The sequence below is a fragment of the Chenopodium album genome, chromosome 15, assembly GCF_948465745.1.
Source record: "Chenopodium album chromosome 15, dcCheAlbu1.1, whole genome shotgun sequence".
NCBI classification, from domain to species: domain Eukaryota; kingdom Viridiplantae; phylum Streptophyta; class Magnoliopsida; order Caryophyllales; family Amaranthaceae; genus Chenopodium; species Chenopodium album.
Genome location: NC_137848.1, coordinates 47,426,119 through 47,489,541, shown reverse-complemented (window position 1 = coordinate 47,489,541; position 63,423 = coordinate 47,426,119). Strand labels below are relative to the sequence as shown.

Here is a 63,423-nt window from a genome sequence, read left to right as displayed (position 1 = left end):
CTGATTTACTAAACTGAGTTGAATTGAATTGATTGGAGCTTAAATGAACTAAACTGAACTGAGCTGAACTGAATTTTCATGAGAGAAGGAAATTAGGAACTGAACTAAACTGAACTGAACTGATTGGAGTTGAACTAAACTGAACTGAAATTAAGCTGAAGAGAACAGGTTCGAAATAAACGACTAAATTGATCTGATTAAGGGAGGTGTGTGTATGAAAACGACTAAATTGATTATTTAGAGGCAAAGTTGATGGTTCAAACCACCCAAATGGCCTAGCGAGGTTTCATGGGATCCATGAAAAACATCTCGATGACCTCTCCTTTTAGACCTAGAAAAGTAAAAATAAAAAATAAAAAATTGAAGGTTATAACTTAATTATATGCCTTATAATCCATGTTTTTAGCCTAATATTGGCAAAAAAAAAAAAAAAAAAAAAAAAAAAGGAAAAAAAATCCAAAGTTGAAGTGAATGTTTTTTTTTTTTTTGACATTAAACTAGATGAGGAAGAATCCATCCAATCTACAAATAGTTTGCTGAGTTCTAGAATCTAAGTTTCTTAAATTTTTCAAAATATGATCGACACAAAACATGAATTGATTAATAGGTGTGGAGCCTATTGTTGCAACAAATTAGACATATAACATTAAAACTAGGTTAACTGATAATACATTCTTTTTACCTATATTTTCCTTAACCTTAATTTATTTGACCTAACTATATTTTTCTTAAAAAGTCTAGCATAGTCGACGACTACGGACGACTATTTACGACAACGTTATAAGATTAAATCTGAACCGTTGATATTTCTTTATCAAATCCTAGCCATCTAATCTAACACCTATGCTACACAGTCATCAAAAGCTTGTTTGGTTACTAGATACTCCCTCCGTTCCACAATGATGTTCTTGTTTTGACTTTTTGACTTTTTTAAGAAAAAGAGAATCTTCTAAATTTCTCTTAATCTATAAGAATAAATATAGTCATGTGGGATCTAGTTTGATTCGTCTTAGTGAGTAGATTATTAATATCTAACTTTTATAATTTTTGCTAGTGTGAGATTAAAGACATTTGCGGTCAAAGTTGGGTCAAAATTTGCATCGATTTACGAAACAGGAACATCATTATGAAACGGAGGGAGTAATTTTTTTTACACGCATGAAATTCTTTTTTACAAAAATCAAAAAAAACTCAAATCATCTTTCACATAAAATTGAACTTGATCTTCAACCTATGTCATCTTCATCCTTAAATATTTCATCTTCAACCAATAATTTATTTCTATGAATTTGTGAGTCTAACTACAATATACAATCATTAAAATTATTCAATTTAATTGTTTAAATAATTATTTGTATTAATCAATTATAATAATGTGATTCGCATATATATTCACTTTGTTAACTTTATACATATTTCTTTCGAATAAGCATATACAGAGTATTATGTTTTATAATTTTGTTTTTTATCATTAAATTATTTATATATTTATTTTATCCGCCATTATTGAATGTTGAAACACTCAATTGTAAACAATATGTCATTGTTGAAGGTTAAACCTCTCAAGGGTAATAAAATTAAATTAAGAAAGTGATGGCATGATTTTAGGTAAAATATTAAAATAGATTTATTTGTTTAAGTAAAAATTTAAAATTAGAGAGAAGCGTTATTTAAGGGAGAAATTTACCTTAACATATTTATTTGTTTAAAAAAAAAAAAAACTGTTTTTTATTTTTTTGAAAACAAAAGAAGTGAAATTAAGCGTTATTTAAAAATGGGTAAGTAAAATTCAATACTTATCTTTTCTTTTCCTAAATTTAATTGATTTACTTCACAAAAAATTGATGTCGTAATTTTAAGTTAAGTGAAACCAATTCTCATTACATTAAATTCCTAAGAGAATTCTATGTACTCATTGACTTCAAATTTTTAATTAGATCAATATTTAATTTAAGTGTTAAAGGGAGGAAATATATAAAATAATTAAATAACTTTTTTTTTTCCAAACTTTAATTGATTTACTTCAAAAAAAAAAAAAAAAAAACTTTTTCTAAATTTAATTGTTTCAATCAAAGTGATAATAATACTTTTTCTTTCCAAACATAAAAATTTTGCTACTTTGTCACAGAGTAGACATGACAATCCGGACCCGACCTGTGACCCGAAAACGTATATTCAAAATTGACCCGAACACAAAGCTAATCCGACCCGAATTAAGGTTGACAAAGACTTCACCCGATACCCGAATCGATCGACCCGATACTCGAATTAACCTGACCCGAAGTTGACCCGATAACCGAATCGACCCAACCTGAAATGGACCCGATATTCGAATTGACCCGACGTGAAATTGACCTGATACTCAAAGTGACCCAACCCGAAGTGACCCGACCTGATTTTGACTTGAATGGACCCGAAACCCAAAGCGACCCGAACTATACCTGAAATGACCCAACCCAAAATTAACAAATACTCAAAATTAAATGACCTAACCGATTTATGCCTAAATTACTTTACCTGAATAAACACTTATTGAAAATAACCTAAAGTAAACATTATAGTATTGTGTGTAATTTAGTACTCGTAGTTTATAAAAAGTTTCATTTGATTAAGAACACTTGTTAAGTACTTGTTATTGTTATTATTACTCTTACTCTTAGCTTCTTCTTTTAAGTGTTACATTGATTTTTTTTCCACTATTCACTTTATCTAATTTAAATTTTTGACCAATTAATCAATGATAGTGATCATTAATATGAAACAATACAGTCTTGTGTGTATTTATATAGTACTATTGGAATTGTCTAATGAATATATTATTAATATTTAATTGTTATAATTTATACTTATTATATTGATAATTATAATATATTATTGGTCAAATACATCGACATAGACGAAGATTGACCCAATCCGAACTCAACCAGACCGAAATAGAAAGGTAAGACCGTAAGAGTAGTCTTTACAAACCAATTAAGTGAAATTTGTGAATTAATGTAAATCTGATCCATATATAAATGATTTACAAAAACTATAAAGATGGATTATATTATTATTATTTTACAATTAGGTAGTCCCAATAAGTAAGGTGTGTTCTTATCACCTGATTTTCACTTATTTTAACTTAACTGAAATTATTAAACCTTCTTAAAAATATATTACTTTAGTTGTAATTTGATCTTGGGCTGGGTAACCTTTATTAGAATTTATTTAATGAACTGGACTTATTTGAACTTAACTTATCTAAACATATTAAACCGGAAGTAAGTGAAAATAAGGTAACAAAACAACCCTGTAATATGTAGTCTCAATCAAGAATATTTAAAGGTTTTATTTTGTGTTCCTACCCAGTTCACCATTTGGGCTAATCCGAATTCGGGACTCATCAGTTTTGAGTGGTTATGTTCTATCCCATCCCTGTTGTTGTTGTTGTGGGGAAAATCAAATTAGGCAGCCCCAATTGAGTATAATAAAGTCCAATATAAGATATTTGAATATTACTATAATTAATTAGGCAGACCCAATTTAGTATTATTAAGTATGAATAAAGAATATTTAAAGGTTATTATATTAATTTAAACACCCTAATTAAGTATTATAGAGTCCCAATAAAGAATATTTGAAGGTTTTATAATTAATTTAGGCACTCCCAATTAAGTATTATATAGTCTCAATAAAAAAATATTTGTAAGTTATTAGAATTACTTTAGGCACTCCCAATTAAGTATTATAGATTCCCAATGTAAAATATTTGAAGGTTATTATGACTAATTTAATTAGGCAGTCCTAATTAAGTATTAGGGTCTGTTCACTTCAGTTTAATTTCAGTTCAGCTCCAATCAGTTCAGTTCAGTTCAGTTCAGTTCAACTCCTAATTTCCTTCTCTCATAAAATATTCCTTTAAGCTATATTCAGTCCAGTTCAGTTCAGTTCAGCTCCAATCAGTTCAGTTCAATTCAGGTCCAATCAGTTCAGCCATTTCAATACAATTCAGTTCAGGTAAGCTCAATTCAGTAAATGTGAACAGACCCTTATAGAGTCTTAATAAAGAATATTTGAAGGTTTTTATAATTAATTTAATTAGGAACTCCCAATTAAGTATTATAGAGTCCAATAAAGAATATTTAAAGGTTATTATAATTAATTTAGGTAGTCCTGATTAATTGTTGATTCCCAAAATATAATATTTGAAGGTTATTTTAATTACTTTAGGCACTCTCAATTAAGTATTATAGATTCCCAATATAAAATATTTGAAGGTTATTATGATTAATTTAATTAGGTAGTCCTAATTAAGTATTAAGGCTTGTTCACTACAGTTTAATTTAAGTTCAGTTTAGGTCCAATCAGTTCAGTTCAGTTCAACTCCTAATTTTCTTCTCTCATAAAATATTCATTTAAGCTCTATTCAGTCCAGTTCAGTTTTGTTCAGCTCCAATCAGTTCAGTTCAGTTCATTTCAGTTCAATTTAGGTCCAATCAGTTTAGTTCATTTCACTTCAATTCAGTTCAGTTCAGCTTAATTTAGTAAATGTGAACAGATCCTTATAGAGTCTTAATAAAGAATATTTGAAGGTTTTATAATTAATTTAATTAGGCACTCCCAATTAAGTATTATAGAGCCCAATAAAGAATATTTAAAGGTTATTATAATTAATTTAGGCAATCCTGATTAAGTATTGTTGATTCCCAATATATAATATTTGAAGGTTATTAAGGTTTATTTAATTAGGCAGTCCTAATAAAGTATTATAGAAACCTAATAAAGAATATTTAAAAATTATTATAATTAATTTAATTAGGCACTCCCAATTAAGTATTATAGAGTCCCAATAAAAATATTTGAAGGTTATTATAATTAATTTAGGCAGTCCCAATTAAGTATTATATAGTTACAATAAATAATATTTGAAGGTTTTTAAAATTAATTTAAGCAGCCCTAATTAAGTATTATAGAGTCACAATAAAGAATATTTAATGATTACTACAATCAAATTAGGCAACAATCCTAATTAATTAAGTACTCCTTCATTTTTTATTTTTTATTTTTTATTTTATTTTTTATTTTTTTTTCCGGCTACTCATTTGCTGCTCATGTAAAGTTGTTTATAAACATTATTGGCATTATTATATTGTTATTTGGGCTATTTGGTGACTGGTGAGGTAAGAAGTGATAAAAGCGGAATTATTTTTTACCATAAAGAAATAAAGTAAAAGTGGGAAGATTAAAAAAAAGAACATATTAAAATTGAAATTGTAAATATAAAAAAGAACGAAGGGAGTATTACATAGTCCCGGTTAAGAATATTTTAAGGTTATTACAATCAAGTAAGATATTCCGCGATCCTCCTAAACTCCTAATTTAGATTGTGTGTGGATGTGAGTTTGTATGTGTGTGCACAATATAACATCATAATCTAATGGAATAACCCAAAAACTCAAAAAACGATATAAAGAATTAGGGCATGTTCACTTCAGTTTAATTCCAGTTTAGTTCAGTTCAGCACTAATTAGTTCAGTTCAGTTCAGTTCCAATCAGTTCAGTTCAGCTCCTAATTTCCTTCTCTCATAAAATATTCATTTCAGCTCTATTCAGTTCAGTTTAGCTCCAATTAGTTCAGTTCAGTTCAGTTTAGCTTAGCTTCAATTAGTTCAGTTCAGCTCATTTCAGTAAATGTGAACAGGCCCTTAACCAATCGCATGTACTCCCTTTGCTTCTCAGTCCATCACTCAATGCCTTGGAAAAAGTAGTGGAATATTAACACACATTGGACACAAAAAATATACGGCTATACAACTATTTTTTTAAAAAATAAAATAAAATAAATTAGTATATAAAGTTTTGTTGTGTTTATGTATCCATTTTAATTAAACCCTGATTATTTGAGTTTACCTATAAATTAATTGGGAGGTCCCATTTGAATATTACAAAATACATATTTCAACAGATTTAATTCAAATACATATATACACACCTTTTTCATGTCTTTTTGACTCAAAGAATAATTAATTTAAACATATAAAAGTATTGTATACTCTTTATAAAATCCCTCAACCAGTCACTAAAAGTTTGTTTCATTTTTTTTCCTCAAAAAAAAAAAAAAAAAAAAAAATTCTGTTTCATTTTGATGTTTTATAAGCTAGACAATCATCATCAATACTATAAACTATACGATATTTCTTAATTTTTTATTAACTAATTATGTTAGGTTGAGAGATATATTCTTGATATTTTTACTATAAATAAAAAAGTAATTACTTATATTGGAATTTATAGAAAGATATGATTAGATATCTAAGTTCGTCAATATATTAATTTACGATTTTTTTCTCTAAATTTTGAAAGAAGTATTTTGCAGATATTATCTATTAATTTTTTTCAAAAGTTTTTTTGTATTAAAAAAATATAATAAAGACACACCAGAAGATGATATGTGTCATTGCTGGTGTGTCTTTTACTCGTAGTATATAGTTATTGATGTTGTTCAATTGTCTCGATTCAATTTATTAACTTTGACAACAAATAATTCGCATTAATTAACTTTGACAACAAATACTAAAAGCACGTCCTTTTTTAATTTTACTAAATAACTGCATTTTCATTTTCTTAAAAAAAAACAAGGCCAATTAATTTTTTTTATTATTGTTTTTAAATGAATTACTCCTTATATTTTTGTAAATAAGTGCATTTTCTCTTTTTATAGTGTTATAACTATTTCTCAAAAAAAAAAAATAGTGTTATAACTAAATATTTCGGTTGATTATATCCTCTAAAATATAGAAATATTTTTTTAAACATTAATACATTATGGATGTCTTTTGAGTGGCTACAATATAATTATAGACATTATATTAAATTAAATCTCAGCCATTTATTTTGATTATTATTTGGGTGATAATTATTTTTACAATTTATAATAAAAGGATAATTGACCAATAATAAAAAAAAAACAGTTCTTAGTTTTATTTTGTATATAATGATCTTTAATTGTATACTTCATATATCCTTTCCTAACTGTCAAATATTCGGTTACCTTAGTTTTAGCTAGTTTCCTTAGTATTAGCAAATTAGTGGCTGATTTGTAGCCCAATATTCCTCTTTGTAGTTTGTCTATATTTGGTGAACGTTAAATGGAAAGGTCACAGAATTGATTTCCTTCAATAAAATAATCTAATGCCTAGAATATTCTAACAAAGGATTATGCCAAATACATTGAAGAGATTGGAAATAAACGAAAATTTTGAGCTAGCTTTTTTCGAAAATAAAATAAAATAAAATAATTGAATATGGTATTGAGGATCTGGAATAACAATTTCCATGGTGTATTATACTTTAAGCATTGCTCCAAAAAAATAAATAAGGAGGGGAAAAATCAAAGGAACATTGAAACAATCAAGAAACTTGCAACATTAATACATTATGAATAATAATCGAGAAAAGATGGAGATGAATCAAAAACATGTTTAATTCCAGAAGATTAGAGATCAAGCAAAATAACTGAAAGAATGTTTTTGTTTTGTTTTATATCAATTTTTTTGAAAAACTAAAAAACCATCCCAAATTTCAAATCAACGGTTTATATTTGTTAAAATAATAAATGAATGGCTAATATTTGATCTAATATAATGGCCACAAACTTTGAATTAAAAAATTGAAGCATAAATGTAACAATTAAACAATAATCTTACTTATCGATTTCATATATAATTTGGTAATTTTTGGATGTTTTTTGAATGATTAATGAAGATAGAAGGTTGACAATTAAGTATGCCATTGATGATGAATGAAGCTATCAAAATGGATAAATAATGAAGATTGGAGGTTGAAGATAGAGTGCCCTATTAAAACAGATCAAAGATTTCCATTGAAAATAGATGAAGCTATCAAAATGAGGATGAAGATATATAAATGAATTTTGTCAATCGTTTATTTTGGACGATTTTCTTGAATTTTATAACTTTTGAATGATTATTTATAAATTATAATATTATAACTTGGAAAAAAAAATTACCCTCTAAAATTAATGAACCAAACAACCCTTTGCTGACTGGGTACTGACTGGTCGCTGACTTGTCATGACTTAAATGATGTGTAACTTTGGTTTTTAAATTTTTTTTAATAAAATTATTCGAATGCTAAGATTAAGCAATAAAAAAATACTAACAGTTCAGATTTAATCTCTTATTGTAGTTGACCACAGTCGTATGTAGTCGACGACTAACTAGAACCATCCATATTTTTCTTGAATAAAAAAGCAAAAATAAGGTAATGAATAACTATTCAACAAAAAATGAGTTATTAAAAAAAAAAGTCTAAAGTCGGTCATATAAGTCATAACACAATTGTTTATTTATTTTGAATAGTACAGAAGAATTTGTAATTTTTTTTTCCTTAAAAATGAACCCTAACCTCAACAATATGTAAATGATGTTCGGAAAAAAAATAAAAAAAAAAATACTATTTACGTAAAAATTGTGGCAGAGGTTACCCGAGGTATTTTGTTAGGGGTTATCCGAGTTATTCAGTCAGGCGTTACTCGAGTTACTCGGTTAGGGGTTACTTGAAGGATTCGGACAGGAGTTACTCAAGGGGTACACTCGGTCAAGAGTTACTTTAGGGGTTACTCGGTTAGGGGTTACTCGAGTTACTCGGTCAAGGGTAACTCGAGTTACTCGACTAGGGGTTAATCGAGGGTTTACTCGGTCATGGGTTACTCGAGTTACTTAGTCAGGAGTTACTCGAGTTACTCGGTTAGGAGTTATTAAAGGAGTTCGGTCAGGGGTTACTCGAGTAAATTGGTCAGGGGTTACTCAAGGAGTTCGGTTAGGGATTACTCGGTCAGGGGTTACTTAAGGGTTCAGTCAGGGATTAGTTAAGGGGTTACTCGGTCAGGGGTTTCTCGAGGGGTTCGTGAACGAATTATGTCTTCGATAAGTGCAATTACTAGATATATCAAGGATCACTATTATGGAGATAATTAGTTCATTCTTTTGGGTCGTCATTGTTTGGTGCTAGATATGACAAATAATCTTTGGGCTAGTTAAATAGTCCAAAGCCCAATAAAATGGATCTTATGAGGTCACACAACAAGGGTATTGGGTTAAACAAGTAAGAGGTCCATTAATGGGTCTCATGAGATCATGACATACCACATGGAGTATTAGGCTAGAGTAGTTTGATTAGGCTTAGGACTTTAGGCTTGACATAGACTCTTATTTAGTGATATGATCTATAAATAAGATCCATGCCTAGGGTTGAATTAAGTCACAATTAACAGTAAGTGAATTGTAAAACAAGGCCACCAGTTTTCCCTAAACCCTAAACTCCCTTTTCTTTCTCCTCACTCACAGCCCTCCCCTCTTTCCTCACGTTCGTACGACCAGCGCCCCTCGTGGTGTTCGTTGTGGTGGCTCGTGGTTAGTTCGTGTCTCTCTTCTCCGTTGAAGATTGATTGAAGTGTTCAATCACGACTAACTAGCATTTGTGGAGGTTTAATTTGTGCCCGTGGACCAAGTAGAGGAATCACGCTTGGGGTTCTTTATCTCCCATTATTCTTGCGCGATCGCACGTGGAATCACGCTTCAAAGGTGCAGTTATATATGTTCTTTATGTGTTATGCAATGATCTTGGTTATTAGATGCTTATTAATATGATTCATGAAATTTCGCTTAAAGTATCTAAAGTCCTACAGTTCGGTCATGAATTACTCGAGAGGGTCACTCGGTGAGGGGTTACTCGGTCAGGAGTAACTCAAGTAACCGGGTAACTCGAGTAACCCCGACAACTCGAGTAACCCCGACAATTCGAGTAACCCCCTGACCGAGAAACCCCTGCCGTACGATGCAGCAAACCGCATAAAAAAATGTGTATAAATTAATACTACTATAATCCCTAACTTTACTCATTAGTGTGTTCTCTCCTCACCCAAATTTGAAATATAGAAACTTGTAAACTACAAATGAAGCTCAAATAGTGTTTTCTCTTCGGCTAAATTTACTCTCGAAACATATTTATGATATTATTAAAATTCAGGGATTAACATATTGATGACACGTGTCATACTTTGTCATCATAACATTTATGATATAATGCAACATAGATGATGACATGACAAGACATTACTATTTGGATTAGATTTGAACCATTACATCCCTTGAAATTCTCAACTTTTCATTACCACTAGTCTGCAATTAATGTCACTTTATTACTTAATTAACATTCATATATGAATTGTAATGTAATTCCCTACTTAATTGTAAAACAAAAACTTTTGCAACTCTCTTTCTATCCCTAACTAAGTTTACCATTTTAATTTTATTATTTTAACTTAAGGTATTGGTTCCAAAATATTATTTAAACTCGAGGTTCTTAAAATAAAATAAAAATTAAACTCAAGGTAATTTTTTTCATTTTGTATTTAAACATAACCCGAGATATAGCCCGGGCCCCAAACTAGTTGCAAAATTAAATAGTCAATTTTAAAATCAACCCCTGTATCTCTCATAATAAAGTTATTTGTACTACATCCTAAACAACTCACTTCATACTCCTCGCTCACCTATTTTTAAAAATCATGGCTATGTTTGGTAACTAGCTTATTTGAGCAAAATTAGCTTATTTGACTATTAAATAAGTTAATTCAAGGTGTTTGGTGGAAAGCTTGTTTAAAGAGGTTATTCCACTAAATAAGCTCTTTTTCAAAAAGCTCTATGAGCTAAAAGCTCTAAGAGCTTTTTCAATTAGCTTATTCAATTCTTATGGTGAAATGACACTTATATCCCTATTTAATTAAAAATCCTATATGAACTACCTACCTCACAATTAGTTTATTGGTCATTTCATATAATTAATTAGCTTTAAACAATCAACTATTTACCAAATACTTTTGTACAGTAAGCTAATGAAATAAGTTAACACAATCAGCTAGTTAAAATCAGATAACACAATCAGTTTCAGCTTTCAACTTTCAATTTTTTCCCAAACACTGCCCATGTCAACTCATAAGAGCGTATCAAATACTAGTACGTAATAAAAAGCCTAATCACTTAATCAGTAATCAATGCTAAGGTTGCCCCGTAACAAAAAAACCAATGAGCGCCCGTCTCTCCCAGTGTCTGGAACAAGAAGTGACAGTGAGCGTAGGACAAAGGGAAAACACCTGGTCCGTGAAATCAGTGAATACAGTAACTCTGTAATCTTGTATGCTTCTTTCATTCTTTCAACTTTCACCTTCTTTCTTCCCTTTCCCTCCTTTCTTTTCCATAAAGTTACACTACATTTCATTACATTACCTGTTTTGGTCCTTTGCAATCAATGTGTCTCTTTCCTTTTATTTCATTTCATAACCAACAAAAAACGAATTAAATTAAACCGCCCTTTTATGTTACTATTGCCCCAATTTCTCCTTTGATTTTGCTTTCTTCAAAAGTTCCACTTTCAGCTTTCCTTTTTTCAAACACACATATGTGCACATTTTCACTTTCAGCTCTACTTTAATGGGGTTTTTTCAAAATTAGCTTTTTTTTTTTTTTTCTTTCATAATTTGGAAAATTCCTTTCATGGGGTTCTCCAAAAATGAGAATTTCATCTGGGTTTTTGATTTTTTTGCATTTGGATTAAGTTTGCTGTTCTGAGTATTAAGTTTCATAGCCACATTGTGTATTAAAAATGAAATTTTTTCACCTGGTTGTTTGAATATTTTGCAACTTTTCATTGATAATTTTCATTTGTTCTTACATGGGTTCCTCTAAAAAAATGAAAATTTCCATCTGGGTTTTTGATAATTTTGTATTAGATTTTGTTTGATTTTCTGGGTGTTTCATTTCATACCCACATTTTACTTTCTAATTCTGGAAAGTTAACTGAATTTTGAGAGTAAAAGCACAGAAAGAGAGAAAAATGTGCTCATTTCAAAGAGAAAACTCAAAATTTGTGAAAATTCCAAGAATTTTTTTCTCAATTTTGCTTATTGTTGGGTTTCTAACAATAGTAAGGTCTGAGCTCCCTGATCAAACTACAATGTTTGCAATAAATGAAGAAATTGGGGTACCAGGTTGGGGTGTTAATAGTTCAGATTATTGCAATTGGAGAGGTATTGTTTGTAGTTCAAACCAAACTGTTGAAGTTCTTGATCTTTCTAGCCGTTGGCTTAGAGGTAATGTCACTCTAATTTCTGACCTCAAAGCATTGAAATGGTTAGACTTGTCAAAGAACTATTTTTCTGGGCCAATTCCTACTGTTTTTGGTAGTTTAGCTGAGCTTGAGTTTCTTGATTTGTCAACTAATAAATTTGTGGGTTCAATTCCTATTGAGTTTGGAAGACTTCAGAATCTTAAAGCATTGAACCTTTCTTACAATATTCTTGTTGGTGGGATACCTGATGAACTTGCAGCATTAGTAGAATTGCAGGATTTTCAGGTATCTGGTAACAAGTTGAATGGTTCAATTCCGAAATGGGTTGGGAATTTAACTAATCTTAGAGTTTTTGCTGCTTATGAGAATGATTTGGGTGGCGAAATTCCTGACAGTTTGGGTTCGGTTTCTGAACTCGAGTTGTTAAACCTTCACTCGAATTCGCTTGATGGGTCTATACCAGAGGGGCTTTTTGTTAAGGGGAAGTTGGAGTTTTTAGTGCTTACTCAGAACAGGTTAACAGGAACAATTCCTGAATTGATTGGTAGCTGTGATAACCTTTCGAGCATTCGAGTTGGGAACAATAATCTTATAGGCAGTATTCCAAAATCTGTTGGGAATTTAACTAGCCTTACATATTTTGAGGCTAACAACAATAATCTTTCTGGGGAGATTGTTGTGGAATTTGCTCGTTGCTCGAACCTCACTCTTTTGAACTTGGCCTCGAATGGGTTTACTGGCATCATTCCTCCTGAACTAGGGCAGCTCAGTAATCTGCAGGAATTGATAGTTTCAGAAAATAGCCTGTTTGGGGATATACCGGAGTCCATTCTTCGTAACAGAAATCTTAACAAGCTTGATCTTAGCAACAACAAATTCAATGGCACCATACCTGCTGACTTATGCAACACCTCTAGATTGCAATTCTTGCTGTTGAGTCAAAATTCCATGAGAGGAGAAATACCGCATGAGATTGGGAATTGTGTTAAATTACTGGATTTGCAGCTGGCCACTAATTATCTAACTGGCACAATTCCTTCTGACATTGGTCGTCTGAAAAGTTTGCAGATATCGCTGAATTTGAGCTTCAATCATCTCCATGGACCTCTACCACCGGAGTTAGGGAAGCTCGACAAGTTGGTTTCATTAGATGTGTCCAACAATCGACTGTCTGGAGCAATACCTTCAGCACTCAAAGGCATGCTAAGTTTGATAGAAGTTAATTTCTCGAACAATTTGTTCACTGGCCCTATACCTGCTTTTGTACCATTTCAGAAAAGCCTAAATTCTAGCTTCTCAGGAAATAAGGCTCTATGTGGTCAGCCATTGAGTTTATCTTGTGACAATGGAGGTGATCAGGATAACTATACTCACAAGATATCTTACAGGATCGTATTAGCTGTTGTCGGTTCTGGTTTGGCAGTCTTCATTTCTGTCGCCGTGGTGGTTCTGCTGTTCATGATGAGAGAGAAACAAGAAAATTCAGCCAAAGACATAGGCATTGTGGATGATAGTGCTACTAGCAAACCACTGATAACTGCAGGCAATATCTTTGTTGAAAATTTCAGGCAAGCTATAGATTTTGATGCTGTTGTTAAGGCAACTTTCAAGGACACAAACAAGCTTAGCAGCGGGACTTTTAGCACAGTTTACAAGGCGACCATGCCCTCAGGGATCACTCTCTTGGTAAGGAGTCTTAAATCGGTGGACAAGACCATAATTCACCACCAGAACAAGATGATAAGGGAGCTTGAAAGGTTGGGAAGACTAAACCATGATCATCTGATGAGACCCCTCGGTTTTGTAATTTATGAGGATGTTGCCCTTTTGCTGCATGAATACATGAGCAATGGAACCTTGTTTCAACTTCTTCATGAGAATACAAAGAAACCTGAGTATGAACCCGACTGGCCTACTAGGCTCTCCATTGCCATTGGAATAGCCGAAGGGTTGGCATTTCTTCACAGTGTGGCTGTTATTCACCTTGATATCTCTTCTGGTAATATACTTTTAGATGCAAATATGAGTCCTCGAGTTGCTGAGATCGAAATTTCAAAGCTTCTTGATCCATCCAGGGGAACTGCAAGTATCAGTGCAGTTGCAGGCTCATTTGGTTATATTCCACCAGGTCTGCTCAGTTCTGACATTCCACATTTTTTTTTATATCTTTGCTCATTATCATTGTAGACATCATATCATGAACCCTCTTTTTGCTAACTTTGATTGAAAAATGTTGCTTTGATGACCAGAATATGCATACACAATGCAAGTCACTGCACCAGGAAATGTGTACAGCTATGGTGTTATCTTGCTTGAAATTCTTACAACACATCTACCAGTCGAGGAGGCATTTGGTGAGGGAGCAGATTTGGTAAAGTGGGTTCAAAGTGCTCCGATGAGGGGGGAAACTCCGGAGCAGATACTGGATGCAAGGCTTAGCACTGTTTCATTTGCTTGGAGAAAAGAAATGCTTGCAACTTTGAAGGTTGCATTACAGTGCACAGATACCACGCCCGCCAAAAGACCTAAGATGAAAAAAGTTATTGAAATGCTTCAAGAGGTTAAGGAGAAATAGGTTTGGTCTATGCAAATGCAATCAATCTAAGATTGATTATGAGATGTGATTTTAAAGCATTAGCTTGAATTATCACATAATATCACTAGTTTTTGGCAGGAATGAGTTTTATTTTGCCATTCTGTATAATCCACTTCTAATTGTATGATTAAATTCCCAAAAAGAAGTATGCAGTAGTTTCAAGGCCTTGATATAAATTTTACAATCTTCTTCGAAATCAACGAGGTGGGACGTATGCAGCTCCTTACATTGAACTGCATACATACTGTCCTTGAGAAACCTTAGATTTGAGACTGTTCTGTAGTCCAGTATAATGCAACCTCAGACTGCATCCTGGCGACGATATCGCAATGTTTTGGCTAAGAGTACATCCGGAACCCAAAATTTGTTACGTTTAAATGTACTAGTGGTATAATGTCCATTTCCGGGGTAAATACTAGTTTCTCTTATTGATTAACAAGAGATGTATCTCAAGAGGGCATATTTGTAATTTCAGACAATAAGTTAGGGTTAATATTGTAATTTGTCTAAGAAAATAAAGAATTGCAGCAGAAAACTAGAGGTTTAATGGAGGTATCAACCACTTTTAATGGAGAATGAAGCAGCTTCAATGGTGTAATCGAAGCTCGCGAATATCTTTAATGGATAAGAACGACAACCTTATCCTTTTGGGGTTAACCATGCCATTATTTTTCTATATTTTCTTAGGGTTTTCGTTTTAATTAGGCGGCGAAGCCGCCGGAAATATGGAGGTGAAACGGTGGTGAAACGATCTTCTTCAATGGAGGTGAAACGATCTGCTTCAATGGAGGTGATCGAGGCGCTGGCTCGCGATCTGCTTCAATGAAGGATATAGAAAAGCAGTGTGATTCACGAAGTAGACAACCCAAATGAGGGGGGAAGTGGAATACAGATAACTAAAAGTACAGCAAAATAATATTAAAATATTAAAATAATTGATTTATTTACTAAAGTGCCATTTTGAGAAACAAAGTTGTTAATCAATAAGAGCAACTGGGGCTAGCCCCCATTTCCGTGGACTGAATGTCATTGTTCTTCAACTTCTTAATAAATATGGCCGATATCAAAATGGTTACTAAAGATCAATTGGAAACAACCTCTCTGTTGTCGTAGGGGTAAGTCACATACATCCATCCCTCTTACTCTGTAGTCTGCAGTATTCACTGAATCACTGATATTCGATAAAAGTTAATCACAGACAAGCAAACCAAAGATTGTACTATTTTATTCTTACATACAACAATCTTATCAGTAACTCATTGCAAACCTACACATGAAGATAAGAAACAATCAAAGAGGTTGATTGATACAACAGCAAAGACACTATATCTAGGAATCTTTGGGTTTGACGACGAAATTCTGGCGACTGATGGGGTTCATGACCACCGGAGGGCCAGCCGTGCGAGGCCATTTCTGAAACTTCTTGTCAGTTTCTTCCCACCACTCTTTGTTAGAAACAGTCACTGGAGTTGTGCCCGATTCATAATAATATTGAATCATGAAGCATCATTAGCAATTTGCAATACTGAACCAAATTCACTGGAGTTGAAAAAGATTATACAACTTGCCTCCGAAAATCTTCTTGTCAGCAGCAAGATAAAAAAACGCATATGAAACACCAAACGATCCTAAAAGTGATGCGACTATATACTTGGCAGACATATTCAAGCTACAAAACAGAAATTAATCGGTTCATTACGCATAATGATGCACATCATTTCCATTATATTACAAAAATTTATACAATTTATTTTGTTCGAAATGTAAGCCATTATACTCTTTTCATCCATCAAAATCTACCCACATTCCATAATCCGACATAGAAAATAACTCTTGTTACCTCTGCTCTATAAACTTGCTTGCAAATATTAAAAGTAGCTTGACTATTGAAGTTGAAATAGAAAATTAGCCAAGATGACATACTCTCTATACCACGAAATCATATGATATAAGTTTTAATGAAAATCTTATAGTGGTCGATTAAAATATAATTATTATAATGTTTTAATGATTATATAATTTATAGTAGCTCACTCCAGTTCAATCTGGTTTTGAAACTTAAGTGGTTAATCATGATTATGCAAGTATTTAGATTAACTGGAGTGGTTAATCTTAAAGACACTCCCAAAAATCAAACTTCATACATGATTAATTGGTAATTTTTTACTACAATTTCTTTCAGAAATACTGAAATGGTGATCCAATTAAAAGGAACAAAAACAAATAGAATTTGAGCTAAATTATAGAAAAGATAGTTGGAATAATAATAAATTGCAGCAATAGTAAAACATAGATATACGTACCCAGAAATGAAAGACTGGAGAAAGAAGCCTAGAACCTTTGATAGTAATTGAAATCCTAGCTTTTAATAAAAACTGTGTAAGTTGAATGAAAAAATGAAAAATCCCAAAATTCAAAGATGTTGCATTCAGTTTTGTGCATGATGTACAGTAAAGTGGTCCCACAAATATAATCCACAACCACAAAAGTGTAAATTTAACAAGCAGCAGACGACGCATGTCAAGCACCTGGGTCGATCTCGTTCAACTCTTTTAATTTAGATTGTCATCTTCTGGACTCTCGAATACTCACTATGTTTTTTTTTTTTTTTTTTTTTTTTTTTTTTTTTTTTTTTTTTTTAAAAAGTTACAATTCCCTTCAAAAAAAAAAAAAAAAAGAAAAAGTTACAATTAGTGATTGTCTCGGCTGGCTATTTTTTTTCATAATATGGATTAATTAAAATTAGACAATATAATATACTTTTTTTTTGAAAAAGATTGATTTATAAATAAAAAGTCATACAACATCTATAAACAGATTAAAATATAATAAACATATGATAATTGAATCTAATAAAAACATCCTTTCAACCAGGGGTGGATCTAGAGGGTTCATTGAAGTCACAGATTTTTTGAAAAAAATTATAAGTTTTAATTTTTTTTTAAAAAAGAAAAAGGGTTAAAAGAAATTTATGTGAGGTAAATAATCAAATATGTAAGTAGAGTTGTCAAAAGCTGACCCGACCCGAAATACCGGCCCGAACCCGATTATTAACCGACCCATCTAAACCCGAAAAAATGGCGACCCAAACCCGACCTGAAACCAACCCTAGACCCGAGTATGTGAGACCCGAACCCGAACATGAACCGAGTGGGAGATGACCCGACCCGAATGTAACTCGTAAATTATTGACCTGAATCGAACTCGACTTGAACCGAAATTGACCCAAACCTGTTTTAACGTCAAAACCCGAATTTAACCCGACTTGTTACTAACCCGACCTGAGTTCAACCCGACCCGTTCCTAACCCGACCCAAATTTAACCCGACCTGTTACAAACTCGACCCGAAATCAACCCGAATTGTTATTGACCCGACCCAAATTCAACCCGACTTGTTATTGACCCAACCCGAATTTTACCTGACCTATTACTAACCCGACCCAAAAATTCAACCCGATTTGTTACTAACCCGACTCGAAATCAACTCGACTTGTTATTTGACCCGACCTAAATTCAACCCAAATTGTTCCTGACCCGATTTCAAATCACCTTAAATTCAATTTAGACTACCTTATTAATGTTGATCAAAGCATTTTGTCTAGGGAGACCAAGTCGGTCCAGACCAGCAAAAGAAAGGAGCATCATCCCCAAATTTAAGAGTTAAATCACTAGTAGAAAAATAGAAATTGGCACCGCCAAATGGCCACCGGTTTGGGTTGAACCGGTGGGAAAAAATCGGGGAAAATGGGCGGGATTTTGTGGGGTGGGTATTGCCACCGGTTCGGTTTGAACCGGTGGGAAAAAAAAACCCACCGGTTCAAAACCGGTGGCTTTCTTTTTAAAAAAAACCGCCCCCCCCTTTATAAACCCCTAACCCTAACATTCCTCTCTCCTCACTCCCCTTTCCTCTCTCTTTCCTGCTCGTCCTCTCTCTCCTCCCTCATTTTCTCCGTCCCCTCTTCTCTCTGATCTCCTCCTTCGTTCCTCTCTTCTCTCGTCTCCTCCTTCCTCCTCTTCCCCTCTCCTCTTCCTATTCCTCTTTCGTCTACTCCTCCCTCCTCTTCCCCTCTTTCGACCACCACTGCCGCCGCCACTAACCATCGTCGCTAAGGGTTTTCTAGTCAAATTCGACCATGAAAACTCTAGATCTAGAGTTTTCATGGTCGAATTTGACCTTTATAACCCAAATTCAAGCAAATTTCGGGGGTGTTGGTGAAATTCGAGGTAAGTTCTGTTTTTTTTACTTTTTTTTTTTTTTTTGAGATTTTAGGTGGAATTTCGGGGGTGTTGGTGAATTTTGAGGGTGGTGGTGAATTTCGGGGGTGGTGGTTGTTGGTGGTGTTGGACGGTTTGTGGTGGTTTTTGGTGGTGTTGGACGATTTGTGGTGGTTTTTGGTGGTGTTGGACGGTTTGTGGTGGGTATTTTTCATGGGTAGGGTGACAAATCTGGGTTAGTTGGGTGGTTTAAGATGGGTGGTAGTTGGGTTCGGTGCAGGTAGGGTACGGTGGGATGTGGGTGGGTCGTGGGTGCATGTGGGTTCTGGTAGGCGGGTTTGGTGGGTGGGATTGGTGGGTTAAGGTGGTGCTGATGGTGGGCTGGTGGTTGGTGGTGGTGTAGGTGTTTGATACTTAAAAAAAAATTTGGACATAAATTAAAAAAAAAATTTGGACATTAATTAAAAAAAAAAAAAATTGGACATTAATTTTAAATAAAAATTTGGACATTAATTTTAAAAAAGAAATTTGGACATTAATTTAAAAAAAGAAATTTGGACATTAACTTGACAGATAATATGGGACATTATTTTGAATTTTTGACAGAAAATCAACTTTTTAAAAATTTAAAAATATATATATATATATATATATATATATATATATATATATATATATATATATATATATATTTGGACAGTAATGGCACCGGTTAACCAATGCTAATAACAACAATATGCCACCGGTTAACCAGTGCCAAAAGCTCTTTTTCCCACCGGTTTTGAAGTGGTGGCATATGTGGAGGAATTAGCACCCCCCACAAACTCAGCGGTTCAAACCGGTGGGTTTGTGGGGGTTTGAACCGGTGCCAATTTCTCTTTTTTTACTAGTGAATATAGTATATATTTGTTGTATGGTCAAAATAAAGGAAATAATTATCTTCCTAAATTATAAACTATAGTTCCCTAGTATGTTTCCATATATATTATAGTCAAAGGAAATATGTAGCTTGATAAAAATGATAATTATCTATTATAGTTAGTTGAACCCGAATATGACCAGACCTGATTGTAACCTGCAAATTATTGACTTGAACATAACCCGACTTGAACCCGAGAATGACCCGACTTGGAAATGACCCAACCGGATTATAACCCGCAAATTATTGACTTGAACCAAACCCGACTTGATGAACCTGAGAATGACCCGACTTGAATATGACCCGACCTGATTATAACCCGCAAATGATTGACTTGAACTGAACCCGACTCAAACCCGAGAATGACCCGACCTGATTCTAACCCGCAAATCATAGACTTGAACCGAACCCAACTCAAACCCGAGAATTACCCTAACCCGTTTTAACCCGTGAAAACCCGAATTAAACCCGACCTATTGTTCACCCGACCCAAATGTAACCCGACCCAAATCCGATAAGTTGTATGACCCGACGTAATCCGACTCAAGCATGACCAAACTCGAACCCGACCGGCATAGGTTACCGCGTTAACCCGAATTGATCCGACCCGAGTTGAACCGACCCACTCTTACCCAACCCAAACCCGACCCGTTTACCCGAATTGACAGCTCTATGTGTAAGTATGGCGCATTGGTAAGGGAGTGATTGGTAGAGCAACAAGGATCCTCTTAAGTCTTAGGTTCAATTCCAATTGCCCTCATTTTTTGATTTTTTTTGTCCCGGCTTACATTCAAACTAGTGACTAACATTCAGAAATCAAAAAACAAACATTGACTTTTCTTATTTCCCCCTTATTCCTTTACTCCTCTTATTCTTAAATCTTAGAACTTGGGATTTTTGTTTTATGTGTAATATTGATTTTTTGCAATAGAATTATAGATTTATAGAAGTAGTAATGTTGTAACTAGTATAGACTTTAAAAATCAAAATAACAATTATTAGATTGTTTAGATAATTAATTGTTTATTTTGTGTATTATTGTAGATTGTAGAGCTTTTGTTACCAACTTATCATGAATAATATGAGCAATCAGGCTTTGAATGATAGTTTAGTTACTTATCTTGAAAGAGACTTATTTGCTAGAGTTAGTGATGATGATGTATTAGCACGCTTTCAAAGTATGAAAACTCGAAAAATGCTTTTTTTTTTTTTTTTTTTTGGTGTAATCCATCCATTTGTAATAAAAAATTTGAACTTATGTATTAAATATTTAATTAATATATGATCATCGTTTTTTTTTTTTTTAGGATTCCGAACCCACAGCTCGGAATTCTTGGATACGCCACTGTTTTCAACAGAGCTACGATCGTTGTTGCAAATCGTACATTCTTCATACCCTCTTTCATATCGTTGTGATTTATAGCCTTCTTCGACGAGGGGGTCTATCGATCTGTTGTAGTTGTGAAGAAAATTTCCGTCTGATTCATCTTATTGTAATCGAATGATTAACCTCTTCTTCGACCTCGTACAAATCTTTACCCATGAAACAACTTGCACCATACTAAACACAAAAAACAAAAACAAAAACAAATTAAAACTAGAACAAAGCTCACCATAGAGGCACTTACTACACTCAAACCCACTATAGGGGTACTTACTACCGACCTTCAAAGAGTGTATATTAATTGAATTCAATAACAACAACATAAAGAAACATAAAGACAATATAATGTACTTCATAATAAATAATTGCATGATATTTAAAATTGATAGTGTAAAACTCTTAAAAGTTTGGGAAAAAATGGTTTAATTAATAATACTCCCTCCATCCCTTTCTATACTAATACTTAGCAATAATGTTACTCCCTTCGTTCCTTTATAGTTTATATGATGACACTTAGTGATAATTTTACTAACATTTAAGTCTTTATTTTATTTATTATTGAGTATATTAGCAATTTTGGCTAGCTTTATAGTGTTAGAATTGCAAATGAGTAGTGATTTGTAGTAGAGGGATTAGTATATTTTTTATAATATACAAAATTTTTTTATGCGGTCTGCTAGTTGTATTGTGCGGCAGGGGTTACCTGAGTTTTTAGGTCAGGGGTTACTCGAGTTTTCGGGGTTACTCGAGTTTTTTTGGTCAGGGGTTACTCGAGTTTCTCGGTCAGGGGTTACTCGAGTTGCAACGGTTACTCAAGTTTCTCGGTCAGGGGTTACTTAAATTTCTCGGTCAGGGGTTACTCGAGTTGCCGTGGTTACTCGAGTTTCTCAGTCGAGGGTTACTCGATCAGGGGTTACTCGAGTTGCTGGGGTTACTCGAGTTTCTCGGTTAGGGGTTACTTGAGTTTCTCGGTCAGGGAATACTCGGTCAGGGGTTACTCGAGTTGTCGAGATTACTCAAGTTACTCGGTTAGGGTTACTTGAGTTACTCTTGATCAAGTAACCCCTAATCAAGTAACCCCTTGATTAATACATTACCGAACCCCTCTAGTAACCCATGACCAAGTAACCCCTCAAGTAGCTCCTGACTGATCTAGTAACCCGTCAAGTAACCCCTGATTAAACCCTCAAGTAACCCCTGACTGGACCCTCAAATAACCCCTGATCGAGTAACCCCTGACCGAATTACTCGAGTAACCCCTGAACGAACTCCTTAAACTACCCTTGACCAAGTAAGTCGAGTAACCCATGACCGAGTAACTCGAGTAACCCTTGATCGAGTAACTCATGACTAAGTAACCTCTTGAGTAACCCTTGACCGAGTGAATCCCTCGAGTAACTTATATCCGAGACCCTCAAGTAACCCCTGATCGAGTAACTCGAGTAAGCCCTGACAAAAAAACTCGGGTAATCCCTGACAAAAAAAACTCGAGTAACCCCTAACAAAAAACTCGGATAACCCCTGCCGCATGGTGTGGCCTACTGCACCAAAAAGTTGTTGTATAATATATATACTCGTATTTAATTTTTTTAAGATAGATTTTCATCTCTTTTAAAACAAAACAAAATTCTATTCTTAATTTAGCAAGAGTTTTTTAACTAAGCATCAAATTAAATTGCAAATTGTGATATTTTTAACTTCAATTTCTATGAACTTTAAAACATTTATGTATGGTGTAATCGGTTGGATTTCTACATTCTAATTTTCAATACATTTTATTGTCAATCAAAGAAGCATACAATAATAATTGGATATAAATAGAATATAATATCACCAATTATTGATTAGTTAAAAGAATAGCACCACCTAATTTCTATTAGATACTAAATTTCACATTCCATTAAAAGGAAAAAAAAGCCAATGGTCCATACATCCAAAATTTCACAAGAATCCCTATGTTTAAGCACCATCATTATTTTTTTTTAACAAATAACCAACACAAAACCACCTATATATACATAATTGGATATTTTGATTTTTACCACCTTCCAATAACGACTTTGTCGAATTTACCACCTCCATAAAAAAAAGATTTACTTTACCACCACCAAAATTTCCAAAAAATCGATTTTACCACCAACTAACGGATTCCATCCATGAATCCGTTAGTAGGGCCCACATTTTGAACGTTTCTTCTTCATCTTCCCCGATCTTCCATGTCAACCAACCAGCAACGAAATCAACTACCTCGGTTGGTCGGAATTTCGTGTGGGTTTCGCGTCTGGGTGGTGGTGGTTTCGGGTCGCGGTGGTTTCGCGTCTGGGTTTGGATGGTGGTGGGGTTGGTCGTAGCTGTTAGGTGGTGGCTAGGGGAAGGGAGGGGCTGGTCGTAAACGGGCAGGGGAAGGGAGGGGCTGGTCGGAAACGGGGAGGGAGAGGGATGGGGTGGTCCGAATCGGGGAGGGAGAGGGAAGGGCTGGTCGGAAACGGGGAGGGAGAGGGAGGGGGTGGTCGGAATCGGGGAGGGAGAGGGATGGGGTGGTCCGAATCGGGGAGGGAGAGGGAAGGGGTGGTCGGAATCGGGGAGGGAGAGGGAAGGGGTGGTCGGAATCGGGGAGGGAGAGGGAAGGGGTGGTCGGAATCGGGGAGGGAGAGGGAAGGGCTGGTCGGAAACGGGGAGGGAGAGGGAGGGGGTGGTCAGAATCGGGGAGGGAGAGGGATGGGGTGGTCTGAATCGGGGAGGGAGAGGGAAGGGCTGGTCGGAATCGGGGAGGGAGAGGGATGGGGTGGTCCGAATCGGGGAGGGAGAGGGAAGGGGTGGTCGGAATCGGGGAGGGAGAGGGAAGGGCTGGTCGGAAACGGGGAGGGAGAGGGAGGGGGTGGTCGGAATCGGAGATGGTGGCCGGAATTGGGTAGGGGAGGTGGGGCTGCCGGATTTAATTTTTTTTTTTTTTATTTTTTTTTGTTTTTAATTTTTTTTTTTGTTTTTTTTTATTTTTTTTAAAACTTACCCAATAATATAGCGACACGTGTGCAAAGTAGGCCCCACTAATGGATTTATGGACGGAATCCGTTAGTTGGAGGTGATTGGTGGTAAAACTGATGTTTTATTTTTTTATGAGGTGGTAAAGTAAATCTTTTTTTTATGGAGGTGGTAAATTCGACAAAGTCGTTATTGGAAGGTGGTAAAAATCAAAATATCCAACCTTCCATTTTTCCATATCTTTTCATTTTTCCACCCTTCCAGGTTTAATTTCAATATCACCCAAAACAATGGCTAATTCAAATTTTTCCTTAGTCATTGTTTTGGTAAGTGGGCTAACCATGGCTCATATATGTTTAGCCACATCTTTATTTGATTGGAAACTTCAATATCTTGCGCCAACCAATGTGGCTCGTCTTGCAGCATTGCAACCCCCTTTAGTTTGGAACGAAACTCTTGTAACCTTTGCTAGATCATATGCTAAAGAGAGGGCCGTAGATTGCAAATTGCAACACTCAAATAACCCAATATATGGTGAGAATATTGCAATGATTCCTGGTGAATTAAGCCCAACTGAAGCCGTGGATTTGTGGGCCGGTGAAAAGCCTAATTATGATCATGGCACTAATAATTGCAAAGAAATGTGTGGGCATTACACACAAATTGTTTGGAAAGATACACAAAGTGTTGGGTGTGCCAAAGAAAGATGTCAAAATAGAGGCACTTTTATTACTTGCAATTATTATCCTCCTGGAAATGTTATAGGACAAAGACCTTTTTAAGCATTTTTTGGTAGGAAAATTTGATGTGTTAGGGCTATTTTTTATAATTATTCCTCATATTGGTTAAACATTTTTGTGTACGTGAATATAAGTTGTACGTGTAATGTATTGACACAACATTCCATATTCAGCCTTGCATTTGAGGCATAAAATATGCAACGAACTTGACTAATTTTTTGTTACAACGTTTTGCCTTTGTCGATATATAGTCTAACATAGAACCTTGATGGTTTAAAAAAATTATTATTGCACTATTTCAATCTTTTGAAGATTGGAAAAAATTGAATAAGTCATTTCATCTCATACCTCCGTTTCAAATTATGTTCAACAAAGTAAAACTTTCCTATTTTAGTAAAATTTTGTGTAAAACTACTTGACTACCCTTATTTTAAAAAACTACAATATGCTTAACACACTACTAATATATGTGCAGTGGGAAAGGTGCGCACATTACATACTATTTATTTTGAACTTATCAACGTTATAATATGTTTCTGAAAACATTAGCCTTTCTATTAGGGTTTGGTTGATTAAATATGTTAATATTGTATATTTGGAAAGTTTATTTTGTTAGGAGTTTTAGGCAAGTTAGGTATTCTATTGTATTGATATTAATCACAAAGGCTAAACCGTTTTCTCCAATATTTCTTGAGTTTAACATGAACTATACATAAAGTCTGGAGAACACAACTTAATTTTAAAGATGAAGTTAATTATCAGGCAGGTATTTTTGATGGAAATCTTGCTTATCATTTGTAGCATTGAAGGTGGTTTAAAATCATAGGAGCACTTGCAAAATAAATCATGCATGTGCAACATTTGCATAAATATGAAGTTTTTCGATCCTTTAATATATCATTGAAAAATCTTAAAAATTAACATTTTGCATGTCAAAAAAATTATATAGTGAATAATTACTAAATAAATGTTAACAGAATTATATAACAAACTAGATCATGTCACACACACACACACACACAAAAAAAAAAAAAAAATCATAAAAATTAAAATTTTGCATCAAAAAAAAAATTGTATAGTGGATATTTACTAAATAAATGTTAACAGAATTATATAACAAACTAGATAAAAATATGGTTTCAAAAAAAAAAAAAAAAAAAAAAAAAACATAAAGATAAAGATAAGCTTAGATTGCCACGAGGGATTGAGTTACTAACCCAAGTTTAATTGCAAATTGTTCTGTTATAAAAATGGAATCTGTCATTATCAACTCACATTGTACAACATAAGCTCAACCAACTTAATTTCCAATTGTTACCAATCTACTATACATATCACACAACATACAAGCTCAATTAACTTAATTTCCAATTGTTACTCTATATGTATATGTCACACAAGCTCAACCAACTTAGTTACCAATTGTTAGATTTGTTACTATATATATCACACACTAAGTAGGGTATTAGGGTTACGAGTTACAACCTGTCATCTACTGAAAATAGTAAGTACAATAAATTTGTAGCATAAAAATTGCTTTCCGCGAAATCTACCTCCTAAAGAAAAAATGGGTACAACAAATAAACTTGATCATTTTCCAGGGAAAGTAACCCCATACGTTATAACTTGTTGGTTACTAGCAGCTTGTGGAGGCCTCATGTTTGGTTATGATATCGGCATTTCAGGTAAAACTAGTAAAATTTTATAGATTGTTACTTTGTTTGAGTTATTTCTAGTGAAATCTTGAATACGAATGAATAAATGTATGACCTTTAGTTTAATAGAGTATTTAAGTAATTGCTAATAATATGTAGACTTTGTCAAATTGGTAGGTAAATTTTGTATAAGATGGGTAAAATTAAGATTAGTAAATAGTAATCGATCGATTGGATCACTTGTATGTTACGTGTTACAGAGTATCATGTTATTTTTACATGTTATGTTTCTAATTTTTTGTGTAATCCTTTGTCGAGTTTTCAGATGGGTAGACTTATGCCACAAATAAGTATAACATGTGCATTCTTTTTACAATTAATGTGAATTTTAATTAGTTAATAGCTGGTAAATAAGAAATCTAATTTTTTTTTTTATCACTAGTAACATACTGATTAATCTTGGATATAACAGTAATTAAGTGTAAATTGATTATTTATTTCTATATAAATATTATAAATGCAGGTGGAGTGACAGGAATGGATGATTTCTTGAAAGAATTCTTCCCAAAAGTGTACCAAAGAAAGCAACATGCTCATGAAAACAACTACTGTAAATTTGATAATCAATATCTTCAGTTGTTCACATCATCTTTGTATTTATCAGCACTTGTTTCAAGTTTTCTGGCATCAAAAGTTTGCTCACTTAAAGGGAGAAAGCCTACCATTTTGATTTCTGCTGTGTTTTTCTTGGTGGGTTCTGCATTCACTGCACTATCTCAGCGTCTTTGGATGGTCATCATTGGCCGGGTTTTCATGGGCGTTGGCGTCGGATTTGGTAATGAGGTGAGTTTAATTACATTCGATCAATATACTGTCGATGGCAGCTAGTTTAGTTGGTAAAATATTGAGCTTTATTCTGTACAAGACAATATGGCGTCCATTAAATCCGGTTTATGAGAATTTGGTAATGAGGTGAGGTTAATTACATTTGATGAATATATTTGGTAATGAGGTGAGGTTAATTACATTTGATGAATATGTTGTCTGTCTTGTCGATGTCAGCTAGCTTAGTTGGTAAAATATTGAGCCATATTCCGTACATGACAATATGACAAGCATTGAATCTAGTTTACATCATTGTCCTTTGTGACTTGGACGTCGATAATCTAATATTGAGTACGATTTTGGTAATTGTACAGGCAGTGCCTTTGTTTTTATCCGAAATAGCGCCAATGCAACACAGAGGAGCAGTAAACATTCTCTTCCAACTTCTAGTCACAGTTGGTATACTTGTTGCTAACCTTGTTAACTTTGCAACCTTAAGATTACATCCTATAGGATGGAGAATATCCCTTGGATTAGCAGTAATTCCCGCTGTTCTACTGCTGATTGGCGGGATCATCATCACCGAAACTCCTACGAGCTTAATCGAGAGAGACCGGGTTGATGAAGGCCGGAAAGTGCTAAGGAAAATAAGGGGGGTCGACGAAGTTGAGGCCGAGCTTGAACAGATAAGGGAGGCATGTGATCAGGCTAAGTTAGTGAAGCACCCTTACAAGGAATTAAGGAAGAAGCAGAGTGTACCGCCTCTTGTTATTGGGATTCTGATGCAAGTTTTTCAACAAATGACTGGGATTAATGCAGTCATGTTTTATGCTCCTATTTTGTTTCAAACTGTTGGGTTTAAGAGTAATGGATCACTTCTTTCTGCTGTGATTATTGGCCTTGTTAATGTGTTTAGTACCTTGGTTTCGGTTTATGGAGTCGACAAGTTTGGAAGAAGGATATTGCTACTTCAAGCTTGTGTTCAAATGTTTGTTAGTCAGGTATTTTATTATTCTCAACACTTTTATTTATTTCCTTTGCCTAGTTATAATTCACTTGTTTCACAACTTTTTCCTAACAGCTATTATAACAACTACTTTTGCCGAACATAGTCAGAGTTAAGCCTAATTTGCGTGCATCACTTATTGTTATGCTTTCTTATTTATTTGATTATAACTTGTTTTTACATGTCCTAAACTGGTTTTCTGTTGAAGAGAACAGGGCCTTAGTACATTCGATACTAACAAAATCAATTGGTCCTGTTTGGATGCAGACTGCAATAGGAATAATACTGATACTGAAGTTAACAGACACCAACACATTGCCAAAGGGACCAGCAGTTCTAGTAGTGATACTAACATGCTTGTTTGTGATGTCCTTTGCATGGTCATGGGGGCCTCTAGGGTGGCTTATACCAAGCGAAACCTTCCCTATTGAGACCAGGACAGCAGGCTTCGCGTTTGCTGTGAGTTCCAACATGTTGTTCAACTTCCTGATTGCTCAAGCCTTTTTATCAATGCTTTGTCACATGAGAGCTTACATCTTCCTCTTCTTCTCCGGGTGGATTGTTGTCATGGGCTTCTTCGTCTTGTTCCTATTGCCTGAGACTAAAGGTGTCCCAATCAATGCTGTTGCTGATCGAGTTTGGAAGAAGCATCCTGTGTGGAAGAAATTCATGGATGAAGATCCTAAGCAGGAAAATGGAGCCTAAATAATTTGAGTCCTTAATGTAAAAAATTTTAACATTGCAGCTTAAAATACATCATTTTTTCTTGGAGTTGAAAGATTGCTAAATTTTGTACTTTGTATTAAAGATTTCAAAAATCCTTATTAGTCATATTTTCTAATCATCACTTCCTAGAGTAGATGGTACTTAGACTATATTCTATTCTTTTGTAAAACTTCTTTACGTCTCAACATAAAAAGGGGACTTTCTTTGTGCTATGCAGAGCCCTATTTTAACAAGTGATAGTAAAGTGCTTTAGGAATATATTTAAGATTAGAAATTCTAACCATCAAGAAAATGATGAATTGCCAATCATTGTGCACATTGGATTGTCTACTTGTACTATGTTGTCTAAGTTAAATAAATAATAATAAAAAAAAACTTATAAGTAGAGGTGGCAAATGAGTCGTTCGGATTGGGTCAACATAATTTGGACATATGTATGCCTATGATCAGCAATGAGTCATTAATTCATATCTAATTATACGTGTAATCTTCATAAATATATATATTTTTAGTTAGCCAAATCAATCAATATTCTTTTTCGAGTTGGAACCGATCTAAATTTGTTTTGGGTTGAGCAATTTTGAAAAGTAAGAAACATGTTTGCTCTACCAAATCTACTGTCAATGAACTCTCTTAAATCTATCATGGTGCAGGATATAGGAAAGAGAAAGACTAAGAAGTCCTGTGTATTGGTCATACATTGCATTCCATGGACTTAGCAAGGTAACATACCTTATTAATCCTCTAAATTTGATTAGAAAAAATCAAGGGAAAGTAGAAGAATAGTAAGAGTACCTCTTAAATTGCTACATGGAGTGTACCCTTTCTATGCTATTCAGGCGCTGTCTGGCTTGCACCACACGACTAGATACACAATATAACCACTCTTTTGCTCATTTGGTTGGGTCGCACAATCAGTTGTACAATAGAAATTGCGGGTGTTTACATGACGAAATCATCTTGCTTGTACACAAAGATCAAAATATATGCTCGGAGTGAAAAACAACCAGAAAAATAAAATAACAAATGGCTTTTTCATCAATGCTCAGCAAATGTACAGTAAGTTCTATTCATAATATACATACAAAAAAAAATTGATGTCAACACCAATAAAATGATTTTTAGAAAATGTTTCCTTTATACACAATGCGGAAACTTTCAGCAGATACAGATGAGACTGTAAAGCTGTACTTGAAATCTACTCTGACCAAAAAAACTCCAGGAGATACAACCTGTTTGCCATATCCCATTGGAACAAAATTGGATATAACCCAAAACAAAATTTATAAAAAAATTTAATTAAAGAATACAATGAATTTTTGGGATTCTAGGACTGACTATTCAAGCTGCTTCAGGAGTAGCTGATCGAATTTTTAGCTACTTCGTGCGCAGAACGCCTGCCATATGTGAGACAGACCAAGATGTCAATACCAATTCCAGAAACTATATATATACTGCTCCCTTAGAACATTTCGACCGCCTCTAGTTTATTGATAATCAACAACCAGCAGCTTTCAAGAAGTTGTCATAAGGGCTTGATGTGGGAAGCTTATAATGCTGTGGTTGTAAATTGTATTCAGCAGCACATAGCATGGGTACTGGACTCACAGCTGGTAATACGTTGATTGCAGGAGCCATTAAGTTATCATCTTCGAAAGGATTTCCCGTCTGCAACATTTTTCAACTCAGACTAAGAAAAAAAGAATTACCAAACAAACACTTTTTTTTTCTTTTTTTTTTTGGTAAAACCAAGAAAACACTTCTATTGACTCAGATTGCCAAATTCAACACCAAAAAGCCCTAATCCCACGAGCAGCCAAATAATTTAAGTGTTAAAAAATGGATTATCCCTCCTTCCCTTCTTGTTCACCAGTTCCTTTTTAGGGTGTCTCAAATTGTTTGTGTTCGTGGGTCATTTATGCTGTATCAAAAAATTCTTCATATGCAAATATCAAACAATGCAACAATTGACATCTCAAGACTAGATGAATCTTAATACCTGTGAAGGAGATGTAGTCCTGTTTGGTTCAAGATCAGCATGTTGGACACAGAAGTTGATTAAGCTTTCTTGTCGTTGGACTGTCATCAAATGGGACATCTTCTGCTGCTTACCCATCATAAGAGCTTCACAGTGGCTGGCCATTTCCTTGTAAGGCAAATCAGGGGCGGTTGAGACAGAAAATCTTCCAACTTGGTGAGCTGAGTCCAGGACCTGTAGGAAAAGTAGACAACCCCGTCATTTATAAAATATATAATGAACATTGCATAATCACACAAGAATAGAGCTTAATACAGAATAATAGGTGAAGAACCCAAAGAGAACAAACGATATCAGAAAAGACAGCTCTCATTGCAAAGAATGCAATTGAAATTGATCTTAAGCTTCTGAATTTTCACTAACAAGTTGTTATTCTTTGTATAAAGTTATTGATAAATAATATTTCTACCCCCCCCCCCCCTCCCACCTGAAATGACTTGGCTAGCACGATCATGAGTGAGGATAATCACCCTTGTTCACCCTGCTAGTGAAACTTGAATGACCCTTTCACACTTAATGACACAACAAGAAACTACAAACATGAACACAACAAGAAACTACAAACATGAACACAACATAAATCCCACACACACACACACACACACACAAAAAAAAAAAAAAAAAAGAATACGTGAAAACCAATCTAAACATGTGAAGCAAAGCTTTCAATAACCTCTAAGTGCAAGCCCAAGGAATGATCCAAATACTCACCACATCATTCACAACAGTATGTTATACAAGTGGATACTAATATGCATAGAAATGATACAAGAAATTTCAGCTGCAAAATGTTATAATTACTGAGCTCCATGCCTTAATCTATGTCAATCTATATCTTTTGAAAAGCCTAGTCACAGTGATCTTGAAAAAACTTTTTAGTAGAAAGAGGGAGCAACTTACTGATTCTAGAAGTTGGTTGACACTCAAGAGACTGCCATTCTCTAAGGTCAATAATAACTCTTGCTTAGGCTTCTTATCAAGCAAAGAATCATCATCAATTGTAAAGAGTGGAATAATCTGAACAAGCAAAAACAATAATAAATTAGTTCTAAGGTTAATAGCAAAAGCTGTATCTGTGTTTAGCAAATAATTACAATCCAACTGTGCACATTTATTACTTCATCGTGGCAAACACTTTGTCGAGGATCCAGTTCGTATATTTTGGACGGGTTATCAAACATCTGGGCTCCAAGAGGACACACATCATCTGGCAAAAATTCACTAAGCAATTGCTCCCTTACAGTGCATATTTCAGCCTGAACAAAGGAGAAACAAGTTATAAGTATGCTGCAAAAAATAGCAAAAAGTTTCAATGGCATACAAAGTTCAAGATTTTTCATATGTTATCTTTCATCTTGACAATTAACTTACATCTTTAATCTTTTCAAGACTTCTAATGATCTCAGCAGCAAAGGATTCCCTGGTTTGATCCTCTGTGATAATAATTTCAGATAGAAATCTTGAAGCAGAAATATCATCCTCTTTGCACCCAAATCCTATAGTGGCATTCTTATTAACAGCCTGCAATTTGCTATCTCCAACCAAAGACAAAAATGGATCAACCTGAAAAGGATAAAAAGCACATCAAACACTTCCATATAAAGGCAAAGAAATGAGAGCTAAGACAAATCATTCTACTACTATGACATACCATTTTTTTGTTTAGTGTTGCTTTCGCACAAGAGACAAGAGACTGGATATCATAAGCTTTTGCTGAAAAAATTATCATTACTGTGGCCAAGGTGAAGAGTGATCGACGACGCGACGGTGGCAGAGGCCCTATATCACAAATGCAAAATATCAGGTGTGTATAAAATCCCTTCCATATTCTCTTCCCAGCCTCCACTCCCCTTCGCGCCTCTCTCTCTCTCTCTCTCTCAAAAATCTACGTCAAATCCTAAGTTGTATCAGCTAAATAAAAAAAGGTATTGAATTCTCAGAAGCATATAATAAAAAATTTATACCTCCTTCTGCAAGAGAAATGCCTCTCAAGGAAAATGAAAGCTGAAAACTTCGAACAAGTGCCTCTTGGCTAGAGCTCTACAACTCAGACAAGATTAAACAGCAGCTTCAGAACAAAAGCAATATAATAAAAAGCTTAAAAAACTAGAAACACGAAATTATTTTGTTATCATTGAGAACAGGAGCGATGTGCTCGACACTCAAATCAGCATGTAATAAGAGTTAAGGAAAATTTAAACAAATTGCTAGAAGAAATAAATACTCCTATAAAAAGCTTCTCTTCTCTGAATACAAAAAAACTATTGAAGGTCTAATACTTGCAATTATGGGTAAAAGGAAAAAGTGTATTGATTGAAGAGAACTATGAATTAGCAAATCACCTTGGCACGAGAAAACAGCAAAACCAGGCTGTATGTATGTGCAATTGCCTCAAAGTTTTCTGGTGTATTTTCAGGAGAGATCGATTGCGCCCAAATTGAAGACAAAAGGAGGATGATTTGTCTACTACTCAGCCTGAGCGAACTTCCTCCCTATATTAGTAAAATAAAACAATTATCATATATAAATACAATCAACTAAGTTTCATATATAATTATTCTGCCTTTTTGAAAACTATATTTAAGAGAAACTATCTTGCAAGCAGCTAAACAAGTTCCTCGGGTATAATTCAATACTTTAGTACAAAAAAGCATGATAAAAGTGGAAAGATTTCACTGACAGAACCTACCACTTCCTTGTTTAAACTGTTCGGAGAACCCTCCTCTATGGGTACATGCACTAGGTTCTTAATACTAGATGCTCGACTGTAGGATGACTTCAGTCTATTGAACATCCCGACATTTATGTTTCCCCCTTCAAAAGAAATGTTCTCTTTGCTTCCTGATCTTTCCTTACGTAATTTCTCAAACAGGGCAGCTGAGGATGAAAACACCGAGACAGTTCTAGAAAGTGACCTCGGAACATGAGCACCTTTCCCGGACATAGGCGCAGCTGAATATTGACGAGGAGCCACTGAAGATGGCACAAGAACGACAGAAAATATACGATGAGACATAATCCTAGTTTCATGATCTCGGTGGACCATTGCTGGGAGCAATTGGTGAAATAGAGCCTCTGGAAATGCCTACAGAAATGAGAAAAGTATTGAAATTGGAATTTGGAGATTGAAGGTAGACAAAATAATCTACGTAGTAAAAAAAAAAAAAAAAAACAACGACGAACTAAATCAACAGCATGAAAACCAGTAAATTCTCTTGCCTTGTTCTGATATGATACATTTGGTAAGGAAGCTACAATTTGTGCAGTCCGGAACACAGCTGCAATTGTGGTCCTGGCTATAACAGTGATACTAGAAATATTTTCTAGCATGCCAGCCATTATATCAAGAATAGGACCTGCATCTCCAACCTGTTGACAAAATTTAAGACCTCAAATTCCTCAGAAAAGAAACAAATACTGATGTTCAGTAGAAAAACCGTTAGAATTCAAAAAATAAGGGAATGATACCTTGTGGGCTAGCTGCGTGAGACACTCATCCACTAACTCTTTGAACCTTCTATTAAATTTGATAACCTCAGTACCAAGGTTGGAATCATCAACTGAGCTGTGAATACTTCTGCGCAAATGTCTCATAACATCACTTACCGCACCAAGCAAAGAAACAGAAGGCTCAACCTCAGCTTGCTCAGCCAGGGTGGTGGTCACCTCCACAATGTCCAGCTGCATCTCAAGCTGTTTGAGTACATTTTTATGATCCAGATGCTTCACCAGTATTGACAATAAAAAGTGTGAACTATGACCTGGGAAAATGGTTCCATTAAGGAGGTTGTAATCAATCCATCACCTCAAGGGCTCAAGGTGACTAGAAAAAGGAAGAAAAATATTTCAACTATAATTAAGATCCAAGAATACCATTTACCTAAGGTTTCCATAACTGCCTGCATATCTGTCAAAACAGGACAAGCAACCCCATGTGTCAGAGACCACAAATTTCCATTGTCAAAATACCGGAACAAAGATTCCAAAACACGTCTTGTGGTGGTGGCTTCCTTGCCTAGCTTAGCCATGTTATGCAGGCAAACCCTGGACCAAAAACCAGGGTTCTTGGCAACCTCCCTGCAGAAGGATTAAGATAGCATGTAAATGACAGTTACCACCATAAGAAAGACTAGAAAATCAGGGGAATTTGTGCACAATAATTACTCTGCCACATTTAATTCGCCCTTAGAATTTATGATTCCCCCCCAAGTAGGAATCCTTGACATATCAAGTGAAGCAATGACATGACCCTCGTCATTCTGCACTTCTTGCACCCATCTACCGTTAGATCCCTGCTTGTCAGTATCGTCTGCTGTATTCTGCTGAGTGGCATAGTTTTCCAAGACTACTGATACAACCTGTTTAGAAAGAAAGGATATGTTTTACAAAAAGTATTGCTAATACAACCATCCATATTGCTGGTAATGCATGTCGGAAAAATCAAGCCGGGACGGGTATTCCAGACATAACCCGATGACCAGTGTAACAGCATAAGTATACAAAATATAAATAGAAATGTTCTCTGCATTCCTTAGGGAGGCGTAAGTCACAAGTATCAGAAATAAAATACCTAGGGTAATGCAAGAATTAGGTTAAACTAAAAATTGAGAACAATTAAAGAAAAATTACACCAACAGCCCAACTTGGGGAGAGGGGGGGGGTGTTCTACCTAAAGAAGCCACGCACTCCCACGTGACTTATAACATGTTAAAAAAAGGGTAAGTTAAAAGGAAGTGGTAATGGCCAAAGGGGAAGATGAAGGAGAGAGAAGCAAAATGCCCTCAAAAGTTGAATGTTTGACAGGTAATAGACCTAACAGGTTAAATTGGACTGCTTTAGGAAGACACTCTCAAAGTTAGGACTGTTTCTAATTAATCGATAGTAGGGATTGAATATGTCAGTTATTCCTATTTTAAACAGCTGAAAAAAATAATTTTGTAATTAATATTGCAGTCAAATGCTGGTGATAGTGGGTAATATGCAACCATACACTAGAGCAGGCAAGGAAGTTTTAACACAGTAAAAAAAGCACTAATCAAACAATTTCATAAATGACCTAAAGAGTTCAAACAACATCTAATCAAGGCAAAGGTATCCATTCATTCAGTTTGCACCATCTTGTGTATCCAGTAACATAGGGAATCCCAGGCTTCAAGCTTAAAGCAAAGTACAGGTTCCTTTTCTACCTTCAGTTTCACAAAGGCATTTACTACCAGAAGCTATGGACATGTCCAAAATATACACTAGAAATCATGAGAGATGAAAGCCATTAGGCAACGAGAAAAATCACTGAGCATTGAAATATACATAACATATATATCTCTTAAATAACTTATAGCTATCACAGCATTCAAATTACTTGTAATTAAAAGGGTAAAAGTCAAAATAAAATAGGCAACAAGACCAAAAGACCAGAAGGTTAAATGAGCACAAGAATAAATTAGTATCTGCTTACATTATCAAACTCAGCTAGCATATGGGAATGTTCTCCCATGAACCAGATCTGCAAAAATCACAAGCATGCAATTTAGAACCATCATAGAAGAAGCAATATTATTGTCCCTTTATCAGAAAAATAACCAAAGAGCTAGATCAACAGTTGTAACTGAAAATATCATCATAAGCAGGTGAAATAATCATTAAATAAAATAAAATAATAAATGCTATCACCATAGAAGAAAGAGTTTGCAGTCCAGATGCTCGAAGACGAAATCCCCTCTCATCTTCCCCAATTTCTTGGGCTAGCAGACACAGTTTGGGAATAAAGTCTTCTAAGTTAAAGATGTAAGTCCCATCCTTCTGAAACACAAGAACCAACAAAAATGGAGCAAGCATCAAAATGAAGCTTTACATAGAGAAGTTTAATGAAAAAAATGTAGCTAGCATCAAAAAAATGAATGAAAATCTTACTGGTATATATCATAAAGGATTTCAAAGAATTCAGGTGATTGGTGAACAACAAGCACCTAGCAATACAGTCAAGATTTATTGTACACACCTGATTATTTACAAACACAAAAAGAGCTTGGCATCCTATAACTCGCAATTCATCTTGTCCTGTTTGATCCAGCAAAATGTGCATGATGCTTAGCAAACTGCTCGCAAACAAAGGCCTGGAAAGTATGAAAGGAAAAGGAACACTGAGGGTGGGGATAGTAAAAATAACCTTAATCAACACGACATCCATCTTTTACAAGTTTCTTTTAAGACAAATTCTTCTATTCAGCCTATACTAGTGAAAAATAGTTATTTTCCTCAATTCTCAATGTGAAGTTGAATAATGAAAGTTAATTAAACATGAGAAAATAAATTGTATGCCAAAAAAGTATTCCAAAAATAGGATGATATGCATCCCTGCTTTAAATCATAAGAAGAGGCTCATGATGAGGTATCAAAAAAATAAAAAAAAAATTCACAGTTTACTTAAATTTTTGAAAAAACTTACTACAATCATATTCATGAGTAAACACCCAATTTGCCTATATGACATGATCGCCAACTGGCAATGGTCCTTAGTGCCAGTTGAGAGAAAGAGACAGAGGGAGAGAGATACAGACTTCGGTAAAATACCAAGCATTCAAATTCTCATTAACCGTTAGTAGATACATCAAGCATTAGAATTCTTTGTAGTGCAATTGACATACAAACCAAAGAAATTAGACAACTTACATTTGATCTTTACAAGTAACCAATAATCTTCGGTAAATACACATGACAGTTTTCACAGCATTGAAATTCTGGTTTCGCAATTCCTTGTAACACCGCTGCTCAAGATTATTGGTGATCTGACAAACAGAATACAGACTACAGTGAAACATCAACAAAACAATGCAATTCTTCAATAACACAAGACATCAGCTATAATTAAATAGATTAAAGGGATGGGAAAGTGATTAAAAATGTCAAACCTATGGTATTCAACAAGGCTAAAATGGTATGTGTAGTAGTATATTACAGAAATGAGGAGACTTAAGCGAACAAAATTCTTTCACAGCAGCTCAAATAATTGAGAAGATTTTCTCAGGCTCTCAACATAACACAAAGAAAAAACTAGGTCACAAAGAGGACCACATGTCTCCAACATATACAATCATAAGTGTCAAAAACTAATGCTATGTCAAATCAAACCCTCAGTCTCACATCAGGGAGTTCTTATTTTTTTCAGGAGTGGGGGAGGGGATCTGCTAATAAAACAGACAAAGAAACTAAAATCAAAACTAAGCTCCTCCACCTAACCATCATGTTGGCCGTATATATAATTAGCAAACTATCTTGATGAAGACTTTATAGGATACTGATAAGCTAAATTGTATAGGTCTCAGAATTGGTAGGCTACCCGCATTACTATATCTAACTGTTGTTGAATATGGCCCCAATAGACAACTAGAACACTAAAAGTAGCAGAAATCATGGCCTTTCAAGCACAACCCAGGTACACATAGGAGGGGGAGGAGGGAAGAGAAATTTTCCTGAAAGTACCTTTGGGACACGCAGGGGATTTTTTGCAGCATAATCACAGAGCTTTCCAATCATCCGATCATTAGGTTCTTCATCCTGTCAAAAGAAGTATGGTTAGCAGTCAGAATACTAAAGAAAGATTTAGAAGAGCAGAAAGCACATGATTACAAATGTTTCTATTATCAGATAAACAAAAGACAGAAATGATATAACTAAAAGAATGGAGCAAATAGTTGAACAGTTCAAAGGAATTGCAAGTGCATGAAAGAAACAAATAGCCGTGATCACGCTAAAAACCTGTTCAAAGAAAGCATCAAGAAGATCATTTGACCAAAAAAGATTAAAACATGAGGTCATCTAGGTTGTATACCAATTCTCTAACTGAGAGATATAAGGATTGTGAGTGTGCAGTGAGAAAAGATGTAGAGATTGAGAAAAATAGATAGACATAGAAACAAGGCAAGATAATTTATGAATATGGGACACAATTTAACGTGGAAAAAATCCTCAAATAGAGGCAAAAACCTCACGGATGACAAGCCCTTGAAAATCTACTATATAAAAAAATTGGAGAGTACTAAAACTCTATAGTATTAGGGGTGAGTAATACACTTGCAGCTCTCACTATTAAAAGAACAAACTCACTAGGGTGTCATACAAAAACTACAAAGAGAAATAATGAATTGAGAGATTGTGTATAAGGAGCACTCGAGGAGTGTGGTTTGAGGATTTTAGCCTAGGAAAATTTATGGATTATATAGGCGGATTGCTTCCTGTATGTTTCCCAACATCTCAAATTTATAGTAAAGTTAGTTGACAAAATGGTTTCAACTATTGATGTCAGTGAGTTGATCATAAATGTATAGAATCATCTACACAAATACTTTCAAACATAAAGTGCTTTATAGCTATGAAACTTGCCGACGTAAGAGAAATGGTCAGCAGTTCCTCGAATATGTAGTGATTTATGAACCAACCTAAATAGAGAGCAAAATTCTAAATTTTTTCTAGATATAGTAATTAAATGAATTATTATAAGGAACTTGGATCACAATCCAACAAGTAATGCAAAACCCATTCTTGAAAATGTACACATATATGCCACACAATATCTAGCAGCATACTTTTTTTGCACGGTCACCGTGTCAGTTACAGAAGACAAAGTGACCCTCTATTTCAGCTGCAGTTTGTTTAAAAAAATTAAGGGGAAAAAAAAAAGAAATAATTTGCACTCCTTAGCCCTCATAGTCCACCCTATAAGGCACTAAAATATCATGAATAATTACTCATTTATAGTTCTTCTCTAAGCTCTTATAAGGAGTGATAATAGTTGTCTTTTCGCATGAAATTCTCTAGTTGTAGTTAAGATGATAAGCTGCATTGAAGAAGTCAGACTATCAAAAAAATGATAGCTAGGTGACAAGTGACGGGACAGTTGACAGGTGACAGGTACATGCAATCACATTGTGATCATCATTACACATAACACCATTGACCAGTATCAACACAGTTTTACAAATAACATTCTGCTTGAATGCCTTTATCACATAAGTGGGGGCGGCTACAATTTTACAAATAAATGACAAAAAATTACCTTCCTGGATTCCAAGATGCATTTGAGATAACTCGAAAATTCAAATATTAATGACAAAAAAAAGTACAGTGTAAATGTACATGTTTTGGGATAACTAGCTCAAGTATGATTAACAACTACTTTAGCTGCTGTCAAAATTTCTATCAGGGATAACAAGTATCTTGGTTAGCAAACAAGCGTTACAAAAGCTGAATATATATCTTGATGAGTATAAGCACATATAAAATCATAATCAAAGGTCCTGATGAATTACTAACCAAGTGCCATTTTTGAGCTAGCTAAGGATGATAGGCCTTTCACTTTCCCATTTTTGAGCTAGCTGTGGTGGTTCAAACTGATTAGAGAGGATTTAATGATCCATGATTCAATAAGGATGACCACTATGGTATAGGATGGTTCATTGATTGACAAATAGTTCATGATTGAAACGGTGTATGTATTTCATGTATTTGTGCCATAAAAGGTATATATTTTCTGTTTGTTACTTTGTTACAGTGGTAAAAGGGAAATTGTAATTTAGCTTAATCAATGTAATTGGAGCTTCTTGTTTTATTGAAAGGATTTGAACTCATACATGGGTAAAGGCACTAGACACTTTATTTTGGACAATAAATGGTTAAAACTTCATAAAATAGCTGAGACACTAGGACACAATGTTGTCTAATATGAGTTTTAGTAACATATATGTATATGAAATAGGTACAAGTATAGTTATACAGAAAGAGACTTCTTACACCCTAAGTCCTATCGAATGGTGGTCATCAATACACGTCAACATGATCAGTCTGATTTCATGCAAGCTGAGATGAGCTCATTGCATGAGAGTTGCAAACTTGCACCCTAAGACAATGGTGGATTACCAAAACAAAGAGTGACAAGCGAAAGAAAGTAATACCAAATCTCCAACACACAATGATGAATTTTCTTTTAAACAACAAATAAAATAAGAAATTGATTCAGCCTATTTGTACTCATATTTCCAGCTCATACCATCAAGATGAAGAGCTACACACCACTGCGATATATATCAATGTTGAACGTAACAATTTCAGTACAACTTACGCAATAACTCAATTTGTAACAATAAGTACATCTACTGAATTGAAATCAAAGGCCACAGAAAAACAAAAGCTTAAACAATCATATAACGCCATAAGCTAACCTGGGTTTTGGGAAAAATATCGGCAATGAATTTCTTGTACCTCTTCACAGGCTGCCTCGACCTTGTCCGAAGACCGGGGCAGAAGAAACAAAGACTTCCACATGCTGGCAAAACTTGCCTTGATATTACTCCAGATACAACACTCATTTTTTTTTTTTCCAAAATTCAACTATATTAACAGTTTACAAGCTTCAACGAAGGTAAATTGATTGAAAGAAACCCCAAAAAACAAATTCAAAAGAATGTATATTTCTTTCAATCTCTTTGTATAATCAATCAAAAATCATCCAAATTTCCCAGAAAAAATTGCATAAAACCCCCAGAAATCAAATTGGGTAGCTCTTTCTCTCCGGAACCAGCCTACATTCAACAGAATTATGAATCATATCATTAAAATCACAACAATAATTCAATTCCATCATCTAGGTCACATTAAAGTTCATCTATAATTTTCACCAACCATCCAAATTGCATTTAATTGGGAATCATCAATAAAATTAACAATTCTAACAAAATTGGGTCAGAAATGCATTAAATTAATTATTTCTTATGTGGGTCAATATAATTTAGGCTCAAAAAATTGAAAAAAATTTCTCAAAAATGCATTAAATTAAGAATTTCTCATATGGGTCAATATCATTTCTAGCTCAAAAAATATGAAAAAAAATTCCCAAAAAAATTGCAAAAAAAAAATTGAAATTAATCAAAAACAAATAAATAAATTTACCTCTGGATCGTTGCTTGAAGAAGCAGAGAACCGAGGCTTGGAAAACCGTCAAGAGTATTCAAATTTACAGCAAATTACAGGCATTCCTCACCTGCGAAATTTATGATCTCCCTCTCACCATTTTTCCTCTTTTTTTTTTTTTATACAAAATTAAATGAATAAAATCAATTAAATTAAATTAATAAAATTACGCCTAAATTATAAATTTTGGAAAAAAAAAAAGAAAAAGAATAGAAACTTCCTAATTCTTCATTCTCTTTGTTGATATGAAGGCGATCAAAATTTTTCCAACGGTTAGTCTTTTTGTACAGGAAAATTTTGGATTAATTTTTACAAAAAATGCCATTTTTATTTTCAACCGTTGGATTGTATTTTTGTTGTTGTCTTTAGGAATTTTTTTAATGGAAAAGTGGGGTCTTGTTTTTGCAAGGTGGCTAATGTCAATTTAACGACTCCTAATATTGTCGTTTTCATACTCTGGTCAACGTTTCACTTTCATGCTTTTTTTTTTTTTTACCTTCTTTTTTTCGGATGACTTTTCAATGGCTACATAAAAAATGTAATCACTGCAACTACCTTCAATCTCAACTGTTTAAATATTAATGATAAATCTTGTCCATTCATATATTTAGTTTCTAAATTATAATTTTTAAAACTGCTTTATTTTGGGAAAAAAAAAATCTTGATTGTCGCTGCCATTGATGAATTTCGTATTCAACCTTCAACCTAAATCTTCATTAAATAACTATGGAAGAACAATAAACATGAATAAGGATTAATTTATAACAAAACAATCAATGAAAAACTGCCAACTAATAACCTTGAAAAAAGGAATACAATTTTATACATCGGATAGTTTAATATATACGAAGTACAGTATATGGAAATTGGATAGGATCAATTATATTCTATTATTCTTTCACTTGATGGATTTCATATTAAGTGGATCATTTGATTCATCATACAGTACTTTGCAGCAAATTGCAGCTAACATTAATGGAAGCTTTCGTACTCCAGTTTTTTTATTATTATTATTTTTTTTTTTTTCGACAACAACAAAGCAAGAAAACATACTAAACATTAAAGCTAGTTAAGTGAACCCTACAACTATTAGCAATAACATGAGCCATAGCCACCTGCTCTCTCCCTACTTTCCAAATCAGACATGTAGCAAACCTTACTCCTATACGTAGGAGTTCTCGAATCGTCCACATTAGCCTCATCTCTCGCCTTTTTGGTTGCTGCAGTAAATTGACCAAAGCTAAGGAGTCGGTGTACAGAATTATATGTTGATACCCTTTCGCCTCTGCCCACTTTAGAGCATCTACACATGCCATTACCTCCGCATGTAAAGAGGAGTGTGCTTTGCCATAACTACCACCCCCTGGCACAAAAATTAACTGGTCTTCAGAGAACGCCCATCCCATTCCTGCATTCCTAGTCCGCTTTTGCCAAGAACCATCAACCACAATAGTCACCTCCAATCTAAAATCTGTTGGGTGATTAATGTTTTCTTGTCTCCTCCCAATGTTAACTCTTTCAAAGCCTGGAGGCGCCCCATTGTTACTCCTATGCATCAAATTGTCACTCTCCCAATCATCCATGTTCCTCCAAACTGACAAATTATGCATTGCCTCATCATAGTTTCGAAACAAGTCTGCAAGATAACCCCCCTGGTTATTAAAGACCCTCTTATTTCTAGTCACCCAAAGACTCCATAGTACCCCTATAAACACTCCTATCCTTTCACCATTCTTTCCATCCTCGCTATGAAAAAGCAGGATATAATTCTGAATCCAGTGTCCAAACGGAGTAGATTCATCCATTTCAGGCACTATATGCAAAGAACAGGCATTCCAAGCATACCGTGCAAAAGAGCACATTCTAAAAACATGTTGTAGATCCTCTGTTTCCACACCACAAGAATCACAGAAATCCTCAATACCTATCCCTCTTTTAACAAGATTTGACTTTACAGCCAAACCATTCATCACCAGTTTCCATAGAAACAGGCTCTATTTCGGTGGGATATTCAGCTTCCAGATTACCCTAAAAAAAGCAGTATCATGTGTTACCTCCTGCGGCAAAGAAAGATTTTTCATTAAAAAAGCATATCCAGTTTTCACAGTGTAATTTCCCGAGGGATGGCCACCCCAATAAAACACATCCTCCTCCTCAGTCATAGGCAACTCCATTTCTAAAATTGCCCTTGCAGTACTCCACTCAAACCTCTCCCTAATAATAGTCACATTCCAAAACCGCTTATCCGCAGAAATCAAGTCTTTCACTCTCCCCGAACCAACCCCTCTTAACACCTGATCTGACCTAAAAACCGGTGGAGAGCCCTGTACCCATCTCATGTTTGCGACCTTCACACGTTCACCATTACCAATCTTCCAATGGTAACCATTAACCATCTTATTCCCCACATTGAATAGACCCCTCCACCCCCAAGAAGCATTACCACGCAGATTAGAACATACCCCTCCTATGCAAAGGGGGCATTTATGAGTCGGATCCATCGAACGAGCCACTAACAACTGGGGATTACAATGTACCCGACTCACCTGTTTAAATAAGAGTGCATCATTGAGGCATTCCATCGATCTTATACCAAGACCACCCATTCCCTTCGGCTTCTGAATTAATCCCCTTTTTACCCAATGTATGCCCTTCTCCCCACACGAACCCCACCAAAACCTGGCAATCAAGGAGTCAATCCTATTAGTAATCGATGCTGGCAGCTTGAAGCATTTCATCACATGTGAAGAAATACTTATTAGAACAGTATTAATTAAGATAAGTTTCACAGATTGTGACAACTTTAGTGTGGCCCAAGAGAGGATCCTAGCCGCAACCTTATCCACCAGAAATTTAAAAGCATCCACCTTCCGTGAAGTAAAGTCAATTGGTGCACCTAAGTGCCTATCTAGGACTTGCACCCTTCCTATGCTCAGAATTGCCTTTAGATCCTCCACCTCTTCCTCCTGAGCTAGTTTACTAAATTTTACAAATGATTTGTTAAAATTTAATTGATGTCCCGAGATCTCCCCGAATCTCTTAAAAATGTCCCCCACTACCTTGCAGGATTCCCTGTCCGCATGAAAAAACACCATTGCATCATCTGCAAAAAATAAATGTGATATCGAAGGTGATCGTCGTGTCACCCGAAGCCCTCTGAACAAGTTGATATCTTCTGCCATCGAAAGCATACGCGACAAAACATCCATACAGAATAAGAACAAATATGGGGACAAGGGGTCCCCCTGTCTTAGCCCACACTCAGGCTTAAACATTTCCGAAACCCGACCATTAATGAGAGTCTTATAGGAAACCGTTGAAATGCATTCTGAAACCCACTGTATCCAAATATCTGGAAACCCATAAGCCCTAAGGACTCTTAAGAGGAAAACCCAATTTACTCGATCGTAAGCCTTAGACATATCTAGCTTAATCACTGCTTTAGTTGACTTTCCATTGCTGGTATTTATCAAGTGCAGCAATTCATGACTCAGCATTACATTATCCTCAATATATCTCCCCGGCACAAAAGCATGCTGATACTCCGAAATCAAATTCGGCAATAGAATCTTCATTCTGTTAACCATGCATTTAGCAATACACTTATAAATGGTGTTGCATAAGCTAATTGGCCGAAACTGTGAGGCCAGCTCCGGGTAGTCCACCTTTGGAATCATAACAAGAAGCGAAGCATTAAACTCTTTTAGCAGATAACCCGTGGAGAAGAAGGTTTGGACTGACTCCACTACCGATTGTCCCACCTCCTCCCAATGTTGATGGAAGAATTCTGCTATATAGCCATCCGGCCCCGGTGCCTTCAAGTTATGAATAGAAAACATCGCCTTGCGTATTTCTTGATATGTAAACGGTCGAACCAAAGAAGAAGCATCCTCCAGTGCCAAAGTAGGTAAATCGAGTTCCCGAAGCACTAAATCCACCTTTTCATTCATAACATCTCTCGACTCCATTTGAGGATTATAGACCTCCCTCAAGGTATCTGTAATCAACACTTCCAAGTTTTCCTGCCCATGGACCCAATTTTCCTCGTCTATCCTTAAGGTGACAATCTCCCTCCGTTGTCTCCGCTGCTTCACTCTACCATACATCATTTTAGTCGGAACATCTCCCTCTTTGATCCACCTATCCTTCATGTGTTGCTACCAATATTTAAACTCCAAACTACTCTTATTGATGGTGTCATTAATTGCAGTGACATAAGCATTACCCTCCTCCAAAATAGTAACACTTCCTCCCTGATCAAGAAGCTCATTAGAGTATTTTTTCCAATTAATTCCCCACATTCTTTTGTTATCCAAACACCACTTTTTGATCTTGTTTCGTAACCATTTCGAACGCTGTTGAAACTTGTACATCACCGATCCCGTGCACTGAATCTCCCAAACTTCCTTAATAAAAAATTTAATTTCCGGAAAGGCCAAACACCACGCCTCAATTTGGTACGGTCTATTAGACTTTGAAACCTTAGGATCCGCATCATAAATAATCGCCGCATGGTCCGACACTAAAATGGGTTCATGTATCACCCTCCCATCCGGGAAATCATCAAACCACTGGGGCGAAGAGTAAGCCCTATCCAATCTCTCCATAATTAACTCCTCACCCAATCTTTTATTTGACCAAGTGAACCTTGGCCCCGTAAAAGGAACCTCTAAGAGATTAGTTTGAAATCTCCAATCCAAAAACACATCCAAACCTCTTATCAAAGATGATCCTCCTAATTTGTCCCCATAATACTCTAATTGGTTAATATCACCCATAATCAATACATTAGGAGTAGCCAAAATAAGCGAAGCTATTTCCTCCCACACTTTAGGTCTATCTTCCACTTTCGACGCTCCGTACAAAAACAAAAGGTGCCTACTACTTCCATTAATGTCCACCACATTACAAAAGATATAATTTGGGGAAGAAGCAATACAAAAGACTTGCCCCAAATACCAACTAAACAAAGCCAAGCCCCCCCTACTACCAACCGAATCTACTCCATAAGAAAAACTTGGAGTAAACTTAGAGACTAAACTACTAACATCACTAAACAACATTTTAGTTTCAGAGATAAAAATAAAAGTAGGCAACTTAGTAGCTAATAACCATACTAAATAAGGGTGAGTAGGGGATAGAGTCACTACTAAAATTCGGTCAAATTGCGACCGCCTCAAACGGTCGCAAAAATAGCAAAAACGGTCACAAAAAAAAATTGCGACCGTCAACGGTCGTAACATGGTGGTCGTTATTCTCGTGGTCGCAAAAAAACAAAATTACGACCGTTTGACGGTCGCAGATTTTTTGCGACCGTTTTACTATTTTCAACGACCGTTGTGAAAACGGTCGCAAATATTAATAATTGCGACCGCTTTATGAAACGGTCGCAAATCTTGAAATTAGCGACCGTCATAAGCGGTCGCTAAAAGTTTTAAAAAAAAACAAAAAAAAAAGAAAAAGACCCATCACCCACCCACCCTTAACCCAGATCCACCGAAACTAGATCCCATCCAAACCACCGCCATTGCCCACCCTAAACAACCACTAGCCGCCGCCCGCTACCCACCATCACCTTCGCCCACCTGCAACCACCAATACCCACCACCACCCACCCACCCTTAACCCAAGAAAACATAAATTTATCAAAACAAATTTAACCAAAAATCAAACCAAAAATCGAAAAAAAAGCAACATAAATTAAGCCAAAACAATTTAACCCACAAATAAAATGCACAAAAATTAAACCAAAAAAGGAACAAAAATTAAATTAAAAATGAACAAAAAAAGTCGAACACAAATCAAACCCACAAACACTAAGCAAAATTTGAACAAAAATTCAACTTACAAAAATAAAACCTACAAAAAACCCACAAAAATTCGAACAATCACACAATTTCGACAAAAATCGAACTACTATTCAAACAAAATCAACAAAAATTTGAACCAAAACTCAAACAAAAATACAAACAAAAATCGAACCAAAACTCAAACAAAAACACGAACAAAAATCGGAAAAAAAATCGAACAATCATGGAAATTAGAGAACAAAATCAAACAACAAAAATTGAAAATAAACAAAAATATAATAAAAAATTAGAGAAGAAACACATACCTTTCACAAAACTTCTTCCTCTTTAGGTTTATATGGTCAAATTCGACCATAACAACTCCAGATCTGGAATTTTTATGGTCGAATTTGACCATTATTACCAAACTTTGACGAAAATACAACACCATAATTTTTTGGTTGAAAAAGATAGAATGAAGAAGAAACAGAGAGTAAAAATCCTAAGGAAATAGCAGAACTAGAATAGAGAAGAAAATGATGGAAAGGGAGAAAGGAAAAAGAAGAGAGATAAAGGAGAGAGGATGAGCAGATCAGAGAATAGAGGAAAGAGAATGAGAGGGAGAAAGGAAAAAGAAGAGAGAGAAAGGAGTGAGGAGATATGGAGCGGCGGTTTGGGCTAGGGTTAGTTTAGTACTCCTTTTATAGGATTTTTAGAGAAAAAAATATTAACCCTGTTGCGACCGCCTTAAACGGTCGCAAAAGGCGGTCGCAAATGGTCGCAAAATATTAACCCTGTTCCTAAATCGTCGCAATTTGCGACCGTTTTTTGCGGTCGCAATTGATTTGTTTTTATTTAGAATTATTTTTAACATGTATTTTATTTTTAAATACGTTTGCGACCGTTAAATAGCCTAAAAACGGTCGCAAATATTATATTTTGCGACCGTTTTAATGACGGTCGTAAAAAAACGGTCGCAATTTGACCGAATTTTAGTAGTGAGTGTTGTTTAATCCCCTACAATTCCAAGTAATGACTCTTATTGATCCCTTGGGTGCTGTTCCGGTGCAGCCACCTCACCAACTTCTTCATCAGACATCTCAGCATCCCCACTTTCCGCATTGTTCATATCCACCTCCATGTCACTATCAAAAGGGTGGAAATTAGAATTGACCTCCTCACTTCTCTGTTTTTTGGTTGGACTCGAATCTGCGGAAGTCGAAATCTGCTGTCTCTTCTTCCCCAAATTACCAAAGAGTGATTTCTTTATGCGCACCTCCCACTGCCGCGCCATGTCAACATCACTAATCGCCTTCGATTTAAACTCAAATCTCCCATTCTTATCACGCTGCCAGACATTAAAACCACCCTTATCCGCCCAACGATTAAGTGTTTTCAAGCGCTTCCTTTCCACCCAGCCCATATCATATGAAGCACCACGCACCGAGTCATCACCACATGACTTCGATGGTGTTCTCTCAGTTGCGCGCACCCTCTTGTGATAACCCCTTTGTTCAGCCTCCCTTATCACCAAAGCCTGATTAGGTTGTTGAATCAAAGGAATTGGCGAATTCGGAGGCTGTTCAGCTTGTTGAATTGGTGAAATTGGCGAATTCGGAGGATCATACTCCGTCATTGGTAAGTGCACAAGGTTTGTTGGAAATGTATTTGGCGAATCTGGGAGATATGGCGACCTTGCCGTTGCTGGATAGATTCGCCTTGTCGTGGCCCTGTACACAGACATAGCACGCAAGAATGCTCTCTCTGCCTCCACAAAATTAAGATGGTTATTATCCAAGAACTCCTCATAAGTTACAAAATTTACCCCATCATCCTCCCTTTCGTGAGTAATTAATTGAGGTTGAACTAATTGCTGCTGCTGCACTTCAGTTGCCTCCATTGTCGGATCTGGACTCATGCTTATCTGCGCTAGAAGTTGCTGGTGTAGATTTGGATCGTAGCCCACAGGGTAGGAATCAAGAGCAGCCGTAGATTTGGGTGGGAGAGTTTTTTTATTAGAGGATTAAGGAATAAAAAAAACAGTTATTTTTTTTTAACTTAAATCAATGACCTTTATTTAAATAATGATAATCAAGAGTGTAGATTTCTTTTTATATAGTGGCTACAATTTTATTATAACCATTGCAAAACTGTCCATATTTTTCATTTTTTACCTTTCATTGTCGCATGCCGCATAGTGAGTCAGCTTACTAGCATTTTTATCGATTAGGATTATTCTTATTAATCTTTCCTATTAAAATGGTAACGTTAAACGGTTAAATATGATGTCTATTTGTAGATTTAATTCGCTCCTTGGAAGAATTTGAATGTAAGGCCTAGTGAAATACAGAGTTATAGCCACAACTCGTCTCGTGCACATCATTTACATAATTATATTCTATGTCCAATAAAAATGCGATTAAAATTAACAATGAATACGCTTGTATAACATTGTATAACTTTGCAAAAAGTATGTCATAAAATTACTCACAAAATAATGTACGTAGTACCTTTTTTTTTAATATAAAAATATTGTCAATCAAAACATCAAAGGGAGTATGTGATTTGAAGTTCTCATCTTTTCCGAATTTCGGATTATAAAGCCTCATTATTGCTTTTTCATGTAATGCTAATCTAATATATATTTATAGAGGGCAGTTTTTTCCCGGGTTTTTAGAGAGCCACGTAAGATTTAATTTTTTCAGCGCGTCATATAGGATAATAAATTTTAGTGGTAGCCAATTAAATACGATATTATTAATTTCTTTTATAATTAAATAATTTAAATGACACGTAAGCAAAATTGGCGAATGAGATTTGCCAGTTTAAATTAATTAAATATAAAATATTATCTTTTGCTATCAGAAATTTTATCTAAATATATAACAAATTTTAGCATATAAATATATATATAAAAAAAATTATTGTAAAAGATTCAAACAAATCGTGCATCGCACGGGATTCATCTAGTTTTTATATATTTATGACAGCTGAAGGTTAATTTGTTGTATGTATGTAAATATAAGATGAATTAACCTGTGAGAGAATTCATTAGTTAAATAAGAAGGTTAATTTGATTCAGATAAGAACCATAGCTCTAACAACAACTACCCATGAATAATTAATTAAGGTATCAGACAATTAAAATATAAGCAACGGATTTTGCTTGAATTAATTTTGGTACTCTGAAGTCTTTAATTTTTGCTACCCCTGTATTATATTAAATTACAATGACGATATTAAATAAGGATTATAAAGTGCAATTAGATGATTTAGCATCAATGATCATCATCATTATGGTTGCAGATTAAAATACAGAAAGGAAGAATGTAATAATCTGGTTGGAATTGCATTATTGGAACAATAAAGTTTCGCCGTACGTATTTGCTACACTAATTATATGTATCAACAGCTCAGCTGTATTGCTTCTACTTGAAGTTGTATCAAAATTATTAAATACGCGGCTAATGATGTACTATTACAGTAGCATGAAATAATTAGTGAGCCCTAAATATACTTAAAAATATTATATCAATATCTATGTGGCCTATTTTTAATAAAATAAATTGTTGATTTTTCATGAAACCATCACTAAAATTTCTCTGGATTTGTAGACATACCAATACAGAATCACCTGCAAAAATTTCACAATACCCTCAAATATAACCAAAATATCTTCACCACTTGAAAAATCAATCTTTTTCCACTTTCCCACTCTCAAAGAGAAAACCCAAAACCAAATACTCGATTTACCAGGACAATCATTATCAACAAAAACTTTTGTGTACATCCGATTTTGTTAAATTTAGGGTAACTTTTACACTTTTTTGAGTAACTTTAATAAAAAAAAAATATATAAATAACTTTTATTTATATTAAGGTCAATTATATATATAATGAGTAACTTTCATTCATTAAAAAGGTAACTTTTGATCATTTTAAGATAATTTTATAGCGGATGTACAATATATTATTATACATCCAAATTTTTAAAATATTTGTGCATCATCAAATGCGCAAAAATGCAGCAAATATCATGTAATTGTCGAGGCTAATGCATAACTACAAGCACATTAACACAACCATTTCTTACAAGTTTACAGCCAATTCAATTCCATGCTACTTAGATCCAAGCAAGCAAATACACTCTGTAGTTACATAGTTAATTTAAAGGGAGAAATAAGACTCTCACAATGCTGATGTGCTTCTATTCTCAGATACTCAACAAAATCGATACCTCGGGCATGTTCCACATCTCCTAGGACTGGATCTATCAACTTGAGCTGCCCCATATGTTGTATCAAACTCCTGCCAGTCGGGGAGAAAGCTAAAAGACTGAGGCGGGAATAACGTGATAATGGCAACGAGACCAATTTCTCCCAAAAAATACAATCATCTTGTTACTTCATAATCCAAACATCACACAATGGAGAATCACACCTGTGGTAATGTATCGATAAATGCCCTTTATAGGCTTTCATCTCAATACATTGATAAATATAACAATCACCAAGTGAAACTGGCACTGGAAATTCTCATAACTGTTCGTCGACTAAATTAAAACAAATAATAAATGACGAACCTCCCAAAGTGCTGGCAGTCCAATACAAAGAATCACCAACAAAAACTCCCCTCAAATCATATGGATAGGCCAACTAACCAAGACCATTACTCGTAGGACCAATCTGCTTCCACTCTCCTAGTCTCAACGACAAAACCCGAACTCGGGCGCTATGATCAGCAGAAAAGAATGCACCAACTATCTTATAATCATCGAGGGCTGATGCGTAACCAAAACCACATTTCAACAGTTTTTCTCTAAAATTGGTGCTAATCATACGACATTGACGAGTAGCAGGGTTCCACAAAATGAATTCGACATTTCGTGATTCTTCATAAATATATAAACAAATCAAGCCATTACAACAACCTACAACATGTATTATTTGATGCTTGAATTCAGGAAATTGATTGACCAATTTAACTACTTTCAGATTTTTATCGGGTTCATCGTAGGATAACAGATGAAATTCAGGGGAAATATTAGAAATTCTATGTAAATCCTTATTCTTAAGTAGAAAAAGTGGCGATGATGATGAGAATCTAAGATGAGATTTAGCGTATTGAGATGAACAAATAAGATTATACCAATCCTTACAAACAGATTTGAATCGAATTAGGGATTTTACCGGAAGTCTGGATAGAATATGCTCGAAAATTAAGTCGTCTGGGATGGTTAGGGTTTGGAAATTCGAGGATGAAGATTGAATTTGGCTCAAATTTAGTTCAACTTGCAGATTCTGACTCGTACCCTCCATAATTTCTTGCCCAAAATTGGGAGTACGATGGTAAAATTACTGTTTTTTTTGTACGATAATTCTCAAATTAGGGTTTGCATGCCCCAAATTGACTTCACTCGATTTCTTCCTCTCCGTTAAATCTATATATATATATATATATATATATATATATATATATATATATATATATATATATATATATACACTAAAATAACAATCGTTGATGTCATTATTGCCTACGTGTCACTTTTTTATTTAATTTTTTCCCTCCAAAATGTGAGGATGATGTCATATTTTTTTTCCTTTTTAAGCTACCCTATTTAACATAGTTTTGAAAATATATTCCATTTGAATTTTTAAATTTTAATTTTTGGGTTTTCTAAACATATTATGCTATTTAGTTATTTACGAGTTGTTAAAATAGTTAATAATATAATTTAATTGAAATTTCTTAATTAAATATGAAAATTATGTACTTTCGGGAATTGTATATTCATATTTAATTAGAAATTAGTTAAGGAAAATTGAGGAAGTTATTTTCTTTTATGGAAAATGTTATACATAGCCCTTAGGGCTACATTTATAAGCATTAAATTTACACTTGAAAATCGTAAAAAGTTAAGAAATCAAAAAAAAATTAAACACTAATTACACTGATTTATGCGTGTTTTTGTCATGAATTCATAATTTTATACAATTTTCAAGAGAATATTTAATGCTTATATATAACCCTTAGGGCTACATATAACATTACCCTTCTTTTATTACGTGTTAAAAGTCTATAATTCAATTCTTATTTTAAAACCGTGCATCGCACGAGGTTAATCTAGTACTGTATTAAAGGTTTTCTCCTGATTGAAGTTTATGTGATTTTATAGAATGCTAAATGGTTGTTTATAGAGCTGGCAAAAGCCGACGCAACATAATCTGACATGGAAAAATTGGGTCAGTGTTAAAGGTTTATAATAAGTTACAAAATCGAATCAACATGATACGATACGGTTAAGTAAATCGAGTGAGATACTGTTGAGAGCTCCAACACGAAACTAACACAAATCAACGCACTTAAGAAAAATAATCAAATATTTATGGATTTTGTGATAAATATTTAAAATGGAGTATTGGAGCTAACATTTTTACTTATAACACGAACTAAATATGAAAAAAAGGGGTTAGTGTCAATAATTTCTGACACAATTAGTAAAACGGATCAACATGACACGACCACAATTATTAAACAGGTCGGATTGGTATTGAGGTTCTCCAACCTATTTAACTTCGAATACAAACACGTAAATGACCCGAAATGACACATTTGTTAGCTTTAAATTTTTGGTTCATACTTTTGGATTTGATTTTTCTATCATTTGATTTTTTATTTTATTTTATTTTTTTTTTTATGTTGACGGTAAGTTAGGAGCCATACTTACGGTCAACATAAAAATAGATAGAATGATAAATTCAAATCCAAAATTATTAATTACTAATAGACTGATAGAGATGCCACATACAGTTTTGAACTCAAAATTATTTATCATCATAGCATTCATAGGCTATAATAGTACCTTACTATCACCTTGAAACATCTTCATTCTAACCGGAAATACATACACTTTAAACATATACAGTATATGAAACTATGAAAGCTATGAGAGTGAGGGATAGCTCAAGTGGTTAAAGCTTCCTTCCCGATTACAGGAGATCCTGGAATCGATTTGCACCTCCACCCTTGTAGCTCTCTAAACACCAAAAAACTATGAAAGGTATCCTAATTTATAAGTTTAATACATATACTTCAAAATTTCAATCTCTATAAATCTTGCTCTAAAATCTACCAAACTTGCACAACTAATCTCTAACGCCATGACCATCATAATTAAACAATAGTTAGATTAAAATTAGAAGTTTTAGAACCCACTAAACACTAGAAATTTTGTTTTTTAGTTGAGTTAATAATGAAAAAACATGTGTGAAGTACATAAAGGCACCAATTTTAAAGAGTATTTAGGGAAGTTTATTATGTTAAAAAGGTTAAAGTAGGGTTATGTAATATAAATAAAAAAAATAAAAATAATAAAAAAACTCACAAAAACAAGCACTCGAGGTGAATTGTTCGATTCACCTTATTTTTGCATATTTGATTTGGTCTAGTCTGTTCTAATCTGATCTGTGTACGATAATCTATAAAGGAAAAAAAAAATACCAAGTGAATTTTCTTGTTAGATTTGTAATAATGTACTTCCTCTGTTTTATTATAGTTGCAACACTTCTCTTTTCGCGCTTGTTGATGCATGTTTTCAATCGTTAATATCTTTAATTCCCGACATGTAAAAATTATAAACATTTGATATTAAAATTGTATAAGTCGAGACGAACCTAACAAGATCCCACGTGACTATATTTTTACTTAAGTATTAACCGTCAAAGTGAAATACATGAATAGTGTAAAAGTCAAACTGTTGCCACTATTAAAAAACGGAGGAAGTATATTTTATTAATATGTAAATTTTATAATTTTTTTTTACAAAATTAAAGATATTAAGATTAATTTTACTGATTTGAAAGTGATTATTATTCCCGTAAATAAAAAAAAAAAAACAAAAAAAAAACAAAAAAAAACAAAGAAAAAAAATTCTTATATGTAGCTGGCCACACCGTGTCACAAAGGTTATTTTGTAGTATAATAGGGGTTACTTGATCAGTGTTAAATGAGTTACTCTGTTAGTATTATAAGGGTTATTCAGTCAGTATTACGGGGATTACTTGGTCAATGTTATATGGATTACTTTGTTATTTTATAAGTGATCACACGGTGTGGCTACACACAAAACAGGCTGAAAAATAATGATTTTTTTATTATTTAATAATCTGTGGTTTTTCTTTCTTATCTGAATTTATATTTTCTTAAGTATTCCGTAACTAAAAATAAAGTAAACTAAACATCCTGTTTAATAATGGGACAAGAGGAGTAAAGTCTTGTTAGAAATATTAGAATGTTAGGTGCTCGACACCAAAGGTAATTTAAAAAAAAAGGGTTGACTTGTTCTTGTTTAGCAGTTAAATCAAGACTTTTCATCTCCCCTCTTTCTAATTCCCCTCCGTCTTCACGCGGAATCAGGAATTCACGCCGGAGTTAACCAATATTCCCGATTTCCACCGACTTCATCTCTTCTACTCCATAAGTTCCAAAAAATACCTTTTAAATCCAAACATTCAATTTCCAATTCCTTCATTTTCTTTCTCCTAATTTAACAAAGTAATTTAGAAAAAAGGAAATCATTCCTTCTCAAAGATGGGAACTCCGGCATTCCCAAATCTGGGTAAACATTGCTCCGTTGATGATTGTAAACAGATAGATTTCCTCCCTTTCACCTGCGACCGCTGCGACCAGGTGCCTATTTTCTCTCTTTCTACATTTTAATCTTATAAATTTAAATTAAATGCGGTTTATTTGAATTGTTTATTGGGTGAATTAATTTAATTGTGATGTAAACGAGATTTGATCTAAGGTCTCGGGCATCCCTGCCTCAACTTATGCGTCAATTGAAATTGTTTACCTGATATCTTCAAGATTGAATTTTTGATAATGTATTAGGCCCTGTTTGGTTAAGGGATTTGGTTGGAAAAGAAAAGAAAGGAAAAGGTTTTATTATGTTCTCATGTTTGGCTTGATGAATGACATGAGAATTTAACACTTTGTTTGAATAGGAAGAAATGGAAGAAAAAGAAGAGAAGAGAAATGGAGGGGGACAAATACGCTTGTTTGGGTAAAAGATTGGGGGAAGCAAGGGGAAGGAGAGGGAGGGATCCATTTTCTCTCTCTCTTTAATAATCATAATGTCTCCAAAATTGGAGAGATTTGGATGGAAAATAGAGCTCACCTCCCCTTCCTTTCTTTTTCCTTCCCTTCCTCCATTTTCCCTCCCCTTCTTTTCCTTCCTTCTTTGCTATCCAAACAAAGCGTAAAGGAAAGGAAGGGAAGTGAAAGAAAAGCCTCTTTACAAATTTTCAGCTTTCCTTTCCTCCCAAATTTGGAGGAATTCGACTGGAAAGAGAAAACAAAAGCATATTTCCTTTCTCTTCTCTTCATTACCTTTCATTAACCAAACATTGGAAATAAAATCTCCTTCTTTTCCCTTCTCTTCCTTTCTTTTCCCCTCCTTTCCTTTCACTTCTTTTCCTTTACTAACAATGAACCAAACAAAGCTTAAAACACTATTGAAGTTGGGTATTAATTGTCTGACCTTCGAATTATTTTTGGTAATTAGCTGAATGCTGAAGTTAATTTGGGGATTTGGAAGGCCTGTATTATGAGAGAGATGAAATAGGAGCTAGAAACTATGGACATGTAGAATAATAGCCCGTTTCGTATATAATTAGGGAAATCTTGGGATTTTCTGACTATTCGAAATTATATTGGGGTGCATTGTGATAACTAATAGAGTAGAACATTAATTTTGATATCGCCGAACTATAGATGTATTCAGTGGATATTGATAAAGGACATTTTCATGCCAAATTGCTCAGAAATTTCAATGACCTTTTCTCAAATTAGTAGCTTAAAATAGAGGAGCTGTTAGGGTTGTGAAGAATAATCTAGCTGCTTGAATTTCATATTTATTTGGGACAGTGGGTACGAGTTAACAAATTGCTTCATATTATATGTACCTTCTATGTGCCCTTGGAAGCAATCTATGACTTTGAACCAGGATGAATGATATAATTATTGGGCTGATACTAAATTATGTGAAGTTGTAAGACATTTTGTTGAGTCTCCTACAACAATTGACCGTAAATAGCCTCTTTGCATTTTACTGGTGATGTGGTTGCCGTGGCCCTACTTGTCTCAATTCCGAGTGGTACCTGCCTCTTGTTACAAAGCCTTGATTAGCTGCTTTGGTATGACATTGTTATGCTAAATGGATAGATCTGCAGATAAGTTGTGAAACTTTTGTTCTTTGTCCTGTAACCTGTAGGATAGTTGAAGGCTTTAAGGCTGGTCTGTTCTCTAAACCCCTTGAATTGAACCAAATGAAACCAAGTTGGTTCTCAGCTTCCTTCCCTTGGATTGGTCAATATTTAAAGCTCATTTCTTGACGGTCTTTAAACAAATAACACATCTGACATTCATGTCCCCAATGCTACAATGTATAAGCTGTATGCATCTGGCATGCATGTAGCCGGTAAAATTAAGAATTACTGCTAAATGGCCCTCCATTTTACCTTTCACCCGTAGCCTTTACGTTCACGGGGAAGTAAATCTGTACGTTTGTGCTCTTTGTTTAACCAGGAATGAAATGTTTGAAGGATTTGTGGTATTGTTTAATTCAATAAGATGTTGACTTGTTGCTATTATGCTTACTCCATTTTGCCGACTTGTTCGTTGGAGCTGGAGTTGCTGCTTTCCTAAGATCTAGATTCCATTTCATGGCCTTCTGGGCATGGATTAACTGTTTTGGTCTTATGTTTTGAATCTTGTGATACAACTTGTTTCTTACTTGAATTTCCATATTACTCGCTGCTTGTTCATCAGGGACCAACTAACTGAATTGTGCCTATTCCTTTTTGTATATTCAAGTTTGTTGATGCTCTAATTTCTGTGGAAATATTATGCTTATGGGACCAATTATTTGGAATGGTGCATAATCCACTTAAGCACGGACTGTAAATTTATGTTTCAGTTGATTTCATCATGATTTGTCCATTCAGGAACTTGGTGTCTATACTAATTTATTTGTCAATGATACTCACTGCAATGATCTTTATTATTTTGATCATATTCTCAGGTATATTGCCTTCAGCATAGAAGCTATAAGCAGCACCAATGTCCACATGGTGACAACCAAGGTGTCACTGTTGTCATTTGCCCACTTTGTGCCAAAGGAGTTCGCCTGAAACCTGACGAAGATCCAAATATCACTTGGGAATCTCATGTTAACACCATCTGTGACCCAAAAAATTACGAGAAAGTAACTAAGAAGAGGAAATGCCCTGTTGTTGGTTGTAAGGAAATTCTCGTGTTCTCCAACACTGTCAAATGCAAGGATTGCAGCACGGATCACTGCTTAAAACATCGATTTGGGCCAGACCATAAGTGTCCTGGGCCCCCCAAATCCAACACTGGATTCCCATTCATGGGTCTCTTGACCAGCAGTAGTAGAAAAGAAGTGCCACGGCCTAAAGCTCCAGTCCAATCAACTTCATCAGTATGGTCTCGATTTGTTAATGCAGCTGAAACGGGCATGGCGAAGTTGAGTAATGATTTTAACCAGGTACTTCAGGTAGGCCAAGGTAGTAAAAGTAGCTCAAATAGTGGTGGATCAGGTGGACATGAAGTGTGCCCGCAGTGTAACGCAAGGTTTTCATCAGTTACTGCACTGGTGGAGCATGTGCAGAAAGCACATGAAAAAAGTAATAATCGCATGGGTGTTAGGAAGTCAACAATTGATGCATGCCCTAAATGCAGCAGAGGATTTACTGATCCTGTTGCCCTTGTTGAGCATGTTGAGAAGGAACACGGAGGCACTTCAAGGGCTTGAAAAGGCTCCTTTTTTAAAAAAAAAAGGGGGCTTGAAAAGGCTCTTTCTTTCTTCCATTATCATAGGGTTGATCTGGTCATGTCTGCCTGAGTAGCTGTAAAATGGTTAATTTAGTGATTTATTCTGTTCTTGGGTGTCCCTTTAGGATTGGAGAAACACAGCTGATTATTATTGTACTGATATCTAAAAGAAGTTTGACTTCATCAATTCATTTTTTTTTACAAAGTTGAAATGTACATTGAACGGTCAGATTGGAATTCAGTGTGAATTATACTATACAAGTGCTCGAAATTTTCTAGCTGTAAATGAAGTCTGCTCTGTTTTATGTCTTCGTACTTCATATCCTGTTTTCTTGTTTATGAATTTTCCTATATGCATGGTGATTTGGTTGAATTATAATGAGATTTCTGCTATAAAATAAGTATAGTTCTGTGATGCATTGTCTAACTTCCAGAATTTCTGCCATTTATTTCAGTATTCAGTATTACAAAGACTAAGCTGCAAAAAGTGATGCGATTTAACTTGTGATGTTATTTCTATTTTACCTTAATGATAAACATTTTTTGTTTATCTGAGATTAAGTAGATAAAAGGGACATTGGCACCATACACATCAAATTGATGGTGCTCAAGTTTGCAGCTTAGTATAACAATGATGGCTCTTGTGTTTTCTTAGATTAATGTAGTTATGAACCATGACCGTGGTATTATAACAATGATGGCTCTTGTGTTTTCTTTTGTGTTCACGTTGCAATACCAGATTACCAGTTTCTCAATATCCTTCTTTAGTTCTTTACAGTCATCTTTTCCCTCTCCAAATCTATTTTAACTAAAGTACTTCCGGTTTTGGAAGTCCTATTCTAGATCGCTTTATCTAAACACCGTGATTTCTTCTGAAGAACATTAGGTGTAGCCCATTACATAGTCTACGAGATGCATGAATAAAATCCTTTTGACCCTGCTGAAGCCCAGACTACACGCACAAAACAACACTTGAACCAAATCTGATGCCTCAATCAATAAGATAAACACCCTCCTTAGCTTCATTTGGTTTAAAAAAGACCTAAACATGCAGCTAAACGTAAAATGATTTGGTTGTGTTGACACCTCCGTATCAAAAGTTATTGGACCTTTATCAACATCAAAGACAATAAATCAATAATATCAATACTTGTTCACCATTAAAGAACTTAGAAAAGTAGCACTTATATAAACCTCAAAAAGAGTACAAATCCAGCACAGAAACAAAACTGCAAGATGAGTTGGCGTCTTTCTAGCAATTTGGACATGACATTAAGCAACCAAAAACATCATTAATAAACCTATTAACTCAAACCACCTAAAAAAAACGTTTGTTTGCTCATCTAGGAAAAGCTTAGGCTTCAACCCTCTCATCTTCAATTAAGGAGATCTTGGCAGTTGGCTTTGAGAGGAAATCGGTGTGCTCCTGGAATGGAGACTTGGTGAAGCGAGTCTCTTTCCATAGATCAGGGGTCAGGAAACTGTAGGTCTTCAACAGACAGTCGAAGGTAGCCTGCAAAAGCATACCACGTTAAGCTTTTGACAGAGCATAAGGCACTACACTACACAGACTTACAAACATGTACTACTACATACAAAAACAGCATTAGAAGATGATATAACATACAGGATTAGAATTTTGGAGCTATTAAGACATCATACTGATTTAACTGAACAGTCACAGAAACAATGATTTACTGAAGTCACAACAGGATTCAGCAATGGTAACAAAATGAATCATCTAAAAAGGGATCATCTTAAACAATGAGAAGAGTAGAGTATGAGGTTGAGAATTTCATTATATCCAATCCAAAACTTACCCTGCTCCAAAGAAAAGGCAATTCAGACTAGTTCAAACCCATTAAAACATATATGCCTCAGATTAGTTTACGAGAAAAATCGCATGTTAATGCCTCAGATGGTCCACTAGAATTTCAGTCCAATACCATGATTTCATAATGCATAAACCACCCATAAAATAGGTCTAATTAAACAAAGAATTGCAATCCCTAATGAAATACCACAAACAATGATAACAAATTGACAAGAAAATATTGCATTCAGATTATAGTTTCATTCTTTCAAATCTGCAGGAAAGTATAAGCAACATGAGAAGAATGATTGCAAAAGTATACCAACATTTCAACAAATGATCTAAAAGCTTAATTAAATAAATAAATAAAATAACATTCTACATGGTATACAACACTATTTTTAAAACATAAATGCCAAAAAATTATGACCTAACAATAAAAATCAGGTTCTTAGGCGAATTCGATCACTTTCACCCGTCAAAATACACCACAATTTGATCACCTCCAAACCAAAAAATATAAATAACAAAAACAAAGATCAAACATATTGCAAACCAAAATTCACATGTCACATTATAAATCATTTAAAATAAAATCATATATCACAGATCAAATTATAAATCATTTCAAATAAATACAATAAAATCGAACAATAAAATTCAGAATAATCAAATCACAACTGCAAATTTAACAATGATAATCTAAAAATACATAAAACTTATCAAAATTTTTAAAAAAGTACTGAAATTATACCTTGACAAAGTTACCAAGAGTCTTGGTAGATCCACGAGAAGAAGTAAAAACATCTTCAATCCCAGCAAATTGAAGAACCTTCTTAGGAACCCTAGCAGCAACAATCCCAGCACCACGAGGAGCAGGAACCATCCTAACAGTAACCGACCCACATTTACCGGTAACCTTACACGGTACCGTATGTGGTTTCCCAATCTTATTCCCCCAGAAACCTCTTCTCACCGGAATCACACTCAGCTTAGCCAATATAATCGCACCACGAATAGCCGTCGCAACTTCCTTCGAACACTTGACGCCAAGCCCAACATGACCGTTACCATCTCCGACCACAACAAAAGCCTTGAACCGGGTCCTCTGCCCGGCCCGAGTCTGCTTCTGAACCGGCATGATCTTCATCACCTCATCCTTCAAGCTTCCGAGGAGTTCGTCGACGATTTGGTGCTCCTTGATGGGAAGAGAATGGAGGTAGATTTGCTCGAGGGATGTGATGCGTTTGTCTTTGACGAGACGACCGAGTTTGGTGACGGGAACCCATTTTTCTTCCTCGTCACGACGGCCGGCACGACGGCGACCTCCTCGACCACGGTCACCGCGAGGAGGGCCGCCGCGTCCACCGAAGCCGCGGCTGAATCCGCCTCGTTCTCCGCCTCTTTCTGCCATTGTTAGGGTTTTGGGGGTAAAGTGAGAGGTAAGGGAGTTTAGGGTTTGAGGGAGAAAGGGGGCGATAAGAGGGAAATGAAGGGGAGATTGTGGGTTTATATATGAAGGTTGGAATTAGGGTTTTGTTTAGTGGAGTGTGAGAGAGCAAGACTGAGTTTTGGGAGTTTTGGGCTTTTTTTATTTTTTAGGATTGAGGATTGATTTGTATTTGTTGATTTTTGGGCTGTTGAGTTCGAGTTTGTTGAGATAAATAATGCGGATTGATGAATGAGGATGAAATGAGCCTTATTTACTAGACAAGATAAAATTGATAAGAAAATGGTCTGAAAATTGTTATATATGTTGAGAAAAATACAAATATGATTGA

At 34.8% G+C, this 63,423-nt stretch overlaps 5 protein-coding genes and 1 pseudogene across 5 annotated transcripts; 4 read left to right on the top strand and 2 right to left on the bottom strand.

Annotated features, from left to right (window-relative positions):
* Positions 1–11,261: 11,261 nt before the first annotated feature.
* LOC145582377 (leucine-rich repeat receptor-like tyrosine-protein kinase PXC3) lies at positions 11,262–15,083 on the top strand. Its single transcript, XM_081639378.1, has 2 exons — positions 11,262–14,260; positions 14,382–15,083. The coding sequence occupies exons 1-2, from the start codon at positions 11,899–11,901 to the stop codon at positions 14,705–14,707; spliced, it is 2,688 nt and encodes an 895-aa protein (XP_081495504.1). The 5' UTR covers positions 11,262–11,898; the 3' UTR covers positions 14,708–15,083.
* An 8,838-nt stretch (positions 15,084–23,921) lies between these two features.
* Positions 23,922–25,011, top strand: LOC145582376 (pathogenesis-related protein 1 pseudogene; annotated as a pseudogene).
* Positions 25,012–26,536: 1,525 nt separating this feature from the next.
* Positions 26,537–29,160, top strand: LOC145581309 (sugar transport protein 8-like). Its single transcript, XM_081638335.1, has 4 exons — positions 26,537–26,654; positions 27,148–27,467; positions 27,824–28,450; positions 28,723–29,160. The coding sequence occupies exons 1-4, from the start codon at positions 26,537–26,539 to the stop codon at positions 29,158–29,160; spliced, it is 1,503 nt and encodes a 500-aa protein (XP_081494461.1).
* A 1,036-nt stretch (positions 29,161–30,196) lies between these two features.
* LOC145583229 (protein SEMI-ROLLED LEAF 2-like) lies at positions 30,197–42,461 on the bottom strand. Its single transcript, XM_081640417.1, has 20 exons — positions 42,161–42,461; positions 41,434–41,793; positions 38,699–38,773; positions 37,889–38,004; positions 37,218–37,332; positions 36,890–37,018; positions 36,675–36,722; positions 35,384–35,577; positions 35,100–35,296; positions 34,688–34,980; positions 34,439–34,588; positions 33,909–34,304; positions 33,562–33,711; positions 33,184–33,259; positions 32,871–32,998; positions 32,591–32,782; positions 32,338–32,475; positions 32,120–32,236; positions 31,181–31,393; positions 30,197–30,849 (listed from the first exon to the last, which is right to left on the bottom strand). Exons 2-20 carry the CDS (start codon positions 41,578–41,580, stop codon positions 30,679–30,681), a joined length of 3,045 nt encoding a protein of 1,014 aa, XP_081496543.1. The 5' UTR covers positions 41,581–41,793; positions 42,161–42,461; the 3' UTR covers positions 30,197–30,678.
* A 13,853-nt stretch (positions 42,462–56,314) lies between these two features.
* Positions 56,315–60,109, top strand: LOC145582375 (zinc finger AN1 and C2H2 domain-containing stress-associated protein 13-like). Its single transcript, XM_081639377.1, has 2 exons — positions 56,315–56,661; positions 59,057–60,109. Exons 1-2 carry the CDS (start codon positions 56,563–56,565, stop codon positions 59,807–59,809), a joined length of 852 nt encoding a protein of 283 aa, XP_081495503.1. The 5' UTR covers positions 56,315–56,562; the 3' UTR covers positions 59,810–60,109.
* An 850-nt stretch (positions 60,110–60,959) lies between these two features.
* Positions 60,960–63,126, bottom strand: LOC145583228 (uncharacterized). The gene is made up of 2 exons (XM_081640416.1): positions 62,397–63,126; positions 60,960–61,342 (listed from the first exon to the last, which is right to left on the bottom strand). Exons 1-2 carry the CDS (start codon positions 63,054–63,056, stop codon positions 61,184–61,186), a joined length of 819 nt encoding a protein of 272 aa, XP_081496542.1. The 5' UTR covers positions 63,057–63,126; the 3' UTR covers positions 60,960–61,183.
* Positions 63,127–63,423: the final 297 nt, after the last annotated feature.

Coding starts and splice junctions, on each gene's coding strand:
- LOC145582377 (XM_081639378.1), top strand. CDS start 11,899: ATGTGCTCATTTCAAAGAGAAAACTCAAAATTTGTGAAAATTCCAAGA. Junction 14,261..14,381: donor ATTTGGTTATATTCCACCAG/GTCTGCTCAGTT, acceptor TTTGATGACCAG/AATATGCATACACAATGCAA.
- LOC145581309 (XM_081638335.1), top strand. CDS start 26,537: ATGGGTACAACAAATAAACTTGATCATTTTCCAGGGAAAGTAACCCCA. Junction 26,655..27,147: donor TTATGATATCGGCATTTCAG/GTAAAACTAGTA, acceptor TTATAAATGCAG/GTGGAGTGACAGGAATGGAT. Junction 28,451..28,722: donor TTCAAATGTTTGTTAGTCAG/GTATTTTATTAT, acceptor GTTTGGATGCAG/ACTGCAATAGGAATAATACT.
- LOC145583229 (XM_081640417.1), bottom strand. CDS start 41,580: ATGAGTGTTGTATCTGGAGTAATATCAAGGCAAGTTTTGCCAGCATGT. Junction 35,297..35,383: donor GGCGAATTAAATGTGGCAGA/GTAATTATTGTG, acceptor ATCCTTCTGCAG/GGAGGTTGCCAAGAACCCTG. Junction 32,783..32,870: donor CAACACTAAACAAAAAAATG/GTATGTCATAGT, acceptor TATCCTTTTCAG/GTTGATCCATTTTTGTCTTT.
- LOC145582375 (XM_081639377.1), top strand. CDS start 56,563: ATGGGAACTCCGGCATTCCCAAATCTGGGTAAACATTGCTCCGTTGAT. Junction 56,662..59,056: donor CCTGCGACCGCTGCGACCAG/GTGCCTATTTTC, acceptor TCATATTCTCAG/GTATATTGCCTTCAGCATAG.
- LOC145583228 (XM_081640416.1), bottom strand. CDS start 63,056: ATGGCAGAAAGAGGCGGAGAACGAGGCGGATTCAGCCGCGGCTTCGGT. Junction 61,343..62,396: donor CTCTTGGTAACTTTGTCAAG/GTATAATTTCAG, acceptor ATGCTTTTGCAG/GCTACCTTCGACTGTCTGTT.